The following is a 51,126-nucleotide window of genomic DNA, read 5'->3' as shown; positions in this document are numbered from 1 at the left end:
AACCTAATTACTTAAATTAAAGCTTAAATTAACTTTTTACAAAGACATTGATACACGCCAAAAGGCGCTGTTAAGGGAATCTGCGAAAAGATTTTTTTTGGAGTCTTATACCGAAATTTTTTATGCTGAATCTTCTTTGATTTCCAATTTTTTTGGGTATTACAGTTTGGAAAAATAGATATATATAATAGTTATTATACCAAAATTTATATTAAAGTTTGTATCAATATTATGTTAATGTATTTTCATCAATCTTATACGTAATAATTTTGTGTGTGTGTATATATATATATATATATATATATATATATTCACGATAATAAATGTATATTTATATAGTATACAGGTAATTGGTATATGGTAATTATATGGTAAGTAAATGGTATAATGGTATATAGTAATTATATGATGTACCTGAAGAAGAAAAATTAAATGAATAAACCCTGGAAAAGACCCTGACCACACCTTTATCCTCAGTCGATGTATTTATATTTAATTCTTGGTATTACTATTGCCAGTCAATGTATTTATACAAAATAATACACAAAAAATTATCATATAAGTTTATCTATATATTTAAATCAACAAAATATTTGTGGCTGTTAAAATATGCTTTGGTCTGCAAAAAAATTGGGGGTTGTTATTTCAAAATGAAAAATACAAATTTAATCTAAATTTGTTTAAAGTTCAATTTTTAATTTCATTTGAATTTGTTTAAAAACACATTATGGTTTATTTAATGGCTTCGTTTATAAAATATGTGAAAATTAAAATAGACACTTTTAACAATTTATATAAATTTATAAAAACAATTTATAAATATTTTTATATTTTAAACAATAAACTTCATTACATCATTAAAATAAACTTTTTGTCAAATAATGAAAAAAAGAGACTACTAATTAAATCAAATAAAAAATAGAACTAAAATAACTAATCTTTTAAATAAAAACATATTAAATAAGGAATGCTTTTAAAATCCCAAAACAGCAAACTTCAGGGCTATTACAACGATTAACAACGATACAATTAACAAATCTCATTGTTACAACGATACAATTAACAACGATACGAGTAACAAATTTCAGCAAATAAAAAAAACAAAAGTGTCAATGAATAAATGCCAACTTAACAAGATTCTGGAAAAATCCTTGAAAAGTAAGAGAAACTTAATATGATGAACCTAATAAGACAAACTTTATATGAAAAGACATAGCTCTTTGTTTGATTTTGGTTTAAAAATTTTTCAGTGGTTTTTGATAAAATTAAAAGGGAAAGTATATTGTGATGATAACACTTAATTTCAATAAAATAATGCAGTAAAGCATAAAAGTATTAAATATCAAAGTCAAACAAACTTTATCTTTAATCAAGTTGAAAAAAAGCCATTTAACAGTATTGTCAAAAGGACTTTTTAATCCGCCTGTTTCAAATAATTTTGGACATTGACCAATGTTTATAAAATAAAACACTAAACTGGTCAAAATTTCAAATTCGTTAACCAAATCATAGTTTGAAAATGCATTTTAATGTAAACAAGAGATATCTCTAGTTTTAAAGAACACTTAAAAAATATGTCACCAAATACTTTTCTTAAATTTCTAAATTCTATTTCAAGTAATTCTGTAGCAAATTTTCCTAACATAACAAACTTGTAACAAAAGTGTTTCTCCTAATAGCGTTATAATCGTCTATTTCTTCACGTGTATAATTTGTAAAATGCCTTGTGACATGTGTTGATACTTTATGCCTACTTTCTGATTTTTTTCATGCATAATGCTGTATGACAAAAATACAAAACAAACTTTCTCTGTTTATTATTTAGATATCTGAGAAAGTTTGTTGGTCATTATTGAACATGCCCACACTTTTTACATTAAAAGTTTCCCCCCTCCCTGTTGCAACTCATACATTTTTATTCCCCCCCACCCCACCCCATCTTATGTGTACGTACGCTTGGTGGTTCTCTCCCCCCCCCCCCTTTATATGCTTGGTGGTCTAACCCCCTCCTCCCAATTCGATCCACGCACGCCAATGTGATCACTTTTTTTTCCTACCTTTTATTGGGCAAAAGTAAACGTTTTTATTTTTTTTTGGCAAGTGAATGTAAAGTGCCACCTTTTGAGTTTGCGTTTTGTTGGACATTTGTTGGACCCAAACCTCCTCCCCATATGTACTCGTACACAAGTTACTCAACTTAGAACATCCCCTCCTACGTAATATACGTATATATTATGTAGGAGGGGATGTGCGTACATAATATACGGATAACCCCAATTTCGTATGTTTTTGGTTAAGTGGACAAAGGTCAAACAACAAAAGAGTTCCATCTGTAGTTAACCAAGATTTTTTTATAAAATGTAAGCGGTAGATTTTTATCCAACCAATAAACACTTTTCACCATTTTTTGTAAACATAAACAATTTCACCATTTTCATAATAGACTATATAAAGAAGTATAGGTGAACCAACAGACGGTGCTATTTAATTTTAGTCTTATTAACTAAAAAATTATCACTTTCATTTAATTATTGCTAACCGCTTCATTAAAAAAAGCTTTATAAATGGAGAGTGGATATTTAACAAAATTTCTATTTTTGCTACAAGTTATCGCTTAATGACTATAAGCCACTACGTAAGACTAATAATTGTTAATAAAAAGATTGCAGTTAAATAGTTATTAATACATAAAATTAGCGGGGGTATGTATAGAGTCGTTTCACAAAATAACAAACTCACTTTTGCTACAGTTGCTATAGTCGATTTGCGATTTTATTTAATTCCCAGTCCAATTTAAGATGGTATCCAGCCATTAATTTGGTAAAAAATGAAAAATTTGAAAAAATGTTATTTAGACAATTGAAACTTCTAGAATTCAATAGTAAAAATATTTTTTCCAAAATAATATTAGAATAACAATAATATTCTTCTCAAACACCTAAGGTATTTTTTATTTACATAGCAACGACCATAGCAACCATTTTATCTTTTTAGCTAGTCCCTAAAAACTAAGCATGCAAAGCCTGTAACTATTCTTTTTTTAATGCTTCAAGTTTATATTGGTCTAAATGTCATAAATCTAAGCCATATTGCTTTTTTTAATAGTTTAACATTGTTGTTGTCTTTTTGAATCCAGATAAAATAGTGATTTACACTTTTCATTTTTGTATTTAACCTATCACAACTTAACGTTGAAAAGTAAATTATGGCAAACAAAAAAAGAATAATAAGACCAAGGAAAAGAAAGTTTAATCGCAATCAGCATACTAATTCCAATAACACCAATAAACAATTTAATATAAACACAGGAACGAGTTCTACAAGTAGTAAAAAGCTGAAAAATAATCTTGAAAAAAAGTTATTTGATAATAATGAATTTATATTTTTTATGCACTTTAAACAAATAAAAAGTTGTTTTGAAAAGTATGCTACTTGTAATATATGTGGTACAAAGCTTTCCATGTTGCATAATCATTCAAGACGTTTGGGTTTTTTTTTTTTTTTTTAATTTCTTGCAGTGGTTGCGCTTTTAATTTTTTTCTTCTCCTTTAAAAACGATAAACATGATATAAATACCTGGTATAAATACTAGTGAAATTACTATAAGCACTGTTATGGCATTCAGGGAGATTGGCAGAGGTAGAGATACAATGTTAACTTTTACCTCCATAATGAACATGCCACCACCTCAATCAAAACCTAGTTTTGACTGTATTAATAGCAAGCTTTATGATGCTTATTAATTAGTTGCTGAGCAAAGTATAAAAAATGCTGTTATGGAGGTTAGGAGAATACTGAAACCTGACTCTAATATGAATGATGTTATTGATTGTGGTGTTTCTATCGATGGTACCTGGCAGCAAAGAGGGTATTCTTCTTTGAACGGTGTAGTGGTGGCAACGTCTCACGACAACAACAAAGTATTGGATACTGTTATACTAAGTTTTGTTAAGGTTGTCAAATTTGAGAAGGAAAAAAAGGGACACTAAAATATGAGCAGTGGAAGGTTAATCATTCCTGCCAAGTAAACCACACTAAATCAGCTGGTGCCATGGAATCAGCTGGTGCAACAGAAATATTTTAAATATTAAAAGACTATTCCAAAAGACTATTTGAATTGACTAATTCAAATAGCCTTTTGGAAATGAGGAACTCCGTAATAGCTCACTTCGTCATTGCTCTTAATATTAAAACTGGTAGTTACTTAGAAATTGGTGCAAGTAAAAAAAAACGGTTAAAAAATATGAACAAAAAAATATCAGATGAAACAAAAAAAGAGAAAAAAATTAAAATGTTAGAGAAAACTATTTTAGACAAAAATTAGATAAAGAAACTGCAAAAGATTATTGTGTTGGTGGTTTTTAATGATTTATCTGAGTATTGTACATGATTTATAATTTTAAAATTGATTTTTCTTTTTTTTTTTTGAGTAGCTGTAGGAAAACAATGATATCTCAATAGAAAAAATATTTTAGCTTCAAATTTTCAAAATATTTTCATTATTAATGTATTCAGTGCCTGAATCTAAAATAAAATAAAAAAATATAAAATTTACCCTACAATTACAATATTAAATGAGCGTTTTATCGCTAAAAATAGTTTTTTTATACTATTAAGTCTGCCATTTTTGATCGTTTAAATTTTTTTTTAATTTTTGGTTCAGGCACAAGCTACAATAATATACTAGCATTTCGCAAAATTTCAACCTTTAATATTGATGTAGTCTTAAGATATTTATGTTCTTGGAACGTTAACTTTATCACCTTTTTTTATTATTATTTATTAATTTTTTTTTTCAAATTAAAATTTTTTTTGCAATACATTAGTTTAATACATAGATTTTTATCTATTATGTTAGTAATTCATCAAATGTATTTATTATATGTAAAATATAAGAAAATAGATATAATGGCTGGATACCATCTTAAGTTAATACGCTGCAATATTTTTGATATTCTTTCAAAAATTTATGGGTTTATGAGACAAAACCCGTTAAAAACTTGGTTTTTCAGTGAAGCATTTCATTTTTCCGAATGAAATATTTCCGTAACATAGTCAACTTGGCTCAGCTATAATTATGAATAAATTTTTGAAGCGCCGCATTTTGACTACTTGTAACCTTCATATATTGTATAAACTATTTTTCTCTTTTGCATGAAAAAAGAAATGTATGAAACAAATTAAAAGGGAAATAAAAACTGAGTTTACTGTAGTAATTGCAACACTAAAGCCTAGATCTGCCTCTGTTATATATGTATATACATCATATATATATTTTTATGTGTGTGTGTGTTGGTGTGCAAAAAATAATTGCCGCCACTAATAATGATCAAATTTTATCAGAACGACGTATTTTTTTTTGGCAATTTTTCATTTACTGTTGATCATAAAATTTGCCGCCTGTGTTGTACTGTATGTATGTATGTATATATATATATATTTTTTTTACTACAATATATATATATATATATATATATATATATATATATATATATATATATATATATATATATATATATATATATATGTACGTATGCATGTATATATGATTATATCAGGGGCTTATCTAGGAAAATAATTTGGGCCAACTTCTTGCGGTCCCCAAATCAGTGCTTAAATACGGTCGGCGCTGTCGAAAACGGTCTAGAATAGCCCCAGTGTGTGTGTGTGTGTGTGTGTGTGTGTGTGTGTGTGTGTGTGTGTGTGTGTGTGTGTGTGTGTGTGTGTGTGTGTGTGTGTGTTTTCAAGAAGACTTCATAGCTAATAAAATTGTTAAGCTTTTGTTTTAATTATTTCTCATAACAAAGTTAAAAAATACTTTTTTTAATAAATATTTTATAGAATTTTATTAATTAGCTGTTACACACCAAGGACCAATGATCACTTATTGGTCATTGATAACAAATGAAGTCGTTTTGATTTCTCTAATTCCTGAAAAAAAAGCTATAATATTAACTACGTTAAAAATATTCACAAATAAATAATAACTAAAAGGCCGTCCATAAATAAGGTACGCCCATAGAGGAGAGGTCTTCAAATAGCCTACGAAAACGTATCGAAGGGGGACAAGGGAGAGATAAGGGTTTAATAAAGGTACGTATGCACTAATTAAAATTAAAAAAAAATCTTTATTAATGTTAATTTTTCTAATTTATCACAATTAACAATAGTGGGGGCTCTAAGTATAAAAATAGTTCAAATTGTGATACCAGCATAAAACTTGGCAAAATTGTTGTTAATAACTATACAAATTGATATAGAAAAGGACCCTACTTGTAAATGTCTTAGGTTTTGAGTTATAAAGTCTTCTATTTTTAGTGAAATGGGCTTAAAGAATTTCATTTTATAAAGAAGGGGTATTAAGTATAAATAATTCAAATTGTTATACCAGCTTGAAAATTTCAGGAAATTGTCTAAAAAGTAAAAGAATTCAAAAAAATATATATTTTTGGAACCTCGTTCTAAAAATTTTTTTTTTGGTCCTGGGGCGACCTCCAAGTTCGAACCTCTTTAATTTATATAGTGAGAGCCAATAAGTTCAAATAGTTCAAATTGTTATACCGTTTTAAAACTTTCAGTAAATTCTCTATGATTTAAAAAATTCAAAAAAAAAAAAGACTGTTTTAAAAATATTTGTTTGGTCCTGGGGCGACTCCCAAGTCAAAACCCCTTTATTTTATATAGTGGGGGCAATAAGTTTAAATAGTTCAAATTGTGATACACGGTTGTAATTTGTCTAAGAACTAAAAAAATTCAAAAAAAAAAAAAAAAAAAAAGACACCGTTTCAAGAATATTTCTTCGATCCTAGGGGGACCCCCGAGTTGACAGTAAAAAAATATACAATCTTCAAAACTGACTTTTTAAGGTTGAATTAAAAGCAGAATTTAAAGAAGAATTAACTTCAAGTAAACAAATATATCATATTATGTAGAAGAATAAGGCTAAAGATATAAAATAAAATAAGGGTGGATAACAGATTTATTCTATGGATGAATATATATTGGATTTGAACAAAACTAGTTTTTTAAGGTTAGCTCAAATTTCTTCTAAACACTGACCAGAACACTCGCATAACTCCGTGCAGCTTAATCCTGAACGTTTGCATTTGCATTGTGTTCTGCAACTTTTCTTGCATCTACATTTTATCAACTCAACGCATGATTTTGATGCTTCGGGTAGAGTCATTCATAAAGGTGTCATTGCGTTATTTATTTTCTTCCAACGTCCGGTAAAATCTGTTGTGGCACCAAGGATTGTCCCCATATTATACTTAATAAATATTTAAACATAAAGGTTTTTTATTGGAATTTATTTTATAAGTCCATTTAACTATTAAAAAAAAAAACCTTCCTTGAAATACAGCTCGTTTCAAATGCTGAAAAAGTGCATCTTTTGTTGGTGGTAACCCCTCGCTCTGCCGTGACTTTTTAGTGAAAAGCATTCTTCTGCATATGGCGAGGTCATTAGTGGAACTTGTCTTATCGTAAAGTAAAATAACGTAGCGCTCAAACTGCAGAAATACATCAGTTGAAATAACTCTAGTATTTGGAGATGACAAGCTAAATAATAAAAAAAACAGCAGTCTACAAAAACGCATTTTTAAAATTTAAGCAGCTTGCAAATCTAAAATTATTGCCTTTTTATAACTATATAAACATAAGTTACCTGCATAATGCTCTTATAATTTCTTCATCTCCATTGTTCCAGAGATTCCAAGCAAGTTTTTTACCCCGCCCTGCAAAGGAAGACACGGTATCACAGCCAGTGAATGCAAACCACAATGAAGCAGCTTGTGCTTTTTCATCTAACTTTTGAGCATAATAATGTATGGGAAGCCAACGTTTCAGTTTTCCAACTCCAAACTCTATCCAAAGTTGCTTGATACCCGTTAATTGTTTAAAAACGGAAATTGAGATTGCAACAATATCTGTGTCAACTGTCTAAATACAATCAATTTGGTGCCCATTGTCAACAGCGTTTTTAACGTGTAGCAAAATCCGAGTGTCAGCTTCCTCGTGGTTACAAAGTGAAATAGATTTTTCGTTAAAATATTTGGAATTAGATAAAACAGTTTTATCACACGTTGTTACTAAAAGTAAGTCAAATGTCGGTACTTGTACAAAGTTTGTTGCAAGCATTTTAAACAACTCATTTTTATTTTCATCCAATCGTAAGAACTGTGACCAATTTTTCCAAATAGGAGTTGAATCAGAAACACGCACTCTAACTCCATTACCACGACTATCCCAGGTCTGGGTTTTTAAACTACATTCAAAATAACGGTACACTAACTCCAAGCTTTGCTAAACTATTTACAATGCCTTTCTTTCTTGTTTTGGAATGTATATTTAAACCAACATATGATGAAAAAGGTGGAATTCTATCTTTTTTATGACGTTTATATTTTCCTTCTTATTTGGTTGGAACTATGTTTTTTAAACAATTGTAAAATATGAGTTGAGAAATAGTAGATGCAACTTTACTATGTGCTGAATCAATGTTATCATTATTTAGGACTTTAAAAATTTGGTTTTGCAAAATAGTTGCTGCTTTTACCAAACATAAACCCTCTTCCTCGTTTGTTAAATAACAAGCATCAGAAATAGCAGTTCCCAGGTTTGCCTTAAATATCAGCAAAACTTCTCTACCTTTTTTAAATTCTCCTAATTCTGGTACTAAAATTTTTTCTTTTAGTCTTGTTTTGTTTTCACATTTTGAATTTATATCATAACTCTTTAAACGATTGCAAAATAATTGGTATAGTCCTGAAAGTTGAAACACAGGAATAGTTGATTCATTTTCATAGCACTGATAGATATATTCCAATATCTCTCCTAGGACAATCCCGTAAACAATGTTGTTATCACTTTTAATTACTGGTTGGTCTTTCTGTAACAAACGCAAGCGGTTATATAACTGATAATGAGCCTCAGTAGCTACCAGATCACCTTCACTCAGCTTTGCAAGTAATTTAGCATCTGATAGAAGTTCAGCACAACTGCGAACCTTTTTATCTAGTTCAAGAGTCATCACTTGACTTAGATTTTTATCATCCACCTTCTCACACAAGAAACAATTTTCTCGATAGTTGTTGGCCTGAAATTTTGACCTTGTACCATGGCTAGGAATTGGTAGTTCTTCTGTCATGTCTAATGTTTTTCTTCATTTAGATGCTCTCTGGTAGTGATAGTTATCAAAATTTGTATAACATTGTGTTGTATAACATTGTGTTGCAAGCTGTTGCAGCAAATCTTCGCATTGGAGTCTGGAAGTTAAATCAGCTGACAAACTACCTGTATAAAATAAATCTCAATTTTCAGCAAAATATTACTCACTCGAAATTATTACTTTCTCAAACGAAAATCTGGTTCAATACTAGGGAAAGTATGAAAGCAAAACATGATTATACCTAAGATCAACTAACCTATCCTCTCTTAAAAACAACCGCCAAAAAAGATGTATTTATTTTATAGCAATATATAAAATATATTGCTATAAAATAAATATATTGCTTTAAAATAAATATATTGCTATAAAATAAATATATTGCTATAAAATAAATATATTGCTATAAAATAAATATATTGCTATAAAATAAATATATTGCTATAAAATAAATATATTGTTATAAAATCAAACCCATTTCTTGGAACTTCTAGATTACTAAGTAATGTCTTATAACCAGTGTCTCTTGGTAGCTTTTTGGGTTTAGAAGGATTAACAATGTCGCAACTATTTGATGATAGCTCTTGACATATGAAGCATTTATCCCACTCAATGGCATTATTTGTTGTTGTTGGTAATTCATAACAAGTTACAGCATTTACAAATTTAAAACTCTTCTGAGACATTTACTATTAAATTTTAAGGGCTATTCTTTTATATTGATTTTTATAGGTCTCACTTATTTTGAATAAATGTAGTAAAATAACAGTAAAAGACATCTAAAAGTAGCAAGCTTAATATAGATTTATTGTCGTCAATAAATGCTAGTAAATAGTTTAAAATTTTAAAAACAAACATATCAATCTCTTTGGTAAACTATAATTGCTACGGAAATACCAAAAAACCTAATGCATGAGGTTTATGCTCATTAAAGTTACTTATTTTGAAAGATACATTTACTTATGAACAAAAAACAACTAAAAAAAAACATTTTTTTGTTTACATACACTGTTTGCACTAACCTAAACAATTTATTAAATTCTGTAGATTTTAAAACTTTTGCAGTATGACCACGCGCATAATTTCTGTCTTTATTTCAAGCCGATTTTACACTATAAAATGAAGTTTTTTAAGTCCATTTCTAAAAAAAAATAATCTCTACAACTCTTAAACTAAGACATTTACAAGTGGGGTCCTTTTCTAAATCAATTTGTATAGTTATTAACAACAGTTTCGCCAATTTTCATGCTGGTATCACATTTTGAACTATTTTGCTAAATATTTATGCTTAGAGCCCCCACTACAAGTACTTGTTAATAACTAAATGTTTTTGAATAAACATTTTTTTGAGTCTGCAAAAAACAGATTTTGGGCTATGTTTTCAATACCGTAAAATGAGGTGACTTTGGCCAAATTTAAAATCATTTTTTTTTCAAAATTTAATCATAAATGATTAATGTGTTGATATAAATTGCGTTAGGTGTGCATGATGTCAAAGAAATAATTAAAACAAAAAATTAAAAAAATTATATCTTTGACCCTTGTTTTTAATTTTAATTAAAAAAAAGGGTCAAAGATATAATTTATATCTTTGACCCTCTTTATAGGGGTGAGTCAAAGTCACCCCTATAGTGGTGGTGACTTTGGCCACCTAAATGGAAATTATAATTATTGATTAATCATTTCATATTTTACATATTCACAGATACATGGATATTAGGTGATACGTTTTTAAGGCAAAAAAGAAATAAAAACAACAGCTTGAAACTAACTTACAAATTTGTTTAAGATATAAATCACAAAGAAACCTTATTAATATTCAAAACTCAAAAAACTATGCATCAGTCATCAAACTATCAGTGCTAGAGTTATTCAATAGATTATCTGTAATTATTTGCTGTTCAAGAGTGAATACCTTGGTTTTTTTTACAACAATCATTTTTTTCTTTGTCTAATTTGTATTTATAGCTTTTCCTGGGACAATTGTCTGTAAACATTGTTACATTTATATTGTATATTTGAAGACATATGTCTTCAAAATTGAGGTCCGCTGCCGAAACCAAGGGCTTTGAGGTTTAATAAAGTATCTAAGGAAGATCAGGGGGAAGAGGGATCTGCAACAAGCGTTCAACAAAGTAATGGGGAGGGGGTATAATTAACTTTTAAAGACACACTTTAATTTAAAAAATATTTTTTAGTTTATACAATTTTTTTAAAATTAAAACATTTAATTAATAAAGAAAGGAAAGAGAGGGTATTTCAAAAGCGTGTGTATCTTTTAGGGAGAGGAGGGGGAAAGGAGGTGATTTAAAAGTGCACATGGCAATGAGGGGGAAGGAGGGAGTCAAATTTTTAAATTTTTGCCGTACGTATTTTATGGACGACTCCTAAGTAAAGTAACTACATTAACTGATTTATTGACTACTCGAAGTAATAATTTAAAAATTATATCGTTTATTTTATTTGCCTAGTAATTATAAAAAACATCAATGTTCAATATTAGTGGCAGGAGTAATTTTAGTAGACCATTGGAGCAGGGGTAATCCTAAACCCGCCTATGAAATAATTTATCAAAGATCAATTTACCTAAAAAAAACTAATTCCTAATTTTGAACTGTATTTTTTCGTCTATATTATCATCAACCAAATTTTAAATAACATCAAACACTACATAGAGAAATTTTTTGGTAAATAAAAACAATCTAAGGCAAAGAGGTTTTTACGAGGTGTTTCATAAATAAACAAATAGATTTGAATATTAAATTATTCTTATTAAGGGCGTTTTATTTCATAAATTTTTCTTTTCCTAACCAGCTACAGCCAAAGTTATTTTCAATAGGTACTACAAATTAATAGGTACTACAAATTAATAGGTACTACAAATTAACACTAAAACTGAGTTTAGCACTGACTTTAACAAAACTGAAATTGACTTCGTGCAGTGATTAAAAATGAGGGAGGATCAACAAAATATTGAGGATTTCTGTTAATAAACATTTATATTATTGTTTTGTGTATTTTATATTAGAGATTAGTTATACTTTATAAAAATATAAAATTTATTACTGTATTTTTGAAAAAAAAATTAACAGTAATAAATTTTATATTTATATAAAGTATAACTATACTTATACAAATATAAATATATTAGTATACATAGATTAAAGATGTTAAATTCTTAAATACCGCTTGCATATAATATAGTGTAGCATGTTAAATTAAATACCTTTTTAACAAATCTTGGAAGGACAAATGCATTTTTGTGAAGATGTTCGTCATAATAACGTAGTTTCATTGACTCTTTTTCTTCCTCTGTAAATACTGTCAATGGATTTTCAAAATCAGTGTTCTAAATTAATGATTAAATGCATAAACAACTTGATAATAATAAAAATATATATATTTTTTTGCATGTTTAACAACAAAAAAAGGTACAAATTATAACGAATCTACCTTATTTTTTGATGCCAAAAGAAAACCAATTTGTCCACATGGGTATGTAGGAACATAGGTACTTGCATATGATGCTTTTTCAAATAAATTATTACAAAACTCCATAAGATTTTTTATCAACTCCATATGTATAAACATTGATTCTCCTAAATGTTTTTATCAAGAGGAGTCAAATATTAAACTACTGTTTGAGAAAATCTTTAAAACTTTTAGAAGAAACATTCCACCAACAAGATACATCTCTTTTTTTTCTTTTTTTTTTTTAAAAATAAATTGTATTTCTTAGTACTTTGGATAATAAAATCATGTTTATCAACTTTTTTCCGTTTTAGTAAATTTCCTAAATTTTTCCCCATTTTTATTTTTAAATTTAAGCTTCTATTTAATGAAAAAAATCTTTTATTTGTATAAAAAATATAAAAAAATGATTAAACAAAATATATTACATGAAACATAATAACATAACATTATCAAATACAGCATATAATGTTAAAACAAAATTCATTTTCAATGTGCATACATTATTGATGATTCTGAATTTTTGTGATAACAATGTAGGCCTAACCAATAATCAACAGATAGCTAGACAATCTATAGGCAAACTCAATATCAAATTCAAATCAAAAAAAAAAAAGGTAGACATAAAGCTAAGAAAACCAGGAGAGTTTTGTATGACAGATGGCATAAAAAAACCTCTAATTTTTTTTTTTTTTTTTTTTAAGTAAATGCAGTTTGTGTAAGTCTTTTTCAAGTGCAAAACAAATCTAAAGTCGATCAGAAGAGTTAGTATTTTAAGTATTAAAAATTTAGCCTTAAAAGTAATGCAATCCGCCATTCTCGGCTTCTTTTTCTTTAATAGTTTTGAAATGATTCAAGTAAAAAAATATACATACGGTAAAGATAGCTGATTTAAAACAGTCTGCTTGTGCAGTGTGTTTGGAAAAAAAAGGTAAATATTCAAAATCTTTAATAAAAGTACAACCATCTGTAGCAAATAAAATCAAGGAGTTTATTTGGCCTGAGTACAATGCAGAGTTTAATGTTTGTCCGGATGTAATTTGCTCAAGTTGTAGAAGAAACATCTTTTTTCTGGAAAAGGGATCAAACACTTATCTTTCAAACTGGATAAGTAAAGTTTCTCAGGTATATGACTTTAAACTTATTTAAGTTAAATGATTAATACATATAAAGATATAGATTTTTTATTAAGTGTTATTTTGAATTAGGTTGACAGACCAAGAATTAGACGTAGTACTGAGCTTAGTGATATTATACAATCATCTCATGTTAATACAAAAGATGTTGAATCTCTGAAAAAAAATATGTGCAGTTGCTGCTTTACTCTCCTTGCAAGAGGTTAAAAATTAATAAGTTACTTGATAAGTAAATTAAAAGTTATCAAATATTCATTTATAAACTTCAATAAAAAGCCTTTAGGCGTATATTAATTTAAGAGTAAATTTTATTCTTCAGGATGTCATAACAACTGTTGTTCTAGTCAGGCTGTTTTGAATTTAATTAATTTGGCAGAAACTCTTGATCCCACATCATGTGAGCAAGTTGCTTCAGGCATAATAAAAAATAAAATGGAGCGAGAAGGCATTGAGAGAGGTCAGTCCTTTAAAATATCTACAGGTGTGTAAGTTTTTATTTTCATTTTTAAATAATTAAAAAGGGTTTATATGTTCAAATAAATCTTAAATGCACATATAAAACACTCAGTAGATATGAGGCTTTTGTAACTAAGCAATTGTATAGGTTGCTAACAACTTTTTCAAAATGTTTTCAAAATGTTTGCAAAATTGTAAATTTAAAGTAGGGGTAGGTTAAAGATACATATAATTAATTATACTTTATCTTTAAGGTGGAAATCCGTTAACTTTAACTGTTGGAACTAAAGACAATAAATCTTCTAAAAAGTTTTTTAATCAGATATCATTTCAAACAGTGATGGAATTAACTTCTGTTTTGGAATTGACAAAAAATAAAACAAAAAAACTGATATCAAGTCTCCGTAAGAATCTGGGATCATCTACTGTTGTGGAGAATAATGTAACTTCTGAATTTATTCTTAGTATTTTAATCAAAAGAGGAATGAATTCTCTCCTTAGTATGGTATGTATATCAATTGATGGAGGTCAAGGATTTCTTAAAGTAATTGTAAATGTCTTTGATAAAACTAATAAAACTAAGATTTACATTGACAGTGGAGTTAAAAGGTGTTTTATTCTTGCTATTGTTGAAGATGTTTGTGAAGACAATGGAAATTTGCAGAAAATCTTGAGTAGATTAAATTTAGATAATGTTACATATCACCTTGAGTTTGACTTAAAATGTGCTAACAGCATTTTCGGTTTGTCTTCTCATTCAGGTAAATATGCCTGCTTGTGGTGCGAAAGCGAATGTTCCCTAGAAAGTGGTACTCCAAGAATGTTAGGTTCTTTTGATTATTGGCACAACTTATTTGTTGAAAATGGGGCAAAGCGGTTAGAGATGAAAGATTTTAAAAATGTTATTAGTCCTCAACTCGTTTATTTAGACAAAAATGCTAAAGATGAAATTAATAACTTAGTCCCTCCACCAAAGTTACATCTTCTTATGGGGATTGTGACATTACTTGGTAGACTACTTTTAGATCATTGGCCTCTTTTTGAAAACTGGCTTATTGTCTATAATTCATTGCCTCAGAAAGTTTGAAAAGGTTAAAGAGTGCACCTTTGGATACGAATTAGGGAGCAATGCTTCTTCAGTTATTGAAGAGTTTAAAGTATCATTTTGTGACCTACAGCAGTATGCAAAGATGCATTTAAATACAGAGCTGAAGGTTACCTGGAAAGTCCATACAGTTGTCTGTCATATTCTTCCATTTGTGAAGTTTAATTGTTGTTCTTTGGGATCATATGCTGAACAGACTGGAGAAGCTGTTCATAGTGCCTTCAAATCAAGTTGGTCTCAATACAAGTGAAGGATTGAACATAAAGATTATGCTAAAAGATTGAAATCTGCAACTTTTTGCTTAGATAAAATGTAAATATTGTAATATAAAAGTAGTTGTGTTATTTTTGTTGGATTTATTGTATTTTTTTTCTTTTAACTATTGCTATAATAGTGTAAAAGGAGTTTAAATCACTTCAATTTAAGATTAGTAAGAAAAAGTAAGGATTGTTTTAAAAAGGATAATGAAAGATTAATTAAAAATTTTTTTTTTTTTTGAAAGGAGGTAATATCATCATAAAGGAGATAACTTTATCACTTTAAGGGGGGTAAATAGGGTAAAAGAATAAGTTTTTATGTTACTTCTGATCGACTTTAGATTTGTCCAATACAAAAAAATAACATATCTAACCAACACTTGTCTTAATATAAAAAAAAATTAGAGGTGGGGAAAAGTTGAACCTGGCGGTCTTTATGGCTCACTGTGTCAAGATCATGTATATTGGAGAAACAGCGTTATGATGATGATGACAACATTGATGACAACAATGTTGATGATTTGAGTTATCCAGGATATAGTATGCAATACATTATAAAGTGACGTTTTTCTCATTAGATTATTAATACTATGTCTTAAAATAATTTTTACAGATATTTGATAATCTTGGAACACATAAAAACTAACAACAAAATTCTAACAAGAATTTTTAACTGTCAAAACAGAAAGTGCCATGTCGACAGTGAAACAGAATCCTCATTATAACACCATTAGGTCATTAATTGATTTCTACGAAAGATAATAACATCATTAGTTTATTGCTGGATTTCTACAAAAGATAATAGTATCATTAGGTCATTGTTTAATTTCTACTAGTCTAGTTTAACTTCTTTCTTTTTTTTTAAAAAAAAAAAAGTTGGTAAACATATATTAGAAAATTTGTTAGGTATTTAAAAATATTTACAAAAACACTTGCGATGGCAAAAATAAGTGTTTTGCTAATAAATTATATAATATTTAATTAAAACAAAAATGTAGAAAAATGTTTATTTTTAGGCATATTTTTTTTCCAAAGACTAATGAAAGGTTCTGTAAGCTAAAGGTGCTTAATAAGAATTTTTTTTAGAAACTTTAAAATGACATTTTGATGATTTCCCAGATAAATTAACTGTATAGGTAGAATAAGTGTTCTGTTAATAAATTAAATATTATTAAAAAATTACTTATTTTAAATAAAAATGTAGAACCTGTTTCTTTCCAAGCACACAGCTTTTTTTTGTTTTGTTTTTTGTGCTAAGTATTGATAAAAATGTAGAACCCATTCCTTACCAAACCCATTCTCCGTTCCTTCTCAAGGATTGTTTTTTCTAAGGAATAAAAGGTTCTGCAAAGCTAGGCTGAATGTTATGCAAGCGCCCTTTTACAACTTTTTTTTTTAATTTTTAGATGATTTTTCAGTTTTTGGTGTCTTGGAAAAATTAATTGCAAATGTAGAAATTTCCTATCAATTGTAAATGCAAATATTCATCTTACTAGTCTGTAATCTGGATAGTTTAGCCCTTTAAAAAGTTTGTAACTATTTGAGGGTCTTATGAGTTTTATTTTATTATAAATTTGGTATTTATAAATATAAAATATTTTATTGTGAAATATGAAATATATATAAATAAGCTGATAAATAAACTAATGAAATGAAATAAAATATAATAAATAATATTAATAAGTATGGAAATCTGCTTAGTTAGTGACTTTTTATTTTTATTTTTTCAGTATAAGTTTAAATAGACACAAGAAAAAAAAGAAATTTTTAAAACGCTTTATTTTGTTCATAAGACCTAAAGTTTTTCAGATTCATACCTAATAACATCCACATACTTTTAGAATAGTGTTACTGCTACTTTGTTTAAATTCATTACAATACCCATAACACTTATAAAGTGTGTACACAAAATAAGTGTGAAAGTAGAAAAACAACTTAAAAAAGGTACTCATCAACTTTTATTTAGAATTAGTTCTATTATAGTATTAATTTTAATACAATAATAAAAGAAGATAAATATTTTTGTTTTGGTGGTACACATAAGCTTATGCACAGAACAACAACCAAAACTATTTGATGCTTTTTAAATGACATTTTCAAATCTTTAATGTTTCTGGATAGTTTTTTTTTTTTTTTTTCATTTTTTGATCTATAATTACCATTACTTTGCAATAATGTTCAATTCTGGATAGCTTAGCGGATTTTCTATTTTAGAAACAATTTTCACGCCATTTTGTTTATACCATCCCATAGCCAGTTTTCTATAATGAATTGACAATAAATCAAACCAGAACATGTTTCTACTATCATGTGATTTAGTAATAGGTAAAAGACGTTTTTTGTAAACACTCTTTAACATATATTTTAACAGAAAGTGTGGAATCAGAATTATAGGGTACTGATTTTTTGTAATACCTCCAAATAGCTTGCCAAATCAAGGTTTTTTTAGCAAACTTATGTGTATTTAAATTTCTTATTTGCTTTTCCTCTATATTTGTGCATTATAATAAATAGTACCAGGAATTAGTTGATGATTATACTTCATATAAGTTTCATCATCTTAAATAATTCAGAAATTTTTAGAAATATACTTGTCATACAACTTTCTTCAGAGTGTTCTTGCACTTTTTTTTTGAACTTTTCAGAATGATAAGACACTTTTTGTGACTTGAAAGCTTGAAAAACAAAATTATTTTGAACTTTTACAACATTACTAAGAGAAAACCCTCTTTGCACAATTCCTAAGTGAAAGACTTAGGTTATTCATAAAACTGTTATTCGAAGAACTGATGAACAAGAAAAAAAACTAGACGAATAAGAGTTTTTGGAGCATTTAGGAACAGTCACAAAAAAAAGATGAGACTTAATTGAATGACGAGTAACACGAGAATGAATTTTAGTAGATGGCACAAGAGACGCTAGTTCTTTAGAGCGGTGCCCATTATAGTATTTGTAGAAAAGAGAAAGAGAAGCAACATTTTGACGATGTGATAATGGTTGGAGGCTGGCTGCAAGAGCAGGTCCAACTATGCTTACATTGCATTTTTGCACCTTGCCTAAAAGAGAAAGGGCATCATTAGAAGATCCACCCCAGATATGACAACAGTATTTCATACAAGGCCGGATTTGAGATTTATAGATATAGAGAATAGTATCTGAAGTAAGAAAGTATTGAGCTCGATGAAGATATGCAACCTTAGCAGATGCTAATTTGGCAATGGATTTGATATATGGTTTTCAAGAAAGATCGGAAGTAAGAGTTAATCCTAGAAGATAAAGAGTGGATGACTTATCGAGTACATCACCGTTCATAAATATAGAAAGATCTAAATTATTGCAATAACAACTGGCTGAAAAAAACTGAGTTTTATCTGTATTGAAGTTCACCAGCCACTGTGAGCCCTATGCTGTAGCAGAATCGAGATCCTTTTCAAGCTCAAATGTCCCCTCCAAGCAATCAGAGTGTTGGCTTCTTATCACAACAAGAATAAGTGGTAGTATCATCAGCAAACAATGCCACTTTAGATGTGAGAATATCTGGAAGATCATTAATGTAAATTAAAAAGAGTATAGGGCCAAGGATTGAACCTTGAGGAACCCCTGAAGTTACATAATAAGAAGAAGAGTGCTGTCCATTGAGTACAACATTTATACTACGATTGGAAAGGAAAGATTCAATAATCCTAAAGATGTTACCAGATACACCGTAAGAAGAAAGCTTATGGAGAAGACCAGCATGCCAAACTTTATCAAAAGCTTTTGAAATGTCAAGAGCGATGGCCTTAACCTCTCCACCTTTATCTTATGCATGATAAAACCTATCGGTTATTACTGTTAGCAAATCAGCTGTAAAAAGAGAATATTGAAATCCATATTGATGATCAGAAAGTAAGTTATTAGATTCAAGATGAGAGATTAAGTGTTTGTTAATCAAAGATTCAAAAACCTTGATATGATGATAGGAGGAAGACTAATTGGATGGTAGTTAGACGAATCAGATCATTCTCCAGAATTTTTGAAAATAGGGATAACAGATGCTTCTTTCCAGCAGGCTAGAAAACAAGACTCTGATAAGCACTTGTTAAATAGTTTTAAAAGTATAGGCGACAGCTCCAGAAAACACTTCTGCAAGACAATAGCAGGTTTGTTGTCCGGACCACAAGCTGTAGAAGAGTCTAAGCAAAAATCACTTTAGATACAGAAGCTGGAGTGATACGAATGTCAAGCAATGGATCAACCTGTTTGACGGCTATATCAGGTAACACGCAACTAGTGGAATTAAGAGATGATATTGATGAAACGTTTTTAGCAAACAATTCAGCTTTGTCTTTAGGTGAGGTGACAAAAATGATGTGTTTACTCTTTCACATTTATTTCGTGTACACACTTTATTTCTTTATATTGAATTATGTTTTTCAGTAAAGTATTTGGCAATTATATATGTTTCTAGACCTAGCTGTCAATGACACATGTCTTATTTCCAAAGGTGCATTTTTTACTTTATGTGAAATTCTGAAAATGGAATGTGTACAAAATTAAACCAATTTAAAAAATCTCAAATATTACTATACAAAAAGCTTATTCTTGATCAATGAATCCCCTGCTAGTTAAAAAATAAGTTACAGAAGTTAAAGAACTAAATCAAAATTTAATGTTATTACATACCTTGGGCTGATAGTATTCCATCTTCTTTGAGAGCAGAATGTACAAGTTGATAAAATTCAACAGAAAAAAGACGCTCTGCTGGGCCTATTAAAAAAAAACAAGTAAAGAAACTTGAAATAAAGAAATTTTATAATTTAAAAATTCTCAGGTTTACTTTATTTTTTACACCCATGCATTACAAACACAGTTGTGCTTGATTGATCATTACATCACTACATACCACTGATCATTACATTCCACTACATACCACTATATATATTTACTATAGATACATTTATATAAATTCGTTATCTTATATTTTATATATTTATATCTTTATAGATTACTTTTATATATTTATACATATATATATATATATATATATATATATATATATATATATATATATATATATATATATATATATATATATATATATATATACATATATATATATATATATATATATATATATATATATATATATATATATATATATATATATATATATATAAATCTTATATTTAATATATTTATAATGTATTTTTTAGCACTTTTTTATTTGTTTGATGTTGAGTAACAATGTTTAATGTTAGTAAACTATTTTTTTAATTTAAAACAAATTTATTTAAAGTACTTTATATTTATTTTATTTTGATTCACATATTAACTTACTTATTTTAATATATTAATCTTAATTCACTTTATTAATTTACTTATTTTGAATTATTTTAAACTATCATAGTCATTAAATAAAACTCAATCATATGGACTAAATAATAATATATAAAAGATATGAGTTACATGTCTATCTATATCTTAAATATATGAATGTCTAAAACAAAAGTTTCTTACATTGTTTCCATTTAAAAAAAAAAGTTATAGCAAAAATAGAGAGCACTGTAACAACGGTAAAGTAAATAAAAAATTATAATATTATATACTATTAACAATTTTTATTTAAAACTAATCAATATTTACAAACTAAATTTAATATTTGTTTTAAATAAATTTAACAAAAATGTCTAAACAATAATCTAAAATAAAAATTTTTTTATACAAATTTTTTCTGTTATTTAAAAAAAAAACTCTGAAAGATTTTTATTCCCAAATAGCCATAGATTACGTTTGAAACACAATTGAATGTTGCATTTAAAACCCAATCAAAAGTTGCGTTTGAAACACAATAAAAAATTGTTTTTAAAACACAATCAAAATTTTATTTAAAAAAAATTCTTACATTTAAAAACTATAAAAGATTATTGAACCCCCAGAAAATGTACAAGATTATTAACTTATGCATTTTCTAGAGTTAGGATAGAAGTGATGAAGTGGTTGAAGGTATTGGTTAAAAGAATTACTAAGAAAGCGAGGGGGGGGGTCAATTTACCTCCTCCCTCCTTCCTCACTATAGACAATATTAACAATAATAATATTGATTAAGACTCTGTTTAACAATGTATGACTGCTTACTTCAAATAATTTATATATTTACAAGTTCACATGATTACCAAATAATTATTTAAAAGGTTATAAATTGCTTTTAAATATTTATAAAAAACTTAAAAATACTTACCAACGGGATCACTGATGTCTGAAATAATAATATCAAACTCATTTTTGTGATTTTTCATATATTCAAAACCATCACCTATAAACAAATTCATTTTTGGATGATCGAAACTGCAAGCCATTGATTTTAAATGTTCTTTGCATACATCTACAACCACCTGATAAAAAGAAAAAAGTGAAAGTGCTTTTAAAAGTTAACTAAAAAACAATAAGCATCATTTTATTATTTATTAATTTTTCAATTTCAAATAAAACTTAGCACAACAACTTTTTTTTGAAAACTTCATTTCAAAAAACATTTATTAAAAAAAAAACTATAAGTCATATAACTTATAGTTTTTTGTTTTTTTTGTATTTAGTTTTGTGTAAGTTATTGAAGCTAACTTCTGAACAACCTTGACATTTTTTTAAAAACTTTTCTTAAGCAATACCTGACCCTGGTTTCTAGTTGGAAAACATAAGCATTCAAGCCATTAAGCCATTAAGATTTCATTCAAACCATCAAGCCCTATAATCTAATTAAGATTTGCCCTATAATTTAATTATGCTTCTGGCATTTGTTTTCTGAATTTGTATCTTTTAATACCATTGGTATCTTTTGTGCTTGTAGCCAATCTGTGAATAGTGTGATGAAGCATAGTGTATTGAAGCTAAATCAAGCTTAAATATATTTACTAATCCTGTGATGTTCCTGAATAAATGGGACATTTGCTTGATTATATACTTGAGGTACACTTTTTAACCATATTACTTTGTCTGACACAGATTGTACATCTTTTATTCAAATAGCCAGCCGAACAAGAACTTTCTGATCATATTTTGTTTTGTCATAATGCTTGAAAACTCAGTGGCTGTCACATAAATATTGTAAGCTGAAGAATTTATATTGTTTTCTTGCCAGATTAGAAAGGTTAATTCTTAGATTAGAAAGGTTAAAAATTAGGTTTAATTGCAGAAGAAATTCTTTTTTTAAATTAGCGGAATTTTAACTAGATAATCTTTATAACTGCTATTTATATTGATCCCACAAATAAAATCTAGTTTATACAGTGTTTCTAAGAAATAAAATGGGCACTGTAATATTTAAAACTTTTAACTAGAAGAAGAAATTCAAAGTAGAAGCATTTTATGGAAACTTTTTCCAATCAAGAAAAAAAAAATTTTAATTTTAAGTATGGATAAAAATGAAAAGAGAAAGTCAAAACATTATATCTTAAAATGTAATTATATCTTAAAATGTAAAATGTAATTATATAATAAATATGGAATTACATAAGAAAAATGATTTGAAAAAGAAGTGAAAATATTCAGAGATTTTTTTAACACTTTATTAAATTTGTTTAAAGCAAATTATTAAATGCAAAAATTTTGAAATAACCATCAGCATTTCAGACAAGCTCCAAGGGGTTGGATAGAGTTCTTTTTTTTTTTATAAAAAAATTTATTGATACACTAATCAGTGAGTGGTAATTAGGTTTCATTTTAGGTTTCAGTTTTTATTTGAAATATGCTTTATAAGAAAAGAAAAAAGAGAAAGAAAGAAGAAAAAATTGTATATTAAAAAAAATATACTTTTAAATATATTTTTTATAGTTTTAGAATAATATTTAAAAAAATGAAAACTAAAGAACTATGTCTAATATATATATATATATACATATATATATATATATATATATATATATATATATATATATATATATATATATATATATATATATATATATATATATATATATATATATATATACACACACACACATATTAATGTCTATTAAAGTGTGTGTATTTTGTTATTAAAACTATTATTTTGAAAAAACTATTCAAACTAAAATATTTTTATGTAAAACCTGTTGATTTTGCAAATTTAGAAATATGTCTTGAAGAATATTTTTTATCTCATTATAACATCTCAATTATTTGAACATAAAATTGTAATAATTGATATTGTGTGTAACAAAAAAATAATGATTACTGTTTCAAATTAGACCAGTTATTTATAAACAGTAAGCAAAATTTAAAAAAACCAAATAAAATAACAACCTCATCAATTTCACATTGTGTAATAGATAAAACTTTTGGATGCTTTGCTACTTCACGAGCGATTCCACCATCACCTCCACCTATAATAAGCACCTAAACAAAAAATTGACACGATCATTAAAACATTTTAAAATGTTTAAAAATTTGCTATTAAACAAGTGTGCTGTTAAGTGTGACATGGTGACTTGAAAAGAATGTTGAACAGCTATTTTGTAATATTTGTAATACTTGTTGAACAGCTGAACTTATTTGTTTTAACTATTATCAGTTTTCATGATACTTCAGGACTGAAAGAATAAATAAATGACTTTGGCATAATAATTTTTATAATTTTGTTTATTAATTTTAAAGAAATTTATATAAATAAAGACCTTAAAGAAAAAAAGCCCTTTATCTCAAGAAACAAACTTATTGCAGATTATAACTATATACAGATATATAACCATATACCTCAATAGACGAAATTATAATTTGTATTAGAAAAAATTATAGATAGCCTATAACTGAAAATTTTAATTTTTAAAACAAGTAAAAAAACCTTACCTTTGAAGGATTTGGATGTGAGTTTAGTGCAAGAAAGACAAGCATTTCTTGGTATGTAAATTCATCAAACTCTGTAGCTTGAATAACTCCATCCAAGACCAAAACATTGCCATGATTTTTGCTGAAGAAATAAAACAAAAAATTATAGATTATGATAAAAAAGAAAAGTTAATTAAAATTTTTATTTTAAAAATATTTTAAATGGGCTGAATAGATTTCCTCCCTGCAGTATAAATCTGTAACATACAAAAATACTTCTATGCAAAGAGTTTTTGTAAACCTAATGGTTTCAAAAATGATTACTAAAACTATTTTTCTGTTTATTACTTTAGAAAAACTATTTTTGTCCGTTTTTTGTATGTTTACCTCTTATGGGTGCTAACTCTTTTGAAGAGATAATTTTGAAAGATGTTATTGTTTCTGAGTTTATAAGATGCTATATATGAACCAACAAAATACAATGATAAGGAAAAAGAATTTAAAAGGTTGATGTAGGCGTATAAACACTAAATGAATAAAAGTTTTCAAAACACAAAAGATCTATAACTTGAAAAGACCTAGGAATGCAGCTTGTTATACTACCAAGGTTACTGGAAATGAGGTTTTTCCATCAAGGATAGTATTAATGTTATGAATAAAAAGATTTTAAACTTTGAAAAAAAATTTTTTCAGACATTTTCTTCATGTCTTATAAAACAGGAGGGATTTCTTGAATGTAAACTAAAATTAGGAGGTCATTTTTGTTGGCTGCACTTGGTAAAAGGCAGAGGAGGTTGGGTAGTGGAAGAACAATTTGCATAAACTGTATCATCCAAAACAAATATTAGGTACAACAGTTTACATTATCTATTCTGAAATCTGTACCCTCCCAATCAAATACTTTTATACAAAAATTTTGGCAACTACTTTATATCCAAAACCAGGGAAACTACTAAATAAACAAACCAAAACTGTGTTGCAGTGCGGTCATAAAAACAAATAATTATTAAAAAATTACAAAGACTCAAATAATAATTAAAAATTGCTATTTTATAAAAACATCTCATCAGCTAATAAATCAATTACCTATATAGCTCTTATAATGGTTGTTTGACTTGGGCTTTGGAGTGGCTTCCGGAATAGCGGAAATTTTTTGATAATGGAAAATTTTAAAGAAAATTAAAAAAAAAAAATGAAGGAAAGAAACAAAGTTTTCAAATAAAGAAATGAAAGGAAAAAAAACAAACAAAAAAGAGTTCACAAATAAGGAAAAGAATAAAAAAATTAAAAAAGAAAAACACATAAAAATATTGCAACAACCAAAAAACAACAAAGAAAAGAAGGAATTAAAGAAAAGAAGTTAAAAGTAATTTAAAAGAAAAAAAACTTAAATTTAAAAAAACTGAACATTAATATAAGATAATTTGGAATAATAAGCAAACACCAGAAAAGGTTTAATAAGTTTTTTTATATGTTATCTTTTTTGTTACATTTACTGAATTGGATCTATTGTAATAGATTTAAATCATAACAATTTTGCATTCAAACATTTAAACAAAAATACTTTTTTATAATAAAGTGTGTATATATATATATATATATATATATATATATATATATATATATATATATATATATATATATATAATAAGTATATAAATATAATAAGTATATAAGTATATAAATATAATAAGTATATAAATATAATAAGTATATAAATATAATAAGTATATAAATATATAATATATATATATATATATAATAAATATATATATATATATATATATATATATATATATACATACATACACACACACTATGGCAGGGTTTCTTAACCTGCGGTCCATGGACCCCTCAGGGGTCCACGGCATGCAATTAGGGGGCCCATGTAGCAGGCACAGATTTAGAAAAAATATGGGGTGGAATTTTCCTTTTTTTTTTTTTCATTTTTCATTTGTTTAAACGCAACTTTTATTCATTTTAATTCAAAGTTATCCAATCAAAATTTAAATTGCATAAATTTTAACACAAAATTGCGTAACTTTACATGCAAAGAATACGCTGCAAAGATTTCTAGTTAACAAGTTTTAATATTTTTTGTTAAAAATTGAAGTAGAAGGCAGGGCGTGACAAATCGTTTTTAGTAGTATAAACTTTATAGCAAGACATATATGCCAAGATTTCACTGCCAAACAACACTTTCAAGTGCCATTATTGTTTTTTTTTCACACAAACGAAGTTGAATATTGTTTTACATGATAATTTTCATCGCCCTATAACATATGTTTAATTATAATATAGCTTTCATTATTTATTTCATTGGTTTTACAGTAATTGAGGTGTACTATCATAAAAAAAAAAAATTTTTTCTTTTTTAAAGTTTGTTAATAATGTCAAAAAAAAGAAAATATAACGATTCATGTTGCCTACAATTTCACTTTTGTAACTGAACGAGATGGAACACAAAAACCACAGTGCTTCTTATGTGATAAAGTGCTTGCTAATGGCAGTATGAAGCCATCAAAATTGTCAGAACATCTTAAATCTGTCCACCTAGGAAATGCATTCAATAATGTTGATGTTTTTCGGGCCAAAAAAGCTTGATTTGAGAAAGCCAGAACTTTACCCAAACTAGGTTTTACTCCAACACAAAAACCATGTTTAGAAGCATTGTTCAAAGTTGCATATTGCATTGCCCAACAAAAAAAGCCACACACTATTGCAGACACTCTTCTAAAGCCTTGTTTACTAGACATAGTAGAACTTGTGTGTAGTAGAGATCAAAGAAAGAAAGTTGAAGAAGTGCCTTGGTCAAATGATGTCATCCATTCTAGAACTGTTGAAATGTCTTCCAGTGTTTTGCAACAGGTCATTAATGAACTTAACTCTTGGCCAATTCCATTCAGCATGCAACTGGACGAGAGCACAGATGTATCACAGTGTAGCCAGCTCATGGTGTTTGTACATTACGTAAACATAGGAAACACAAAGTATGAAAGAAGAGTTTCTGTTTTGTGAATCACTCTTGGGAACAACAAAAGCAAGGGATGTTTTTTGTATGATAAAAAGTTTTTTTTCAAAACATGGCGCCAATTAGATAAAAATAAACTTGACAGTTTGTGTACAGATGAAGCACCTGCAGTGCTTGGAACTTCTGGTTTTGCAGCATTGGTCAAGAAAGAGATTCCTAACATCATGATAACTCATTACTTTTTACACCGACATGGATTGGGATCACAAACTTTGCCTACTTTCTTGAAAGGAGTTATGGCCACGTGTATCAAAATAATAAACTTCATAAGAGCCAGAGCTTTGAATTACTGGCTGTTTAAGAAACTTTGTCATGAAATGGGATCTGACCACGAAGTACTGCTGTATTATACAGAAGTTTGTTGGTTATTAGAGAACAAGTTTTGAAGCACTTATTTGAGTTACGCATAGAAGTCTCAACATTTCTGCAAGATCAAGAAAGTGCATTGTATCCAATTCTGGAGAGTGAAAACTTTTTGCAAGAACTAGCTTACTTTGCCAATATTTTTAGTTATTTGAATCAAATAAACCTGTCTCTTCAGGGTCCTGCTGTCACAATCATGGATGCAACTGAAAAACTAAAAGCTTTTCTTGGTAAGCTGCCACTTTGGAAAAGAAGTGGATGCAGGTGTTACTGCAAATTTTTGTATGTTGGAAGAAGTGTTGTTGCAAAGTGAAATGTAATTGTCAAGAAGTTTAAATGAAGAAATACAAAATGAAGTCTCAAAACATCTTAAAACGCTACAGAACTTGTTTGAAGGGTACTTTTGCCCTGAAAGCCTTGATCAGGAGACTTGGGTGGGTAGCCCATTTATGATTGATACCAATGATGAAGATCTTATTAAAGATGATTTAATAGAAATGAGATCCAAAGCAGTATTGCGAGCTGATTTTCATGCAAAGGACATTTGCGATTTTTGGTGCAGTGAGAACAAGCTTACCCTCTTCTTGTTAAACGAGCAATATCCATATTAATTCCATTTGCTACTATGCACCTTTGTGAGTCAGGCTTCTCAGCATTAGTGTCAATAAAAACTAAAAATCGTAACTGAATAGATGTCAAAGGCGATATGTGTCTTGCATTATCTAAGACAATTCCTCAATTTAGTGTGCTTTTTGAAAAGCAACAGCAGCAACCATCTCATTAAACAACTAATATGTAATAAATTTTACTTGATACTAACAAATAAAGGTGTTTGTTATGTTTTTTTTCTTTCCAAATACATTTACAATAAGGCTTGGAAGGGGTTCGTAAGATTGCTAAAATTTTGAAAGTGGTCCATGACTACAAAAAGGTTAGGACACTATGGTGTCCCAAAAAACAACTTTTTTTGAAAACGTCTGCTTCACCCTCTAAATGTGTTCTATATAATAAAATAATACTTGAATTAAAAAAATATTTTTCAGGGTCCTTCGAATCCCTTAAACATCAGATCCATAATATTATCAAAAAAAAAGTTCTTTAAAAGTATATCATGTTGATCTCAAAAGAAGCAAAATTATATAAAAATTTTAAAAATAATTATCATTTTATAATAAACATTAACAAAATAAAAAATTTTAATAAAATTTTTATCTAAGAATGCATATTTTTATTTTTAGTTAAAAAAAATAAACTTTTAGGCAGTGAGGTTTAAAATAATAGTTTTTTATAAACTGATGGTTACTTTTGAAACTTTTATAAAACTTTACTTTTTTTGAGAACCAACATTATATATACTATTAAAAAAAAATTTTTAAAATAACATTAGGAACCTGTTTGATGTTTAAGGGACTTGAGGGACTCATAAAAATATTTTGTTTTCCAAAAATATTTTAATTCTAGTATCATTTTATTATATAGAACACATTTAAAAGAGTGGGGGTAGACATTTTTAAAAAACTTTTGGGACACCCTATACACAAACATATATATGTATATTAGGGATGTGACTTTTTGGTACCTCTAGTTTCCAGTATAAAAAACAGATGAACTTTGGTTTGAAAGTAACTTAAAAGTCATTGGTTTTATTTAATTTTTTAAAAAGGCCACCACTATGACCCTTGATTACACACTGGCTCCATATATTAGAGAATTTTTTTTTTCAAATGTTTATCAACCTGGGTCTCAAAAGAACCTGAATTTCATAGAGATTTCAGAAATAATAATGGTTTTAAATAAAAATAAATTGCTTAAATTTTATATACGAAAAACAACAATTTCTAACTAAAAATTGAAAAAGTTGTTTTTTAAAACATTTTGTTTGAAATATTTTTTTTAATGTTTCAGTAGAAAAGATTATGAATTTTGAAATCACTATAAAATTCTGTTCCTATGAGACCCAGGATGATATACTTTTGAAGAAAAAAAATTCACTGATATATGGAAGCCAGTGTATATATATATATATATATAATATATATATATATATATATAATATATATATATATATATATATATATATAACTATTATATATACATATATACATATAATATATATATACATATTTGCAGGGTTAACTAAAGTCTAACTAAGCAAGCCCCAAGCTGTAACAGAAATACCTAAGATCAGCTGTTACAGATCAAACTCAAGATCGGCTGCCTATTCTAAGTGATCGAATAAAGAAGACTTTTTGTCAAGACAGAAGTATAAAGTTGAGTCGTCAGCAAATAGAGCCATATTTGATGCAAGGTTGTCAGGAAGATCCTTAAAGTAGATATGAAACAAAACAGGACTAAAGTAAAAATTTTGAGGTACCTCTGAAGTTACTGGAAATGGAGAAGGGTGAAAACCATCGTGGGTGAGTTTAATAAGCAGTTAAAAAGATATGATTTAATAATCTCAAAACTTTTCCTAATACACCATATGGAGCAAGCTTATGGAAAAGACCAGCATGCCTAACTTAATTGAAAGCTTTAGATATGTCGAGAACAATAACCCTTGCCATGATGTCTATATCTAATACACAACAGAATCTTTCATTCACAGCAACTAGCAAGTCAGCCGTAGAGCAAGAGGATCAAAAACCATATTGATTGTCTAACAGTAGGTTATTTAATTCAAGATGGAATGTGAGAAATTTGCTGATCAAAGACTCAAAGACCTTGCTAATAATAGATAGACTGATAGGACAATTGTTGGAGGGTTCACAATGTTCACAAGAGTTTTTAAAAATTGGAACAACAGATGCCATTTTCCAGAAAGCATGAAAACAAGATTCACTCAAGTACTTACTAAATAGTTAATAGAGATAATTGAAGAGTGTTCCGTAAAATACTTTTTTTAAGATTATGAAAGGAATGTTTTCTGGATCACAAGGCATAAAAAGGTTTAACTGAGTCATGACTTTAGCAATTTAAAATGGAGTGATTTGAATGTTTTACAATTGCTTTACTTGTTTATCTGAGATGGAAGGAGAGATTATGGCCATAAAATTCATGAGTCAAATTAGAATACAAGATTTAGTTGACTGGGAATAATAGAGCTTGGCATCAGACAGCACCTTTTTACATTGATTTTTTGGAATAATAAATGAGTGTTGGTTATCGAGAGATTTGTTCTTTTGAAAAAAAGATGGAAAAAATGATTACAATGAGATATACTAGCTACACGAGAAGGTGAAAACTATGTAGTAGAATGAGGCTTGACTTGGAACCGTGGAGAAGGAATAAATGCTACTATACCTGCCTGGATCCAGGAGGCTACATAGGAGACACATTTATCAGCAGAGAGAGAAAAGACATCAGCCCAAGGACCATCACGAAGGAAATCATGAGAAGAATCCCAGTCCCAGCTTTAGGGTAGTAATTATTAGTGTTTTTTGCAATAATTTTTCTAATTTTTTTTGTATATGTTTTCCTGAGTATTTTTAATATAGTCTTGATAAAACTAACTTAGGATTGCTCACCTTTTAAAAACTAGTACATCCTGGTAAAGAGATTTTTTAGAAACCAATATTTCTTCAACTTCAAGGGAAAATGCCTGACCTGGCCATTGGCTATTTTTCTCCATAAACCACCCATTCTCAATTAAACTTTTGCCACTCATTATAAATAATTTTAAAAAACTAAAATCACTTAATAAAAAAGAAATTTAAATAAAAATGTTAAATAACTATTTACCTGTACCAAAAATTGTAAAAAATAAAACTGTTTTATAAAGATTTTACAGCTAAAAGTTTTTAGCTGTAAAATCCGTATAAAAATATAATCTTTATAGAAATAAATCTTTATAAAAATACAAATTTTTATATAAATATAATTCTTGTAATGAGCTATATTTATAAAACATTTTACAGATAAGACATGTATAAAGGTATTGACAAAATTCATGACAAGAGAGGCAACATACTTAGGAGAAAGAAAACTTTAATATTATATAAGTGTTTATACTAAATACTTATATTGAATATAAACCCTAATTTTATTGTAGGTACGGGTTGGAGAAGCTCGTAAATACTGACGACGTTAAACATAATCAAAAAAAAAAAAAAATTAGAATAAAAATCTGTCTGTTATGTGATCAAACACTTCATGGCTTTGTAAAGCACATCAACAAGACCTGAAAATAGAAAGTATTGCTGTTTTCAGTTTCAGCAACAATTGCTGTTTTCAGTGCTGATACTTTATTGCTGAGCAATTAATGTTAAAAACGAAAAGGATACTGTTTTTAATTAAAATTTTACTTAAAAACAGTATCCTTTTTTTGTTAAAAAACAAAAGAATAACATTAAAATGAGCTAAAACAGCTGGGTTAGCAGTATTTTTGGATAAACCAGGAGGAGGTTTCAAACATTAGAAAAAGATCTTCAAAGACCTTGTATCCGGAAAATTATAGAACACATGCTTATTTGTTTTGAAAGACAATGGTATCCTTCACGTCCGAATCGTTAAACATCGGTTATAAAGTTTAACTAATAGAATATTTACAATGCTGCTCAAAAATTTAGCACACATAAGATTTAAGTTTCATTTTTCTTCTTTTAATTGAATTTTTAGGCGGTAAACTTCTTATGCCATTTCAGTTTGTTTTTTTTTACAGTTAATTAAAACATACCTTATATAGAAAAAAAAAAGAAAAAAAAATTACGTTAATTTAACCATCTATTTTTAACTTAAACAGAAACCGCTAATTAAAGCGGTGTAAAAAAGCGGCTCATAAGTTTAGCACACTTGCACTACTATTGTCTTTTAACTGCCGCTCTTTACTTTTTGACGTCAAATTTTTACTAAAAAGTAAATTTAACTATCCATTTTTACATTTTAACTGAACAAAAGCTTCTAAGATATACATAGTATGTATTACCTCATTTGAAATAAACTTGGTATTTTTCGCTTAAATTTTGTCCATTATTTGACTAATAAGATGGGAAAAAAATCAATTAGCTTTGAAATAAAACAGCGTATTGTAGGACTACACCTTGGTGGTTTCAACAGTTCTGAAATTGCTCGAACTCTTAAGTTTGTATCTCGTTCATGTGTACTCAGAACAATTTCTCGTTCATGTGTACTCAGAACAATAGTCTTAAATTAATCTACTTTGGGCTAATTCATAGCTTCATCAGCTATGCAAACATTTCATGGGCAAGTACTCAAGCGGCAAAGATTAAAAAAATTTATAGTCTACAAAAACATGCCTGCAGAATCATTTACTCAAAAAATAGGCGTGAACACGCTAAGCCCTTAATGAAAGATATGAAAATGATGAATGTGTTTGAAATTAATATCTACCAGCATTTAATTTTCATGTATCGTTATAATCACAATATCTCTCCTATAAGCTTTAATAACAAGTTTAAAATAAATAAAAATGATAGCTATAATCTTAGAGCGAATATGTCCAACACATATAAACTGCCTCGGATAATAAACAAATTTTCAGAGTACAGCATTCTATATCGAGGTCCAAAAGTATGGAATACTTTTCAAAAAGGATTCAAAGGCACGGTAAATTCGTTAAGTTCCTTCAAGTTTTTAACAAAAAAAGAAATTTTTAAAATATAAGAAATGTTTTTGGTTAATCATACTTTGAATAATTTCTCATAAATCTGTTTTTGTTTTATTTCTACTTTTGTTGGTTGCTTATCAATTTTATTAGCGAATTACGCGTTTTATTACGATATTTTATTGAAATTTTATTACGCATTAACATATTACGATATTTTTTTGAAATCTTGTTATAGGGGCTCTATGAAAAGATTGCGATAACGTACTGTCATCCTCATCTTCTTTGAGCCCCTATCTGTTTTACTTATTTTATTTATTGAAATTTTATATTACGAAGTTGTAAAATCTTATATTATATTAAAAAATACAAATAAAAAAAAAAAAAAAAAAAAAAAAAAAATTCAAAAATTTGAAAAAACTGGCACTACTGCAGACAAAAACTGATCTGGACGACCAAGAATAACAAGTATCACCGATGATAATAGTATCTATAGAATTGCAATAAAAAACCCTAAATACTCAGCCAAAGAGATTGCACAAGAAGTAAATTTAGCTCTAAAAAATCATATCTCAAGACAAACTGTAAATAGAAGATTGATTGATCGAAAACTTTGTTGCTACGTTGCTGCTAAAAAACCACTGCTTAAACCAATTGATCGGTTAAAACGTATCAAATTTTGTAGAGCTATTTTAAAAATGACTAATTATGAACTAAAAAAGAATAATATTTAGTGACGAATCAAACTTTACAGTTATTAACCGAAAGAACAGATTTTTTTATATACTAACTTTGATTAAAGATATTTAGTGGCAGACATTTGTTTTTTTTTAGTTGTTTTTCTCTTAATGTAATTAAAAAATTCAAATAAATGTTTCGTTTTTTAAAAAACCTGAATTTCTTATTTTTTACTTTTATTTCATTTTTAAAGAAAAAAACGCAACTTAAATCTAATGTGTGCTAAATTTTTGAGCAGTATTGTATATATAACCATATATATCTGACGATACCAAGACCTCCTGTTGATGGATCTACATGTTGATTGTAAAATCAACTACGCCTAAATCTACATAGTGGATGTGTACACTCCGTTAACGGAGTAGTTACTGCCAGTTAACGGACTGTTACGGCTGTAACAGTTTAAGCGCAGAACGCGTTTCTGCGCTTTGATTTTAAATGGTCCAAGGGTAGAACTTTATTTAGTTGGTGCACAAAAGTGTGCAGCAACAAAAAAACTTTGTGCACTAATTAAAAAAAAAAAATTTCGATTCCGAAAGGCGACCCTCTTGTTTACTAGTCTTAAGCGGAATTCACTCGGCCACGCTAACGTTTCAGTTTGAAAGAAAAGTTTATTCATAAAATAATATTTTTGGATGTATTATTTATTATCATGTATTATTATGTATTATATATTAAATATATAACATCTTGCATGTATTATATATCGGAAGAATAGATTTTTAAAATTGGTATCATCAATGTAGCGATGTTTTATACAATTAACATTATTATATAATTTAAACAATTTTTTGTAAAAAAAATTGTTAAATTTTGTACCCCCTCCCTCCGTAGAAAATTAAGAAAAAATATTTTAGGGGGAGGGAGATTGTTGCGTAATATTGGGGGGAGGGGGTCAATAAAGTGTTACGGATGCGTTACGAGGGGAGGGGGGAAGGCGGTCGAAAAATGTCAAAAACTGCGTGACGTAATTTATGGACGACCCCTAATATAAAGTATTCGCTTAACGAATAGTTATTCTTAGAGTGCCCAATACCGGTCAAAAAATCAACACCGGTATTTCGGTATTATAAAGATATAATACAGGAATACCGGTATTAAAATCGGTATTAAATATTTTAAAATTTTAAAGCAAATTAAATAAACTTAAGAATCACGAAAACTTAAAAAGAATGCAAATTTATTGATCTATTTAGTAGAACTTTTATCTTTTTTTCCATGAAAGTAACTTCTTAAAAAACAAAGAGTATCCAGAGTTTTGTCGTCTATTCTGCACCGCAACTGGTTTAAAATAATACCGGCAGCAGAAAAGTTGTTTAAAATTCAACGCTAATTGGATTCAACGCTTTTTGGCCGAGTCGTTAAAAGAAACCTGTTGGAGATATTTTCCTCGCACACCTTCATCTTGTTCATTCATGTCTAAAGAAAAACTTACTGAAGAAGAATTATTAGTCGCGGTTTCTTTAATCAAGACCAAAAAAATTATAGGAGTTGACAATATAAGTAGTAGCATCATTATTAATTCAATAAAACTCATTACAATCCCACTTTTGTATATATTTAATTTATCTTTAAAAGAGGGAGCTTTTCCGGAAAAGTTAAAAATCGCAAGATATGTCCCAATTTTAAAATCAGGTGATCCTTATGACGTTACTAATTATAGGCCGATCTCAATTCTTACATGTTTTTCAAAAATCCTAGAACGACTTATGTATAGTAGACTCTATTCTTTCTTAAGCAAAAATAATATTTTGTACAATAAACAATTTGGTTTCAAATCTGGTCATTCTACTTACTCTGATCACGCAATCTTACATCTTGTACATGATATATTTAATGGGTTTAATGAAAAAAAGTATACTTTAGGTGTTTTTATAGATCTAAGCAAAGCCCTTCATACAGTTGATCATATAATTCTTTAATCCAAACTCGAAATTTACGGTATAAGAAATTCAAACTTGGCTTGGTTTAAAAGTTACTTATTTAACAGGAAGCAATATATTTCATACGAAGGTGGAAAAACGGATAATATGACAATCACATGCGGTGTTCTCCAGGGTTCAATACTAGGACCCCTCTAATTTCTAGTTTATATTAATGATTTAAATAATTTTTCTAATATCTTAAACTCAATTTTATTTGCCGATGATACTAACTTGTTTTATTCTAATGAAGATATTAATATTTTATTTTTAACAGTAAACAAAGAACTTGATAAACTGAGCCAATGGTTTAAATCCAATAAAACTATCCCTAAACATTAATAAAACTAAATACACATTATTCCATCATGCTTCTAAAAAAAAAAACTACTCCATGGAAACTACCGAATCTTTTTATTGATAATAATTTAATAAAAAGGGAAATATCATTAAAATTTTTGGGCGTAATTCTTGAAAATATTAATTGAAGAGAACATATAAATGTAATTGAGAATAAAATTTCAAAAAATACTAGTATACTGTATAAAACTAAATAATTTTTAAAACAATCTTGATCGAAATGCATATACTTTTCATTTATATATTGTTACCTAAATTATGCAAATATTGCAATATATATATATATTATATAAATATGTATATTATATAATATATATATATATTGCAATATATATATATATATATATATTATATAAATATATATATATATATTTTTTAATTTTTTTTATTTATTTAATTATTTTTTTTCTTTCTTTATTTAAAGTATAATTTTTAAGAAAATTCAACTAATATTTAAAAGATTTTGTATTATCTTACACGTTTTTTTAAAAGCTATGCTATGTATGGTTTATATTACGGGGCGTAGTGATAATACAACTATAGTCTTCTTTTTGCTCCTGTCATGTAAATTTTTATTTATTTATTTACTTAGTTATTGTAATTATTGTCAAACGACGAAATATATATATAAAAAAAAATAAAAATCTTCGAAGAGACTCATTTATTTTTGTAGACACTTGAATATATCATCAGCGCGTTGTGGTTGTTTCTCGACAACCTTATAGTTTATTTGTTTACAAATGGTCTTGTACATGTCCTTTTCATTAATTTCTCAGAATTTTCTCCTTCGTCAATCTCAACTTCGCTAACCTCAAAGTGAAGAATTTTGCTTTGATTCCAAAGTCCCTTCTGATTTACAATACCCAGAAGTGAAATGAGATTACTTGCTTTTGATGCAAATGGAAAGTTAAAACTTAATAAGTTTGAGTTTCTAATACCATCTTCTAGACCTTTATGCAGATAAGAAATTAAATTGGACAACTGCGTTTTTCTTGCAATAATACGTTGTTTTAAAGCACTCATTAAATTCTATGCTTAATCATGACTTAATTTCACATAGCCTGTCAAACATAATTTTCAATACTGTATCCGCAGAAATTAAGTTAGCATCCTTGCAACAAAGTGACTCAACGGCTAAATTTACTGGCAAAAGTGCTGAGATAGTAGCTGAAACTGTTTCAAAATCAGTTTCTTTAAAGTTTATTTTAAGTTTTAAACCTATATCTGATTTTTGAATGCATGACTTTAAGTTGTAAAAACTTTTGAGCATTGCTTATAGGCTATTCCATCTAGTTTTGGAATCTTCAATTAAGAAGTATTCTTTACGAAATTCGAGCTTTACATAATTCTATAGTACCTCATTTTTTAATGGTGAACGTTTGAATATTTGCACAATTTTCCTTACTTTTTGCATAAGGGGACCAATTTAACTATGTGTTATTTCTGTATCTTGTTCTTGTATTTCGTAATCCATCACTAATCCTTCCTCGTATGTATTTGAAATATATAGGCACCATAGTTTTCGTGCTCATTGGCATCTGAATATGAGTCAAAGTCTATTGATTCTTTCGAGCAAAAGGTTCTTTCTTTGGTTGTTTCTTTTTTATATAGAACATCTACAACTGCAAGTTGAATTGCATGGGCCAAACACAACTGCTGAGCAGCCGGTATTAATTTGCCTCTTTTTTGCATAACTGCTGCACCATCATTTGTTAAACAAACAATGTTCTTTTCTAATGACAAACCATACTGATTCAATTTTTCACTTAAAAATAAGACACATTTTTCTGCGGGTAATCTCAATTGATTCGGAGAATTCCTAAATTCGAAAACTTTGACTCCGAGTGAAGATTCACATTTATGTATCGCCAATTCCTTAAGGAAGTCCACTCATCAAAAGTAATACGAAACCTTTTCCATTTATTTTATATTCTGATATTTCTTTAATTACTAACTGTCGAATAGTTTCGCTATAACTAGTGACAATTTTTTGTATAGTCGTGGCGGAATTCGGAAGTTTTTCACTTAAATTTAATGTTTTTAATGATTTTCGAAGATCATCGGATGTTATGAAAATTCAGAATGGAAGCCCATCAAGTGCTGTCATTCTAGATAAGATTGCTGCCAGCGAGTCTTCTGTAGTTTTTTTAATATATTTAGTAATTTTTGGAGGAGGCGTATCAGATATTAAACTAGATTCACCAAGAGGTTTAATAGCATCTCGTTTTCGTAATATTACATCATGCTTTGTTTTTAAATGTGTGTAAAGGCCGCTTGTTGAGCCACCTGCTATTTTTTTAATTTTTGCGCACTTCTTACATTTTGCACTATGCCCTTTTTCATCTTTGAGAAAGAAAAACCAAACAGAAAATTTATCTCCGTCTTTTGAATGCTCAATAAACTTTTTAATTTCACTCTCCATCGGCTAAATTAGAATATTATCTTAATTTGTAAATATGTGTCACATATTTTATCCTCACGATGTTTATATCACATAATATGACTGATATAAACATTTAATATTTAAATGAAATGAATTTAAATAAGTTTAAACTAAAGTTGTTCTTGGTAATTATTTTAGAAAAACTATCAAAGAAATAGATATATAAAGATTTTGTAATTTGTAAAAATGTGAACTCGTTTTTTACTTTTAGATCTTCGCCGTATAACTAAAAATGTAAAATCAAGAACTCAAGAACTAAAGAATGTTTTACTTTAAATATATTAGGTTTTTACTCAAACAAAGAGTTTAAACACATGATAGAATAAAAAATATTTTAAAAATAAACAACGAATGTTCACAAATTTTTGTATATTTATTATCTGAAATACGACAATGCGATACGTCCCAAAAAGAGTTGCATCTTAATATCTACTTAAACGTTGTAATACTTTAATTAAAACTTTCGTTATAAATCAATTTAAAAAAGTACAGGAAGTATACAAATATTGCTAAAAATAATAAATAAAAAAACAACCATTCAAATACCAAAAAAGCGGCTTTTAAGCTTTTTAATACCGGTATTCGAAACTAGACAAAATCGACCAAAATCCCGGTTTTCAGTATCCCAGTATACCGGTATTGGATTCCCCAGTTATTCTATAATTGTTAAAGCCATTGGCGGAGGTGTACGTGGTTCACGTGTGATTAAAACGATGATTTATTTTAGCCGTTTTTTAATTGAAATTAACTAAGAAATGCCACCCTCCCCTTACCTCGTGAATAAATACACCTCCGTTAGGCCATTTTCCACAGGACAAATTATATCGGGCAAAGCAAATTTTTTCGTAATGAAAAAAAAAACGCCAATTTGATTTCCACATTTTTTTTTGAGACTTTTTTTGATATTCATTCCACTAACATGGATTAGTTAAAACATACGCATTGTGGTGAACGGACGCGTTTTTCCTGCAAGCAAAAAAAAAAATTATAATTACATAAAAAAATTAAAAATTAAAAATGTAATTTCTGAGTTGCTCGAAAAGCAGAAGAAACATTCTAGAAGAAACAAGAAAGCTATCAAAAGATCATGAAAAAGTATTCACTTTATTAAATAAATTTTTTTGAAGGATGTATATTTAATTGAAAACATTTAATTAACTTATTAAGTTGTTATTAAATTGATAAACATTTTTATTACTGAGTTTTGTTATTAATTACAACAGTTTATTTCTTAAAAGACTACCGCAACAACAACAGCAAATATGAAAATAGTTAATGAGCGGTTTGAAAAGAATGAAAAAGTCGGTAGCGAAAACTCAACTAAAATCAATGACATTGCCATTGAGTTAGAAATAACAAATAAAAAAAATTATGTCTCGTGCAGCTGATTGCAGCGATATTATCAAAGCTATTCAAACTAACAAATAGATAAATTTGAAGTTGTAAAGAAAAAAACGAAAGAGTTAAGCATTAAAATAGGTACTTCGATTGGGGCTTCTTGTTTATGCGTTTTTATAACGATTTTGGAACGATTTTTTTTATCTAAATGTCGACGATTCCTTTCTATTAACATACTTTGTTAAAAGAGACTTTTCTAGAACAATCATTCTGTGCATAAAAGTATAATGATTCACGCTGTTCTTTTAATTTTTCTCCAAGTTTGTTGATTCAGAAGTTAACTTCTTTATAAGAAATTAGCGATTTTATAAGGTAAGTTTAAAATGTTATATCCTTTTAATTAGATCAGGTTTTTCTAAGGTATCAAAAGGTACAAATATTAGCCTGTATTAGTTATGAACTGTTGCAAGATGGTTTACGATTTCTTAGGCTTTTCGTAAATATGCCAGGTGCTGTGAGACGACTATTTTTTGAAATTAATTTTTGTTTTGTTTTCAAAAACAAAATTGTTGTTACCGGCTATGACTTTTTCAAATCCACTTTGTGCCGAACTTCAATTTAATAAAATCTAATATTAAATCATCTTTTAATAATATGAAGACTACCTTTTTGCTTAACATATTACTATACTATATCTATTTGTATTTGCTTATATATAGTAAAAATTTTATTCATAGTAATTAATAATAAAAAAATATATATATATATAATAATAATAATAATAATAATAATAATAATAATAATAATCAGGGGTGGCGGAAGGAAATAAAAAGTGGAGGAGGAAGGGGGAGGGGGGAGGAGAGGGCTAAAAATATTTTGCAAGTTTTTTAAAACTAATACTAATTTTCAGTTATTCTCAAAAGAAAACCACATGCATTCATTTTCAATAAAGTATAATATCAAATATAAACATATTTCACTAAAATTAAAAAATTAAAAGAATATGTTACAATATAATGTAAAAATAATTTAACGTTTTCCAAAGTAAGAAATTCTGGTCTTTACTTTTTCCATTTATAAAAACTTTTACTATAGCTTTTACATCTCCGCGGTGTTCAATTTATAAAATTGAACAAGTAGAAGATGATTCAATCGCTTCTAAGTCGAGGTCGGCCGACAATATGACTTCATCATTCTTAGATGAGAGAAAAATATCTCGGCTGTGCAGGTTGTCAAAGGTATCGCCAAGTAAAATTTCAGAAGTTTTGATATTTCAGAAAATATTATTGAGACTCCTTTACAGTCGTTTAACATATCAGTTATAGTTGTGATTGATGTTACCTGTTTAATGTTCATTTTATATGTAATGTTATAAGTTTCCTTAATGGATTTAAATAGAAAGAGTTTAGCTTTTAATTTTTCATAAACTATACCATTTTTGTAGAAAACCTTTATATTATCTAAAGCTTTTATGTCCGTATCACCATTTGCAGTGGACAATAATAACCTCTCTAAAGCAATTATTGATTCCATTGAATTTTCTGAAAACCGATGATTTAATTGACTTTCTATAACATCAAGTCCCTCGTAATACTGAGCTCGGTAATATTCCTTCGTGTCCCATTTGTGAATGTTCAAAGTATTATCATCAAAGCGAGACAGAGTTAATCGTCGGCGAGGCAAAGAAGCATGAGGTGAATTGCAACCAAATTTCTTAACTCCTTCATTAACACAAGATTCAAAAAATGATTTAAAACGTGTTTCTGATCTCATAGATGATATATGAATTTTTAATAACATTATTGATGAAGAAACTGTTTGAGCATCTACTTCAGCAGATTGCATATGTTGAGAGACTTTCTATACAGTTGCAAACACATCATAAGCCAGGCGAAGCCTAAAATATAACTGAAATGATAATAATTTATCAAGTAAACCTTCTGATTTAGCTTTGTTAGGATCATTTGATTCAGAGTTTTCTTGAAGCTCTAAAATAACTACTTGAAAATTTGTCAGAATTGAACCATATGATTTGGTCCTCGCGGTAAAACGAGTTGGACAAAGAGCACTTAAATTGATTTGCATCCTCGCGAAGTAAATCACATTGTAATTTTTCAAACCTTACCAGTTTCTTTGGAGCTAAACAGATGAAATTATACAACAGCTGGCACAATTCCTGTTCCGTCATTCATACAGCTGACTTGTTTACAAGCATCTTGAAGAACAAGGTTGAGCCGATGTGCGTAACAATGTATAAAAATCGCTTCATTGACATCATCTTGAAATAGTTTAGCAACACGACTTAGATGCCCTGACATTGAAGCGGCACCACCGTAACTTTGGCCCCGCACCATTTTCTTGTCTAGTCTAGATCTTAATAAAACATCACATATAGCATAAAAACGCAACTTACTGTCGGTAGCATCAACTGCATAGAGACCAAAAAAATCTTAGTATATTGTAAAATTTTCAGAAACTGATTGAACATATATAGACATTTGATCAATGCCGAAAATGTTTTATAATACCAAAAGCCTCACACTTTTAAAAGTGAAAAAGGGGGTTGAAACCCCCACTGTTCCGCCAACCCTAATAATAATCTATACACTATATAATGTCATAGCCTAACTATAAATGTCTGTGCACTCTACATAGAGCACTCTATTTTTAGAATACACCAACATAATTTATATATATATATATATATATATATATATATATATATATATATATATATATATATATATATATATATATATATATATATGTATATATATATATATATATATATATATATATATATATATATATATATATATATATATATATTTTGTTAAGTGATTTTCTACTAATTTATAGTTGCTCTATTCTTTTAAGAACATTGAGCATATTTTGTAGAATACATTTTAAAGTTGTTTAAATATATATATATATATATATATATATATAAATTTTGTTAAGTGATTTTCTACTAATTTATAGTTGCTCTCTCTCTCTCTCTCTCTCTCTCTCTCTCTCTCTCTATATATATATATATATATATATATATATATATATATATATATATATATATATATATATATATATATATATATATATATATATATATATATATATATATATATATATATATATATATATATATATATATATATATATATATGTTATAGCAATGTTATATGTATGCTGTTATATGTATGTTCAGATCATATGTTATAGCAATGTTATATGTATGTTCAGATCATATGAATCATATTATAGTATCTGAGTACATCTTATAATATCCATATGAATCATATTATGATATCTGAATACATCTCTGCATATATTTGTTATACACTATTGTTATACTTTATTATATGGCATATGATAATTACTATAATATTTTTAATTCATTCTAAAACTTCATTATTTTTGCATCAGTTTGTTATGTTTCTGTGATTTTTTAGAAGAACAAAATATTCAAAATTTGGTTATAAAAATGGATACTTTTGAAATAGCTATAACTTCACTTGAGTTTGACAATTATATTGCTTTTTTTAAAAGACATCCAGGTTTTTAAAAAAAAGGTTAACCATTAATTGGAATTCCATAGTTGAAGTATTGGAGAAAGAGTTTATTGTTATTCCAGCGTAAAACAAGCATTTGTTTAACATCAATGATGTTTCTGATATAAAGAAATTTAAGTCATGTGATCAGAAATAAAAATAAAGTATAAAAAATGTGGGGAAATTAATACTCATCTTAGACAACAGATGAGATTACTTAAACATGAAAATTTTAAATTAAAAAGAAAACTAAATTTAAAAAAATGTAGAAAAATTAATAGTCTATCAACAAACTTGATAGTAGAAAAAAAGAATAAGAATTCATCACACTGTATGGTATTCAAACAAAAACTAAAACAAATAGAGTTAAGAAAAATAATAATTAGTAAAAGTGCTGAAATATCTCGTTTGCAGTTGTTAGATGAGTTAAAAGTAAAGCTAGATTTAGTGCGGTTTTCCTACAGAAATATTAACAATAAAAAACACGGAATCAAGGCACATTTGATACGATGCACCTTATCGAAAATGTGTCTATATGTGCTTACTAAATCAGGTTCCAATAGAAAATATTGGAGTTTTGATCAAATTTATTATCAAAGAATTGATACTAAAAACTATTTTAAACATTCCTGTTCCTTCCACATTTGCACAGATGGCTTATGAGTTGGGTGTTATTTCTGATATCCAAGTAGCTGAGCACTTTTTTTTTTCTTCTTCAGCTAATGCTAGTATTTCTTGGGACTTGACCTCTCTTGATGGAATTCATAATAATGAATGGCATACATCATCTGACAGCAAACAATTAACTATACAAATACCAGAATTGTCTGGAGGAAAAACTAGTAACTATATGGAACATTTAATAAATGCTATTCAAGACTAAGCATCAACATATTCTTCCTTTAGTGGCATACAACATATTTTACTTCATAGATTTGTAAACACATTTTAGTCAACACTTGCTGACAGAGTTTGTGTTGACTGAAATGTGTTTACAAATCTATGAAGTAATTGTGTTAATAGTGAACTGAGAAATTTTTTTGAGAAGCAACTTTTAGATCTCTATTGCAATGTTTATCCTCAGGGGTTTGCAACTAAGGCAGGGGTTTGCAACTAAGGCAAACCAGGGGTTTTCAACAAAGGCATGTACATTGCTGCACCAATATGGTAACAACATGGAAATCAAAAGTGAGATTTATGGTACAGAGGGTAGAGCTGCAAACTTAATTTACGCAGTCTCAAAGTTAAGGTATTTAATTTTTGCATTTCTCAATTAATTTGATATAAAATACTAGTTTTAAAATTTATATAATTTAAAACTTAGCTATTTTGATCATTTTTTGTTACGAATTAATATTTTAACATTGGTATATTGCGGAGAAAATTACAAATTTCTGCTTATAGATATAAAAAAAAGCTGGGTTCCAACAGGCTTTAAGACATTTTCGATCAGCATTGGGTTGCGTCTGGGTACCGTAGCATGCTATGTTGGTAACAGGCTGCGCATTCTTTTCCACCTTCCAAGAACTGTGTACTAAATGAAAGATAATCTTGTTACGTTTTTAAAAAAGTATTGCAAAGCAAAGCGACTTGGCCTTGCCCTTCTTGCTGATTTACAAAACCCATATATTAGTTTTTTTCAAATGTATTATATTTTCCAAGCATACAATTTAAATACATATTTAAGAATTTTACAGATGCATGCATTTATATTTTTAGTTTACATGATTTATGTTACATTCCTTAACAATGTATAATAAAATGAGGAGTTCTTTTATAGTTGTTTTGTTTATAGGTTTGTACGGAAAACTAATCACAGGACCTTGAATGACCTTGTTTTATAAAAACCAGGATCATTGATCACACATGGGAATGGTTGGAATAAATAATAATAAAAGAATTTTTTACTTAAGATTAATCAAATTATTTATTACATTATATATATATATATATATATATATATATATATATATATATATATATATATATATATATATATATATATATATATATATATATATATATACATACATATATAAATTAGTAAAAAACACTTATCTAACTTTTTTTCTGGAACATCAGGAAGACTCTTCCTGATGTTCCAGCAATGGTGAAACTTCAAGTTGAAGAAAAAAGTTAGACAAGTGTTTTTTACAAATTTATTATTGCTCTGTTCTTTAAGAACATTGAGCACTCTATTTGTAAAATACACTAACATAATTTACATATATATATATATATATATATATATATATATATATATATATATATATATATATATATATATATATATATATATATATATATATATATATATATATATATGTATATATATATATATATATATATATATATATATATATATATATATATATATATATATATATATATATATATATATATACACACAGTAGAATCCCGTTAACTGGATAAGCCGGAGTAATTTTCAATTCCCCTTGTTTTCTGTATACATACCAAAAGCTTCGCATAACTTGGACATTTGCTAAGTCGGACAAAATATATATATATATCCGTTCAGAGTCCAAGTTAACGGGAATCTACAGTATATATATGTATATATAACATAATAAAAAATATGACAAAAAATATTTTATAGAATATTTATTTAGTAATGTTTTACTATTACAGATCCCACTAATGAAACATTGTGTCAGCTGACTTGGACTTGTAAGAGATGACCCGTTTCATCAGAGATTAACTGTTTTGGAACTGAAGTATTATCATCAGATGTTGTTGTACCATGAGAGATGGAGTTCTTGATGAATTCTCTATAAAGTTTACAAAATAATTAGCATCAGGATTTCTTTCTGTAATCTTAGTAATGCTACTTATGAAGTTTTGAAAAATCCTTCTTCAGCACCAGCGCAAAATATGCATAGTGAGAGAGTTTTAGGTATAGTTGATGCTCAAAACAAAAACGCTCCTAATGCTACTATAGGTTTTTTAGACAGTAAAGTGAAAAGTAAAGTTAATAAAACAATGGATTGGCTGTTATAAAAGAGTCAAGTTAAACAAAGTCCTATTATAATTTTTGCGATAACACAGGGATCTTTTACCAGGAAGTGTTTATCATCACGGGGAAAATGTTAGGAGCTGCAGCAAACATGCAACTGCAAGAAACAGCTCAGAAAAAAGACAAATTGGAAAGAAAATGGAAAAATTAATCAATGAAGATTTTAATAAAAATCTTAAACCTGTTGCTTTATCGGTTCTTTTAGAGGAAATAAAAAATTTTGCGTTAGCTGTTCTAAATAAAGACACTGACATTTTAGGGGTAAATATCAGTCACATTTGGGAGGTGGATGGAAAAGATATTACATTTTTTGGTTCTATTATGTTTTTGGTTCCATATATTTACAAAACCTAATCTTTTTCTTTTAAAAAAAGATTAGGTTTTGTAAATATTTTTTACATTGATGGTAGTGGTGTAACAAACTTTATTAATCTGAAAATTTCTCGCAGACATGTTCTTGGATTTGTGAGTTTTCTGGCTGTGTTATAGTATATCACTAAGCATTTTTATAAAGTGCTTTTTAACATTGTTTCAAACTATATAGTCATTGATTCAGAAAAAGGGTGTTTGTGTTTCTCAACCTTTTAAAAGGTATCAATTTGTAGTTTTTTTTTATGTTTATCTGTGTTTATCTATGTGATTTATGTCTACCAATTTCATGTTGTTTGTTGAAACTATTTCATAGAATATTTTAACCATCTCTGTATCTCTTTTATTTGTTAAACAAAAGTTTTTATTTCTATGTTGTTTACTTTCTTAATTCTCTAAAAAATATATATATATTTTTTTAATTATAATCCTAGTCAACAATGCTAATTCTTTTCAATCAACTGGTTAGTAGCCAGAGTTTCAGTTTATTCAACTATTCAAACAGAGTTCCAGAGTTCCTTTTCAATCAACTGGTTAGTAGCCAGAGTTCCACTTTATAAGGATCAGTCTGGTCGGTTCCTGATACTTTTACATCAATCGGTTGTTCATTCAACATTAATAAGTAAGCATAATGACAATAAGCAAAATGAGCAGTTTAAAGATGGAGTGCAAAGTCCTATGGCTTACCGTCTCGGCGATGCACAAGTTAGACAATTATTTGTCTAATTTTTGAACTGAATAGCCAGGGCAAATTTACTGTCAGTTTTAGTATTTATTCCTATATATACACATGTAAAAAATAAGATATAAATTTAAAAAATTATTAATTTGATAAATAAAGTTTTTTCTTTAACTCATTGATTTATATTTCTGGTTATTATTGGCAAAATTTTGACATGCTTTAAAAAAATTAAATATGGGTGAGAAGGGTGGTGGTGTGAGTTTCCCTCCAAAATAGTTGCCCAAATAGAATGTTTTGACCATTTAAGACACAAAATGTTAAAAAAAATTTTTGAAAACTAAATTGGGTATTTATTAGATAATTTATTTAAAAATTTATTCTATGCTGCGGTTCAGAAGTTTGTTTATCTTAACTTTAAGTTTTTAGTCATATTTTGAAATCATGCTTTTCAAAAATTTAACCAAACGTGTTTTTTTAAAGTTGTTTTTAAAAGCGCGTTTTCTTTTCAATTTTTATATCATTAACGATTTTTGTTTTGGTTCTTTAAAATTAAATAACTTTTTTTCTTTTCATGATATAATCATAATAAAACCATCTTTAGAAAGATGGTATTAGGCTCTATTTATCTAAATATTTTTTTTAACATAAAGCTCAGTTTGAAATTGTGATCGAAGTGCCTAATTAAAATGAAAGACAATAGCGAAATGCTTAAAATAAAAACTAAACTTAAAGAAATTGAAGATCGCTCACGAAGGAACAACCTAAGAATAGAAGGCATAAAGGAAAACGAAAATGAAAACTGGAGTGTCAGTGAATCCAAGGTGCAGAAGCTCTTTGAAGATATACTTGGTTTAAAAAATATAAAAATTGAGAGGGCTCACAGGACTGGACTTAGTAGCACACATAAAGTTCGACCAATAATTGTCAAACTACTAAACTATAAAGACAAAGTAGACATTTTAAAACAGGCGAAAAATTTTAAAGGGAAAAATATTTATATAAATGAAGATTACTGCGCTGAAACTACAATTATAAGAAAACAGCTTCGAGAACAACTGAAAAAAGTACGAGAAGGCGGAAAATATGCAGTAATATTGTACGATAAACTAATCATTCGCGACTCCCAAAGACAAGTAAAAAGTTGATGTTTTTATTTTTATTGCTTAAATTCTTATTTTAAAATGGAAACAAACTTATTAACTAATTTTAATGCTAAAAATAACACATCCAATGACATAAATGAAATTAAAGCTTTTCTAATAAACAAAAATATACTTTTAGAAAAGAACCTTGAATCAAATATTAGCTTTTATAAAGATGGGGGAGGGAAGGAAAATATAAGCTCTTATTATTACAGATCAAACGTTTCAACACTGACTGCAACCCTACACTAACATAGATGATAATGCATCTAAATATAGATCCATCCTACATCTAAATATAAGGAGTATACAAAAAGTTTTGATAAATTTAAGGAATTTTTATTTAGCGTCAAAATAAATTTTCAAACCATATGCCTTACAGAAACATGGTGCCGGAATAAAGAAATTGAAAATAACTCTAACTTTCAAATTAATAATTATAAAGTTTTTTATCAAATAAGAAAATCTGAAAAAGCAGGAGGAGCAGTGTGCATTTTCATACACAATTCTTTAGATTTTAAACTTCGTAATGAATTGTGCTCAATAACAGAAGATTATGAGTGAGGTATTAAACAACACTAGCAAAAACATAATTTTGCAAGTCGTATATAGACCGCTTTCAGGTAATATAAAAGTATTTAACAAGCACTTTAAATGTTTAATTACAAAAAATGATATTTGTGGCAAACTAATTTATTTTGTGGGCGATCTCAATTTAGACTTGCTCGATTATGAAAAAAATAAAAGCGTCAGAAATTTTACCAATATTTCAAAATGATTTCATTCCAACAATTAACAAACCAACACGACGCATAACAAAAAATAGTGCTACATTAATTGCTCAAATCATAATTAACAATTTCAAAAACATAAAACTTAAGACAGGAATAATTGTCAGTGACATTTCAGTCCAGTGTTAATAATTTCACAAAAAAATATCGATAAAATATCAGAAAAAAATAAAATCAAAAAGCAAATAATTAATGATGCATCCATTAATACTTTTATCAATCTGTTATCCACAACAAGTTGGTAAACTATTTTAAAAATTAAAAATGCAGAGGAAGCTTATGATAATTTTCATAGCATATTTCAAAGCCACTATAATGAAGCTTTGCCAATTATTAGTAAATTTATCAAAATTAAATCCCAGCAAAATCTTTGGATAACAACGGGAATAACAAAGTCATCAAAAAAAAAAAAACGCTTATACGAAAATTTATTAAAAAAAGAAAACGAAACAAAATATAAAAATTACAAACGGCTCTTTAAAAAAGTACTCAAAAAGGCAGTACACTAGTCAGTTTTTTAACTGCAAAAATGATGTACAAAAAATGTGGCGCATAATGAAAGAGGTGATAGATAAAAAAGGCATAAGCACTAATGGATTTAAAAAACCCGTTATAAATAATCGTGAAATTACTAATGATTCTTTAATCGCTAAGTCTTTCAACCATGCGTTTGTTAATACGGGCCCAAGTTTGGCCTCAAAAATAAAAATAGTAAAACTAGCTTTGAATCATACTTAACCTCTAATAATAACCTTATGGAAAATAGTAAGTTAACTGAAAAAGAAGTACTTGATGCTGTAAATTTATTAAAATCAAATAAAGGTAATGGAGTTTTGATGAATTGTTGTACTGTTATGAAATATGTACCTCTTGAACCTTGGCGCAATTTTCTAAATTCTTTTTCCAATAGAACAGTAGAAAACTCACTAAGAATAACGTATTTGTGTGAGCTATCCAATAATGATTTACATAGTTCAACGACACCATTGTATGTGTGGTAAATTGACTGTACAGTATCACAAGTAAGTTGTTTCTCCCTTTTATTTTGCTTTCAGTATTTTTAAGAGTGCCCCAATGTGAACATGCTTTGCTATGTTATTTTTTTAAAAAAATTTGTAACAACATAGATTTTTTTTAGCACTAGAATAGTTTAACTTTAATTCTGCACGGAAATTTTTTTTTGTAAAGTTTTATTTATAATAAATTTATTGTTGTTTAAAACTTCCTTGTTGTTTGTGCATCAGGTATGTAACGAAGGGATGCTGAAACTTTTTTTATAATATATTCAGACTTCTGCAAAAACCTATTTTCTTGCTACCTGCCAAATATTATGAAAAAAAGCTTGCCTAGACACCCTACAAACTCACCCAAAATAGGTACCTATTTTTGATTTAAGTTCCGCTCTACACCCGGGTAGGTGGGGCAGGGCTATA

At 27.8% G+C, this 51,126-nt stretch overlaps 1 protein-coding gene across 1 annotated transcript; it reads right to left on the bottom strand.

The window, feature by feature from the left end:
• Positions 1-5,761: 5,761 nt before the first annotated feature.
• LOC100215302 (spermidine synthase) lies at positions 5,762-31,474 on the bottom strand. Its single transcript, XM_065799128.1, has 8 exons — positions 31,291-31,474; positions 24,394-24,514; positions 23,851-23,943; positions 21,812-21,965; positions 20,257-20,340; positions 12,620-12,765; positions 12,393-12,515; positions 5,762-5,931 (listed from the first exon to the last, which is right to left on the bottom strand). Exons 1-8 carry the CDS (start codon positions 31,428-31,430, stop codon positions 5,881-5,883), a joined length of 912 nt encoding a protein of 303 aa, XP_065655200.1. The 5' UTR covers positions 31,431-31,474; the 3' UTR covers positions 5,762-5,880.
• Between the last annotated feature and the right edge of the window lie 19,652 nt (positions 31,475-51,126).

This window comes from Hydra vulgaris, chromosome 06, assembly GCF_038396675.1.
Source record: "Hydra vulgaris chromosome 06, alternate assembly HydraT2T_AEP".
Taxonomy (NCBI): domain Eukaryota; kingdom Metazoa; phylum Cnidaria; class Hydrozoa; order Anthoathecata; family Hydridae; genus Hydra; species Hydra vulgaris.
The sequence above is the reverse complement of the archived record's forward strand: the minus strand, read 5'-3'. Positions and strand labels throughout refer to the sequence as shown.

What these genes read in the sequence shown, in the direction of transcription:
- LOC100215302 (XM_065799128.1), bottom strand. Translation starts at nt 31,430, where the DNA reads ATGAGTGGCAAAAGTTTAATTGAGAATGGGTGGTTTATGGAGAAAAAT. An exon ending in TTTTGGCATCAAAAAATAAG is followed by an intron (nt 12,516 to 12,619) that starts GTAGATTCGTTA and finishes TCATTAATTTAG; the next exon opens with AACACTGATTTTGAAAATCC. An exon ending in TTCCAAGATTTGTTAAAAAG is followed by an intron (nt 5,932 to 12,392) that starts GTATTTAATTTA and finishes CTTTTTTTTCAG; the next exon opens with GAATTAGAGAAATCAAAACG.